This window comes from Podarcis bocagei (genome assembly GCF_964188305.1).
Source record: "Podarcis bocagei genome assembly, chromosome: 17".
NCBI lineage: Eukaryota > Metazoa > Chordata > Lepidosauria > Squamata > Lacertidae > Podarcis > Podarcis bocagei.
In genome coordinates this window covers 6,320,213-6,377,663 of record NC_138143.1, presented here as the reverse complement: position 1 = coordinate 6,377,663, position 57,451 = coordinate 6,320,213, and the positions used below count along the sequence as shown (strand labels likewise).

The 57,451-nt window shown below is 48.3% G+C and overlaps 2 protein-coding genes across 9 annotated transcripts; one reads left to right on the top strand and one right to left on the bottom strand.

Annotated features, from left to right (window-relative positions):
- Nucleotides 1–212: 212 nt before the first annotated feature.
- PRAF2 (PRA1 domain family member 2) lies at nucleotides 213–8,399 on the top strand. The gene is made up of 3 exons (XM_081175827.1): nucleotides 213–426; nucleotides 4,938–5,155; nucleotides 6,834–8,399. The coding sequence occupies exons 1-3, from the start codon at nucleotides 248–250 to the stop codon at nucleotides 6,971–6,973; spliced, it is 537 nt and encodes a 178-aa protein (XP_081031953.1). The 5' UTR covers nucleotides 213–247; the 3' UTR covers nucleotides 6,974–8,399.
- An 8,626-nt stretch (nucleotides 8,400–17,025) lies between these two features.
- On the bottom strand, nucleotides 17,026–56,848 carry CCDC120 (coiled-coil domain containing 120). 8 transcript variants are annotated; one of them, XM_081175734.1, is made up of 10 exons: nucleotides 56,685–56,848; nucleotides 28,831–28,976; nucleotides 26,878–27,011; nucleotides 25,498–25,611; nucleotides 25,188–25,410; nucleotides 24,489–24,545; nucleotides 21,892–22,135; nucleotides 20,821–20,925; nucleotides 19,228–19,923; nucleotides 17,026–18,780 (listed from the first exon to the last, which is right to left on the bottom strand). In XM_081175734.1, the coding sequence occupies exons 2-10, from the start codon at nucleotides 28,877–28,879 to the stop codon at nucleotides 18,690–18,692; spliced, it is 1,713 nt and encodes a 570-aa protein (XP_081031860.1). In that variant the 5' UTR covers nucleotides 28,880–28,976; nucleotides 56,685–56,848; the 3' UTR covers nucleotides 17,026–18,689. The 8 variants fall into 8 exon arrangements, with proteins under 8 accessions (XP_081031860.1, XP_081031859.1, XP_081031858.1 ...); XM_081175733.1 differs by lacking the exon at nucleotides 56,685–56,848 and adding an exon at nucleotides 56,378–56,581; XM_081175732.1 differs by lacking the exon at nucleotides 56,685–56,848 and adding an exon at nucleotides 35,690–35,817.
- Between the last annotated feature and the right edge of the window lie 603 nt (nucleotides 56,849–57,451).

Here is a 57,451-nt window from a genome sequence, read left to right as displayed (position 1 = left end):
CTTTTACTTTATTTGTTTTTTATCTTATATTTTGGAAATGTACATCCAGGTGTGTTTTTCCCCCTTTATTTTTTTGAGTGGGTCCCTCAGCTATAGCTTGTTCACCTTATACGTAAACGCGTCACTGGATGCGAGCCCCGTTCCCACCGCCGGGACTACAATTCCCATCTCTCCCCGCGGCGAGGCCCGTGCTCGCCGCGGTGCATCCTGGGGCTGGTAGTCCCGTCCCCGCCGCCCGCCAGCGAAGATGTCCGAGGTGCGGCTGCCGCCGGTGCGGGCGCTGGAGGATTTCTTGCTGGGCTCCAGCCGGCTGTCTCCGCCGGACGTGCGAGACCTGCAGCGCTGGCACAACCGCGTCGTCAACAACCTGCTGTACTACCAGAGCAACTACCTGCTGGTGCTGGGCGCGGGGCTGCTGCTCGGAGGGTCAGTCCGGCGCCGGGGCCGCGCAAGCTGCGCTCGCTCCTGCGCTCTCAGGGGCGCGAGCCCGAAAGACGCGCGCAGCATCCTCGGGGGCCAGACGGGTGGGGGGGGGTGGTCAAAGGAGGAGCGGGGTGGAAGCGGGCTAAATCCGGGGTGAAGCCCCAAATGCCTTGAGTTGGGGGCCGGATTGAGGTTGGATGAGGCCCCAAGCTGCTGAAGGCAGTGGGGCCCTTGATATGTTCGGCTGTCCTTTGTCAACAGCAAATTGTGCCTTTTTTGTGTTGATTTATATGGTAATTTTAAAGCGAGATGAGTGCCAAAACCCCAGAGTCGGTCATGACTGGACCTAATGGTCAGGGGTCCCCTTTACCCTTTATATGGTAATTTATGGACCTAATAGGTATCTAAAGCCATTTGCACATAACAAAATATGTATTTTATGAGGGCCGGATTTCGGTTTGATGAGGCCCTCAGCTACTGAAGGTAATGGGGCCCTTGATATGTCCAGCTGTTCTTTGTTAAAAACAAATTGTCGCTGTTTTTTGTGTTGAATATGTACGCTATATGGTAATTTATGGACCTAAAGCCATTTGCACATAACAAAATATGTATTTGTTGAGCTGAAATACAATTAAGAAGAACTATATTAATAGTAAAATACAATTAAGAAGAAGTATATTTTTTGGGGGGTGGCCAAGAGAGTGGGGCCCTAAACTATAGTTTTAACTTATACGTAAATCCTGGCACTGGATTTAATGCATGTTCTGGCTTTGTCCATGGGCGTAGCTGGGATTTTTGTTGTGGGGGGAGCAGTCCTTTTGTTGAACCTCAGTTTGCTATGCATTTTTATTGATTGGGGGGATAGCTGCCACTCCCTGCCCCCCCTACTCCCATGGGTTTGGCTCTCCTTTGTGTACCCACGCCCAGTGACTTACACGGGTTGCAGATGCTGTAAATTGGTGATGGAGGAGTCCCCGCGGCTGGATGCTGTTGGACTGCAACTCCCATCAGGAACAGCCAGCGTGGCCGGAGATGAAGGGAACTGTATTCTAGCGTGACAGGGCAGGGCTGCAGGCTGCTTCTCTATTAAAGAAATCCCTATGGGTAGGAGGGGGAAAGAGATGTGCAAGGTGGAATCGCCTCTTTCCTAACCTCCCCTCCTCACTTCCTTTCATTTTATTGCTATTGCGGTGCCTGTAGCACTAAGATGACAGATTGCAAGCTGAAGCTTTTGGCCACGACTCCTCTCCAACCTGGGAAAAGGGTTGCGTGTATAGGGGACTCTGGTTAAACGCATAGGGCTGGCCAAGCAGGCCCAGTAGTACAGGCAGTAGGACTTCTCTTAAACTGAGCCCAGAGCTCGATCATAGAATTGTAGAATTGGGAGGGTCACATTTAGTCCAACCCCAGGAAGCTGTTGTCAGTGCAAGAGCCTAAGATCCTGTGTTTCTTAGCAGTCAGATTGTTGGGGGGGGGAGGGCTGTTCAGGATTCCAAACATGCTCCCCCACCCCCAATCCTTTATTCCCTCTCCTATACACAGTTGCATGAGAGTAGGTCTCATGGAATTTATTGGAACTTACTTCCCACTAGGGATGCGGGTGGCGCTGTGGGTTAAACCACTGAGCCTAGGACTTGCCGATCAGAAGGTCAGTGGTTTGAATCCCCGCAACGGGATGAGCTCCCGTTGCTCGGTCCCTGTTCCTGCCAACCTAGCAGTTCTAAAGCATGTCAAAGTGCAAGTAGATAAATAGGTACCGCTCCGGTGGGAAGGTGCATTTCCGTGCGCTGCTCTGGTTTGCCAGAAGCGGCTTAGGCAAGATGGCCACATGACCCGGAAGCTGTACGCTGGCTCCCTCGGCCAATAAAGCGAGATGAGCGCCGCAACCCCAGAGTCGTCCTTGACTGGACCTAATGGTCAGGGGTACCTTTACCTTTACCTTTTTACTTCCCAGTAGACATACATAGTGTTTTACGAAAAACTGCTCCCTTTCCCTTATGGGGTACTCCGGAGCCCATATAGAGTCCTTAAGTGGGTTCCCTATCGGTAGGAGAAAACAATAGAGGCCATCCCAGAGTATTTTGAGAGGCTAAGCGGCCTGATCTTTATTCAAGGAACTGTTTCAACAGGGTCCCCACTCACCGCACGCAGGAGGGAGGGGTACCAGGAACAATGGTGCGCAAGCCCTTATACAGTGGTACCTCAGGTTACATATGCTTCAGGTTACAGACTCCGCTTACCCAGAAATATTACCTCAGGTTAAGAACTTTGCTTCTGGATGAGAACAGAAATCGTGCAGCGGCAGCAGGAGGCCCCATTAACTAAAGTGGTGCTTCAGGTTAAGAACAGTTTCAGGTTAAGTACGGAGCTCCGGAACAAATTAAGTACTTAACCTGTGGTACCACTGTATAGACTTTTGAAATTGCCCACACTGTAGCCCAAGACCTGCCTCCCCCCCCCCAAAAAAAAAACCCTCCACCATAGATGCAACACAGAAGGAGGCGGTCTCCAGCAGAAATTCTGTTTGCCAGGATACCTGATGATGGTCACTGATTGCATTACCTGGGCAGTCTGGCCATTTTTTTCCTGATGGTTAAGACTTTAGTTCCTGGATCCAGGTCACAGGCTCACCCTATTCACAAACAAATACGCCCTTAAGACAGGATTTGTAAGCAAGGCTTTCTCCATTTGCCTCCCTTACTGCAGAGGAATATCTGAGGTCATTGGGAGAGTCAAAATGGCTTCAGGATTGCTCTCCCATACTTTTTCAGACACATGGTTCATATATTTAGATATGTGCGCATTTATGATTATTTATTCTATATTTGAGACCTTAAAATTCTTATAACAATGGTATTGGCCTGGAAACATGGCTTTTGAGAAGAAGAATTTTCTTCCAGGATTGAGGTTCATCTAGGTCATCCCTTCCAAGTGAACGGTGAGGTTGTGGGTGATACCAAATGGTTCAGGATGGTGAAATGCAGAATGGATTATTACAAGGACCGAAAGGATGTCCTTGCAGGATAGGTGAATGGCAGGCACTCCGACAGAACAGAGATTAGATTAGGGTTGCCATATTTCAAAAAGTGAAAATCTGGACACAGAAGTTGTTGAGCTTTCCTCCCCCTTTTTTTATTTTTGCCCAAAGTTGTTGAACTTGTTTTGGAACTATTTTTTAATGAAATTTGCTAAAATCTACACCACCGACATTGACTGCCATACAGTCAATTTTCCCAGACATTGCAGCAATTTCCACCCGGAAATCTGTTTACAAGAACTGAACACCGGCTATGTCCAGCAAATTCTGGACGTATGGCAACCCTAGATTAGATGCGACTGTAAAGCTACATATACCAGCAATGAAACTGCAATGTTCCATTTAGCCCTGAGAGGAGCGAGAAATAGCAGAATCAGTGTTGCAAAATCATTTCTGCCAAGGTTCTCTGATATCTGCATTATTTTTAGCAGGACTCATGGTGATCTATTGTAAACAAAGCTTATTGATCTGTCTTCTATGCATTTGTTCATCATCCTGTGCAAAAAGGGTTTTAAGGCAAATTACGGCAAAAAATATAGTGCACATAACAAAATACAAAATCCCATAAAAATAAGCAGCAATAAACAACCATTATAAGTGATCAAACACTAAATCCCAGCAATTAAAACTCTCTAACCACCCAGTAATATCAGCACAATCATCGGAAAATGACAAACCAACAGTCAGTGATCAGGAAAGAGTCTGGGAGAAAAGAAAAATATTGAAGTGGTGCCGGAAATATGTTAAAGTCAGTGGCAGACAAGCTTCTTTAGGGGGAATATTCCACAGGGTGATAGGGGGTGGGGATGAGAGCAAGAAAAGCCCTTGCTCATTTTACCACCATTCAGAGTCCCGCCCCATGACAAGTTCTCTGGCCAAATAATAAAGGCCGCTACTTAAAATGGGTGTTAAAAGTAAGACCAGCCCACAAGACCACCTCATGCTAACAGGATATACAGTCATACCTCAGGTTACAGACACTTCAGGTTGCGTTTTTTTGGGTTACGGACCGCCGAAACCCGGAAGTACCGGAACAGGTTACTTCCGGGTTTCGGCGGTCGCGCATGCACAGAAGTGCTAAATAACGTTTTGAGCATGCGCAGAAGTGCCAAATTGCAACCTGTGCGTGCACAGAAGCACCGCTGCGGGTTGCGGACGCTACAGGTTGCGAACTTGCATCCTGCACGGATCACGTTCACAACCTGAGCGTCCACTGTATGGTCTTTAAATGGAATCATAGGAGCCAACTCCTAGAGGCCTGTGGCGGCTTCGGCCCCCACAATAAAATATTTGAGGAGGCTGCCCCGCCCCCAAGTTGATGGGCATTGCCATTCAAATGGAGTTTGTGCACTGTATCATGTGATCGGTGGTGCGAGGTGGGGCTGACCTGGGCCCCTATAATATTTTATTCAAGTGGGCACCCCTGAATGGAACTGACATTGCATTCCTAGTTCCCAGCCTGCCCATTTCCTTGCAGGTACTTTCGCCCCTTGTTGACTCTGCTGAGCGCTGCTCTGGTGACGCTGATCTTTGTGGGCTTCATCTGGGCAGCTGAAAACAAGGCTCCCGTGCGACGCTTCCGGCGGAATTACCCCGGCACCTGCCTCCTTACCATCCTCGGCTCGGCGTACTTTCTGGTGTCTCTTCTCGATGGCTCTGCCACCTTCTTGTTTTTCATCGCTCTGCCCATAACGTGTAAGTCCCCAAAGGGAAATGGGGTAGACATGGCAGGGGCGCATCCAGGTTAATGTGATTGTTGTGTCTCGTTGCTGAGATCTTGCAAATCTAGTGCGCTGTTAATGTTTGCATGGAACTTTAGCTTCAATATAGAATAATTCAGTCGTGCAATAAGCAGAACAGTTTGCATTCTCCGACCGTTCCTGAGTAGAATCTATTCTGGCATGGAAACCACAGTATTTATTTATTTTTTGAATATTTTTTATTATTAAAACAATTCAACATTAATGCATACATGTTACAAATATACAAACATACATTTCATACAATCCTTAAAAGTATCCATACATACACACACATACCTCAATCTGTGGGATTGAATGTGGGTATGTAGGAAACCACAATATCTTAGCTTTCTCTTAAAATAAAAAAACCTCTAGTACTCATAGAGGTTCAGATGAATCTGAAAACACACAGCCTCTGCAAAAAAGCCCCGGTGCTCAGGGGTCTACCTCCCAAATGTGCTGGACCCCACATTCTGCACAAACCTCCACATAGGTAGATTGAAGACAAACCTTCCTACATGCAACTGGGTAAGTTGCCTGAACATCAAAACAAGTTGCATCACTGCATGGCTATTAAATTTGTTCATTGAACAGCTGTCATGGTTGATTGAAGGCTGGGGTTCCAGTCTGACTTTTGTTAGTTCTACAAAGACCAAGTCTAGGTTGATGCTCAGACGCTTCCTTCTGTAATGTGTGTGTAAGACAAAATGTCCTATATTTACACACCGATCAGTTCTCCCCTGCGGTGTTTCCATGATCCAGTTAGGGCTCAGTGCATGCTGCAATGCTGCTGGAGCCCAGAAAACCTACATCGTATTAAGTCCAGAGTCTCTCAACTTTCACTTTTTTTAAAAAGTAAGGTTCTAGTGCTGGTGGTTGAGAAGTTAAGCTCAGAAGTGTTTGGCGCAACAGCTGAAATCTTTTGATGAGTAGGAGCCAGTCGTGGGGCTTCTGTGATCCGCATGGCTCCTTCCTTTATCCAGAATAAAGTATGCACAATAATTAAAAATGCAGAAAGAGCCATCCAGTTTAAGAGAAATCATGCAAATTTGCTCTTTTCACCTAGTTTATTTTGGTTTCAGCATTTTATTTTACAGTATTTTTTATTAGGCAAGGGTACCGACAGCCCAGGGATGCGGGTGGCGCTGTGGGTTACCTCGGCCAATAAAGCGAGATGAGCGCTGCAACCCCAGAGTTGGTCACGACTGGACCTAATGGTCAGGGGTACCTTTACCTTTACCGACAGCCCAGGCTGTGTTTGCCTGTCTTTCTCCTTCTCACGCTCATTGAGTTGAATGATGGAAAATCTCCCCTACAGCTCCTAGGAAAGCTTGTGGTAGAGAGGAAAGGGCTACTCCAGCCTTGCCCTTTTTGCCCTGGATGAATGAACTTACTTTCTTCTTTGGCGATCCCTCGTAGCCGAGTAAGATTGTCTTCCATAAACACGGTTTTAACAATGAGTCCGTAAGTGACTGTGGAGGCCAATTCTGGACCCACACGTCCTTCAGACATGTGGCCTATATATCTATGTACGTGTTTGCCTGGTACATTTATGAACCTTTATTATATACGTAAGACCTTAATTTATTTATTTCACCTTTCTGCCTCCCCCAACCCTTTCTCCACTGCAGTGACCCTCATCCATGCCTCCCTGCGTCTTCGAAACCTCAAAAACAAGATTGAGAACAAGATAGAGAGCATCGGACTCAAGCGCACTCCCATGGGTCTGCTCCTGGAAGCCCTAGGACAGGAACAGGAAGCCGGATCCTAGACGATTCCCTTTTAATTCTCCCTTTTCCCTTTGGAAATATGCTACCTTCCTTCCATTGACTGTTCACTTTCCCCCTCTCTGATCCCTAGCCTGTGTGCTATCTGTTCACTTAAGCCAACCTAGCAGCCCAGCTATGAGCTCATGCAAAAGGCGGCCTGTGTCCTGTGGAGCAGAGCAGTTGGCCATTGGGACTCCCTGTCCCCAGTGAATGAGGCTTGCTAGCAGAGTAGAAGGGGAACAGCAAATAGAGTGGAAATCAAGGTAGTATTTCTTACTGGCCGTTCAGTATTAAGTACTGGGACTCTTTACCTGTTTAAGTTTAAAAGGGTTCCAGTGCATGAGAAAGGGAGAAGAAGCTGAAAATAAGATGTATGGAAGGCAAGGCTGTATTATCTTTTTTATAAAAAAAACAACAACTGGTGTAAAATGTTAGACTGTAGTATGCCTAGACACATTTAAAAAAACAAACGACCCAAGGATCAGGACTTGATCCTAGAGCAAAAAACAGTAGCCAGCCAACCAATTAAAAGGGAGCTTCGTTCTAATTATTCCAAGCACGGGCAAACTTTAGTATTTACTAGTATAGCATTACTTAGCATTTATATAGCAGCTCCAAACACTCCCAAGTGCTCCACCTACAGCATGTAATCCTTTCAACAGCCATGTTGTGCACCTCAGTATTTGATCCCCACATTGCAGCTAGAGGGAGGTGGGGCCAGCAGAAAGCTGCTTGCCTTAGCCTATAATGGCGGAGGTGGTCTTCTGTAGAACACCTGGCCTCTTGTTTTCAGAAAAGGGAGATTAGGCAAGAGTTCGGATTGGATGGAGGAAAGGGGAAAAGTAATTTTGAAGAAGCTCTAGCTAAGTCAGAAATGGGGAGCCTTTTCTGGAACTACAGCTCACATGTCTCTGGCCATTGGGCTAGTAATTCATTAACCCTGTGGGCTTCCCTTATCATATGCATTGTGTGGAAGGGACACTCCGAAGTTCAGAAGCTGTGTAGCAACCTATACATTCCGCTCTGCAGAGGGAACCCCCAGCCCAGGCAAAGGGCGAGAGGTTCTTAAGAGGAGCAGAAGAGGCTTGTCTAGCCATTTCCAGAGACCAGTCAGGCAGAGTTTGACTCCTTGTCTTTTGCGGAGTCCTTACAGTATTCAAAACTTCAGAGAATGGACCAAACCCTGGTATAGTGTGTCTTTAAGAGATGTAGCTGAAGGGTAGGATGTTTTAATAAAATGAAGGAGCTTGGAGATTCTACAAGCATTGCCAAAAATAACAACTGTCCAAGGGGTTCAGATATTGTACCTCTCCAGTTCTTCTGTATGCAGTTTGCATTTATTGGGTAATGGGAGGAAATCAGTTTCAAAACCCTCTGTATGGCACTTTTTTTTGCAAAAAAAAATATGTTATTGACAAAATGACTTAACCACTAAGTCTGTGTGTGTGTGTGTGTGTGTGTGTGTGTGTGTGTGTGTGTGAAGGGGAGGTGGCCGCCTCTGTACCCCTCAATTTTCTGTGTATGAGGAAGGAAAAAGCGAGCACAACCATTGCAACCTCCATGAATTGCGCCTCCTTTTACTCTTGCTTGCCTTTCAGAAGCCCTACGCCCAGCAGTGGATTCCTTCAATCTCTCTCGCCCGATTCATGACCCTTCTGCCAATGTGCCCCTCGATTAAACTGTGTGCTAATTTGATCGTTCTGTGACAGCAAACATTTCTGCTTGCTGGACGGGACAATCTTCCCTCTCCTCCCCCTGCCCGTTCTTCTAGGGGTTCTCTAACCGTCCCCTGAACCAATTTGGGAGGACAAGGCCTGTTATGCTAGCAGAACTCTTTGTTCTGGTTCCTGACAGTGTATCTGTTTCGCTGAATCCAGCCCTGTATGTATAAGACCAGGAATCCATAGCTGAAGGAGTCCTTTCTTGGCTCTCTCCATAGGTTGTGCTTTGGTTTCAGCCATCTGTGTGCTCGGCAGCAGTGCCAACTAAGTATTTCTACAACACTTGCCAGTGCTCAAAGGCCTTCTCTTACGTCACAGCTGGGGAACCTGTAGGATTCCAGAAGTTGGCCACTCTGAGGTCAGGATCAGCTCTTGGCCTGATCCCTCAGGGTTCTTCTTGTGTTCACAACTGGTCCAAGATGTTTTGCTGCCCATGGCAGATTAGCAAATGCCCCCCCCCCCCTGAGTCCAGCCACATAGCTCCCAGGGCCAGCCAAGTTATTTTGGCACCCAGAGTCAGAAAATCCCACAAAGTAATTCCATAACAAGTTGCTTTCATGACACCCAAAACCTGCTCACCTCACCCTGCCTAATGGTGAAGTCAGTCTTGTACCCTCCTTCCTGGGAGTGTGGTTGGGTACCCATTATTCCTATTTCTTGGGCCAGCTTGCCAAAGGTGAGGTCAGTTGGACTGAGTAGAATAATAATAATAATATTTATATGCTTCCCCAGCCACTTTGGGCAGCTTCCCACAAAATACTAAAAACCTCAGACATTAAAAACTTCTCTATACGGGGCTGACTTCATTTTTTTTAATTTTATATAAATATTTATTGAAATTTTCATATTATTACAAAATGAAAAAGGAAAAGGAAAAATACAAAAATGAAAAACAGTTAAAAACAATTCCAACTTTTTGTCACTTGTCTTTCATTAACTTATTTCCCGAACCTCCTCATACCTCCCTTTTTTGTATTCCAATTCAAATTTATTCAGTTCAGCAATTTCTTTCCCTCCTTCTTACACCCTAGTCATTAATCTGAGTATATATTTATAATAACCTTAAATTTTGATCTATTTAGAAAAATCCAAATTTTTTTTCATATTCTTTTAACCTTTACAGCTAGAAACCACAACCTCAATCCAACATCATTCTAACATTCATTAATTTTACAATATTTCTGTAGATAGTCTTTAAATTTCTTCCAATCTTCTTTCACCGTCTCTTCCCCCTGGTCTCGAATTCTGCCAGTCATTTCTGCCAGTTCCATGTAGTCAATCACCTTCATCTGCCATTCTTCCAAGGTGGGCAATTCTTGTGTTTTCCAATACTTTGCGATAAGTATTCTTGCTGCTGTTGTAGCATACATAAAAAAAGTTCTATCCTTCTTTTGCACCAATTGGCCAACGATGCCCAAGAGAAAGGCCTCTGGTTTCTTCAGGAAAGTGTATCTAAATACCTTTTTAAGTTCATTATATATCATTTCCCAGAAAGCCTTAATCTTTGGGCACGTCCACCATTGGTGAAAGAATGTACCTTCAACTTCTTTACATTTCCAACATTTATTATTGGGCAAATGATAAATTTTTGCAAGCTTGACTGGGGTCATGTACCACCTATATATCATTTTCATAATATTCTCTCTTAAGGCATTACATGCCGTAAATTTTATACCTGTGGTCCATAACTGTTCCCAGTCAGCAAACATGATATTATGTCCAACATCCTGTGCCCATTTAATCATAACAGATTTCACCGTTTCATCCTGAGTGTTCCATTTCAACAGCAGATTATACATTCTTGACAAATTCTTAGTTTTAGGTTCTAATAACTCTGTTTCTAATTTTGACTTTTCCACCTGGAAGCCAATTTTCTTGTCCAAATTATGTCTCCATTATCTGATAATAATGGAGCCAATCTCTCACCTTGTTTTTAAATTTTTCAAAACTTTGCAATTTCAGTTTATCTCCTTCTTGTTCCAAGATTTCAGAATATGTCGGCCATTTAGTCTCCATATTGAGCTTTTTCAAGGCTTTTGCTTCCATTGGTGACAGCCACCTTGGTGTTTTATTTTCCAATATATGGGGCTGACTTCAGATGTCTCAGGAAAGTCAGATAGTTGTTTATTTCCTTGACATCTGATGGAAGGGTATTCCATAGGGTGGGTGCCACTACCAAGAAGGCCCTGTGCCTGGTTCCCTGTACCTTCACTTCTCACAGTGAGGGAACCGCCAGAAGGCCCTTGGTGCTGAATCTCCCTGTCTGGGCTGAATGATGGGGGTGTATACAAGGTATACAGGGCCAAAGCTGTTTAGAGCTTTAAAAGTCATTTTGAACTTAACAGCAGAGGCTTTCTTCATTAACCCTTTTATCCCCCAGGCAGCGCACAGTATTTTCAGGACCTGCTTTCCAACACTAAACCCCACCCCACTCCTCAAATTTGTTTTACAGAGGATCAAGAAAACACATGGCACTAACCAACAAGTTGTCACAGGTTGACTATGACAATGTGGGCTTAAAAACAAAAGTAGACAAATCTGAAACTGCGTCCCATCTGATGAAATTCAGTCAGCAGCTCTCCCAGGTCTGCAGGGAGTTTGTGTCAACCCTGCAGTTTCTGCGGGTCCTGCCAATTATTTCATTAGGGGCCTCCTGTCCAAAGCATGCAGTCTCTCATTTGTGGCCCTGCATCCTTGAGTTAATGGGATACAGCATTTGATAACCACAACTAAGAGCTATTTTCCTATATTATAATTACAAACTTCCCTGCAGTATTTTCTGAGGAACTGCAGTTTGTGAAAAGGTTAATTTTCTCCCAATTGGAGCACACTCTAGGAACACTGCAGTAGAAGTTGGGTCAGGATGCATCTCTCAGTTCTCTCAGCCTTGATGGCTAAATGCCTGTATGAGTGGGAACCCAATTTAACATCACAGTGCTTGAGAAGATATGAAAGGTCTGTCGCAGATGCCGTTAATGCAGCCCAGCCATCAACTGAGGAAGCAAAGCGAACTGTTCTAAAGCTTAAGGTGGTTACCGCCTTAAACATACTTATCAACATCTCTAGGACTTCCAACAAAATACAGTGGTACCTCGAGTTACAAACGCTTTGCATTACAAACTCCACTAACCTGGAAGTAGTTGCTCCAGTTTGCGAACTTTGCCCCAGGTTGAGAATGGAAATTGTGCGGCGGCAGCGGGAGGCCCCATTAGCAAAAGCGTGCCTCAGGTTAAAAATGGACCTCCGGAACGAATTAAGTTCGTAACCTGAGGTACCACTGTAGGGCTAGTTGTGGGCATTGTGAAGTGCTCATAACTGCTGCTTTTTAATAATAATAATAATAACAACAAAACAACAACAACAACAATAATAATAATATTTTTTTATTTATACCCCGCCCTCCCCAGCCAAGACTGGGCTCAGGGCGGCTAACAACCAATAATAAAAACAAGTTGATTAAAATACAATTTAAAAGAATTATTATTATTATTATTATTCTCTTTTTAACATCTACATGAAGCCGCTGGGAGAAATCATCAGGGGATTTGGTCCGGGTGTCCATCAATATGCAGATGATACCCAGCTCTACCTCTCTTTCAAATCAGAACCAGTGAAGGTCCTGTGTGAGTGCCTGGAGGCGGTTGGAGGATGGATGGCAGCTAATGGATTGAGGTTGAATCCTGATAAAACAGAAGTACAGTGGTACCTCAGGTTACATACGCTTCAGGTTACAGACTCCGCTAACCCAGAAATAGTACCTTGGGTTAAGAACTTTGCTTCAGGATGAGAACAGAAATCGTGCTCTGGTGGTGCGGCGGCAGCAGGAGGCCCCATTAGCTAAAGTGGTGCTTCAGGTTAAGAATGGACCTCCGGAACGAATTAAGTACTTAACCCGAGGTACCACTGTACTGTTCTTGGGGGGACGGGGCGGGCTGGTGTGGAGGACTCTCTGGTCTTGAATGGGGTAACTGTGTCCCTGCAGGACCAGGTATGTAGCCTGGGAGTCATTTTGGACTCACAGCTGTCCATAGAGGTGCCGGTTAATTCTGTATCCAGGGCAGCTGTTTATCAGCTCCATCTGGTACACAGGCTGAGACCCTACCAGCCCATGGACTGTCTCGCCAGAGTGGTGCGTGCTCTAGTTCTCTCTTGCTTGGACTAGTGCAATGTGCTCTAAGTGGGGCCACCTTTGAAGGTGACCTGGAAACTACAACTAATCCAGAATGTGGCAGCTAGACTGGTGACTGGGAGCAGCCGCTGAAACCGCATAACACTGGTCCTGAAAGTCCTACACTGGCTCCCAGTATGTTTCCGAGCACAATTCAAAGTGTTGGTGCTGACCTTGAAAGCCCTAAATGGCCTCGGTCCAGTATACCTGAAGGAGCGTCTCCACCCCCATCGTTCTGCCCGGACACTGAGGTCCAGCACTGAGGGCCTTCTGGCGGTTCCCTCACTGCGAGAAGCGAGGTTACAGGGAACTAGGCAGAGGGCCTTCTTGGTAGTGGCACCTGCCCTGTGGAATGCCCTCCCATCAGACGTCAAAGAGATAAACAACTACCTCACATTCAGAAGACATCTGAAAGCAGCCCTGTTTAGGGAAGTTTTTAATGTGTGCCATTTTAATGTATTTTTAATCTTTGTTGGAAGCCACCCAGAGTGGCTGGGAAAACCCAGTCAGATGGCTAGGGTACAAATAATAAATTAATATTATTATTATTAAACTAATTGAGTCAAGTTTAAATTGTTATTACCTGTACTCTGGCTCTTCCTAGAATTCGATATGGTATTTAAATGCAGAATTTGCTATTGCAAATTGACGGCTTTGGAAACTGGTCCACACATGGAACTTGATGCACAAAACAAGAAGAAAGAGAAAGGAATTGGTTTGTGTGCAGTGGCGTTTTGCTTCTACTGGAGGGAGTGGCAATTCCTCCTAATCATTGCAGCCGCCTAAAAAGTTGCTTCAGAATGCTTGTGAGAAACAGCATGGGAGGCAGTCCTGGTGGGGAGGAATCGGCTGAAATTCTGTCCTGATCCCTTTCTCAAGCAAGGCGGCTCCATGGACCCCAGCCCCCTCCACAAACAAGGGAGTCCTTCTGTTGGCAGAGGAGAAACTCTAGATCCAGCCCATTCACTCAATTTCACCCAGCGCTTGGGTTTGCTAGAGTTCATCCAGTGCACATGTTCAGACAGGATGCAGCCATGAAAAAAGAAGTGTGAGTTATATTTGCATTTTTTTAAACAAGCAGCTATATAGAGCAACCTATTCTGTCTAGTTTTTTTTTACATTTCTGCATACTCTTGAAAATAGAGGGACGGTGCTTACCACGACACTATTTTGGATATACACTTGAATTAGTGAGTTGCTTTACTTAAAACAGTTGTTTTCGCATCTCAATCAACAGCAGTTTGCTCCAATAGTGATCTTGGATGGAGAGTGCTGCCAAAGATCGGACACAAAATGTGGGCCCAGGAGGGAGGAATCGGCAAACTCTGAGGTTTGCTGAAACGCAGAAAAAGAGAGGAAAACCTTGAGGAGGTAATCCCACCAAAAAAAAGTGCAACGAGCATGCTGAATGTTTAATCAGCTGAAAAATTAATACAGAAAAGCTTGCCAGGTGGATGAGAAAGCCCTAAGGAACATTGGGACCAGCCTTGTACAAGAGCGAGTCTTGGCTCATGTAGTCTCCCATTGTCTACACTGCCTGGTCACAACTCTCTAAGATTTGAGACCAGGAGTGATTTGCAGCCCTACCTGGAGGTGCAGGGGATCAAAATCAGCAGCCTTCTGCATGCAAAACAGTTGTACCACCACTGAGCTATGGTCAGGACTGTATCTTGGTGGCCCCCCGCCAAGGGTGCAGGTGAGGAGGGGGAGCAAAATCGGCTTTAAAATATGTCCATAAATATGTCTACAAACAAAAATATCAATTATTGCCTCTTAAGAAAAGGTTTTGAATAAAGGGTGAATTGAATGGGTGGAGGGGGTGGGGTTTGGAGGAGAGGCGGTAAAAAGACCTAATTTGTCCATGGCTAGGAGTTGCGATCTGGATGGTTCTGCCAGGGGCGCAAGATCACCTAGCTATCGTTCTGGCTATGGTCATTCCACTAGTAGAATGGCCCATTGTCGAAATGGGAGCGCTCTTGCCAAGAAGTGAGAGCACACTACAACATTTTGTTGCAGGGCCCCCTTGCAATGTGTTGAGGAAGGGCTGGAAGTGTGTGCGGCAATTTTGGTGCAGGTGGAGTTTTTCCTCTGCCCACTGAGTAATTATGGCGTTTTCACCACGCGTAGCAATTACAAGCGAAGGATTTACAGACTAGAGAATACTTTTGGTGTTGGTGCCGCAACCAACCTACTTTTGAGGACATCAAGAACAAGATAAGTGTGTGTGGCAGGGAGGGTAAACTAATCACACAGCCCACTGTGTGTGTGTGTGGATACATCTTATACCCCACAACATGTCCCAGAGGAAACCACAATCTCACACGAGAGCATGGCTCAAAGAAAATGGGATATTGGCTCGCTCGCTCGCCGCCATGGGCGCCATCACCGATGAAGTTATTCGCAAACGACTATTGATTGACGGAGATGGTGCTGGCAACGACAGACAAATTTGTTGGTGAAGAGTTTCATCAAGTGCAACTCCGGATCCCATGAAGGCGGCTACACCCAGTACCAATGCATGCTGAGCACTCTGTCACAGTGTGAATTTTCAATGGGGAAAACCTTGCTTGTATATGACATGAACCTCAGAGAAATGGAGAACTACGAAAAAATCTACAATGATACAGAAATAGCTGCAGCCCATGAGAAAATTGCAGAGTGCAAAAAGCAGATTCTTCAGGCAAAAAGATTACGAAAAAATTGCCAAGAATACAGTGGTGCCTCGCAAGACGAAATTAATTCGTTCCGCAAGTCTCTTCGTCTTGCGAGTTTTTCGTCTTGCGATGCACGGTTTCCCATAGGAATGCATTGAAAATCAATTAATGCGTTCCTAGGGAAACCGCCTTCAGACCAGGTCCGGGGACAGTCTGTCCCTGGACCTCTTCTGAAGGCTGGGGGGGGGGAGAAGGGCTTTTCTTCCCACCCCCAGCATTTTAAAAAACCCCGGGACAGCGGACTTCTCCGCTGTCCGGGCGATCTTAAAATGCTGGCGGGCGGCATTTTAAAATCGCCCCGGGACAGCGGAGGACTTCTCCGCTGTCCGGGGCGATTTAAAAGCCCCTGGGAAGGCAGGCAGGGGGGAGCAAAGACTTTCGCCCCCCGCCCGCCTTCAGAAGGTGTTCCCTCCCCGCCGCCTGGCTTCGGAACGATGCTCCGAAGCCGGGCGGCGGGGGCAGGTGTTCCCGCCCCGCCGCCCGGCTTCGGAGGAGGTCCGAGGACAGTGGGGAAGACGCGCTGCGCTTCCCCGCTGTCCCGGATATTTCCCTATGGGCTGTCGTCTTGCGAAGCAAGCCCATAGGGAAATTCGTCTTGCGAAGTGCCTCCAAAATGGAAAACCCTTTCGTCTAGCGGGTTTTCCGTCTTGCGAGGCATTCGTCTTGCGAGGTACCACTGTATGATGCTTTGGCTTAAGTAATACAGCATCATCTGGATAGGCATGAAACACTCAAGCAGTTAGAAGCTCTGGGAAAAGAACTTCAGCGTCTCTCCCATATCAAAGAAAATGTAGAAGACAAACTGGAGTTGAGACGAAAGCAGTTCCATCTACTTCTGAGCACCATCCATGAACTTCAGCAAACACTGGAAAATGATGAGAAGCTTTCAGAAGCAGAAGATGCCTCAGATACACCGATGGTATCTGCAGATAAACAATAGACAGACCCTGGATATAGCTCCATAGCCTGGCAGCCAGTGGGTACTTTTTTCTTTTCTTTTGGTCTCCTGAGAAACTAGATTGTATTTCCATTGGAATGCATTTGACTTAATGTTTGAAACGTCTTTTTAATACAATAAATAGTTGGTATTACATTAAAAAAAAATATGGGATATTGAGGGGTATGATACCTACAAACTAAAAACTTTCCAAATTTTTACATTGGTCAAGTCACTGGGGGCTAGTTGCTCCTCTTAAGCCTGTTCCCAGTCAAGGTGGATGCCTCCCTTTGCCTCTCGGCGCACAGGGGGGAAATTCGGATTGCTCTCTTAGTGACTTCATGTATAGAACCAGGAAAGAGTAGCCAATCCCGATTAATGCAGAGCAAAAGAGAATCCAGAGGGCCAGGACTGGATTCCCATCTCTGCTCTTGGCTCCCGGGGCATGCTGTTGCACCAAGAACACAAGACACTTCGACTCGGTACCTGAAGCCACCACACAACACAGCCTCGCTCGCCTTTACAATCTTTATTATAGAAACCCTTTCTCATTTCATATGCACAGTGCTCAGTTTTACATTCAGGCCCCCAATATACAATCTGTACAGCAGTGAATATTAAAAAGACACGCAAGACAGTGACTCTGCTGCTGTGAACCTTGGTCCGTCACAGAGGGAAGTGGCGAGAGGGGTGGGGGTGGGGAGCCCTCCTTTCTCCCTCCTTCACCCCACCCCCTCCCTTACACCGCCCCTGTCCCCAAATATCATCTGGATTCAATGGGCAAAAACAGAGATTATTAAACAACGTGACCACTTGTGCAGCTGTGAAGAGGAAAAACCATCACATTTTTAAAAAAGCTTTTAAATGAAAGCAAGGTTTTTTTTCCCCTTCGTAACATTGCGCGGGGGGGGGGCGGTGGCATGGTTGAATGGGGTTCGCGAAGGGGTCTCTCTGCCTGTGCTTTTTAGACATGGGACAGGCAGCGCTGCACATTGGGGCTGCTGTGTGGCAAACGCCCATGTTTACAGAGATCTTCCCACATGTGAAAAGTCTGCCTGCCTGTTTTCCCGTGGGAGCCACACTCGCCCGCGGACCGAGTCAAATTTCGCACTTGCAGCTGTAACAGAAACCCCCGCGGTTCCCACAGCCACCATAACGGGCAGCCGTTTCAGCCGGTAGCTTCTGACACCACCCCACTTTCTACATAATTTTTTTAATTATTATGTGGCACTAAGCCTGTGGCCCTCAAAGGTCTTGTTGGGTTCCCTACTCCCTTAAGTCCCAGGCAGCAAAGCCATGGGTGATGGGCACTGTTATGCAACAACCTCTGGGCAATGACGGGGGGTGCGGGGTGGAGAGAGACATGTTCCTCACCTTCGATTTGAGATGAACTGAAAGCAAGAACTCTCATTCTATAGCACCCATCCCAGTTTCACCTGCCAGGAAGCAGCTGGAGTTTTGTGTTTTTTTTTAAAAAAAGGAGCTTGCATTTCCCTTACCTGAAGTCCCTTTTCTGCAGAAGTCTCCCCCAAAACACCCCTTGTCAGAAGTGGGCAGGGGGATGAACAGAAATTGCTCATGTGGTGTGGGGGGTGGGGGTGGGTGTAGATTATTTCCCCCTTTTCCGGACATTTTTAAAGAGAACTGAAATTCCACAGTCTGCGCTATGCAGCCTTTTGCCCACAAGAAACATCTGCACACCCCTCCACGATACATTCCAGGGTCTCGGGCTGGAAACGCCACACCCTGACCCACAGCACCAGGGCGGAAATGTTGCACCACTCCCGAGGGAATGCAAGAGGGTGCAACCTGCAGCAGTTAAACCCTTGGGGAGGGGAGTGAGTGGCAGTGGGGTACAGTAAATACATATCCCCCCTAAAAAAAAAAAAATCTCAAATCAGAAAAGTTTAATAATGTGTAGGAAGAACTGGAGAGACATCCCTGGTCTCCCCCCAGTTGTGTGTCCAGTGTGACATGCAACAACCCCCCTTCACACTCTCAATTTCTCTCTCTCACACACATACACACACACACAGATATATAGATATAGTATATAAACCCTGCCAGCAGGGAATCCCCCCAACATGGTGTAACACACGCACACACGAGGCACCAGCGAAGAAAAGAAAGAGAGACCAAGCTCCATTTCCCCTTGGGGGAAAAAAGCAGGGGGGGGGGTCAGACCAATGTCCCCGGGGGTGGCTGCTCTGTGGAGTCCAAGCTGTAGAGGCCAGCAGAGTCATCCATGTAAAGCAGTTCCCCAAAGGGTCTTGAGAGGGCATCAAAAGGCGGAAGGGAGGGAGAGAGAGAAAAAGAAGAAGAAAAGAATTAGGCAAGGAGGAACACAGCAAGAAGTATAGATACCTTCCTTTCATCCCATGACAGTCCACCCCAAACTCCAGCCCCCTGGCAGCTCAAAATCCTCCAGAAATGGACCAAGAGGCAGCAACAAAAGGGTGCTCCTCCACCCCCCAAAACCCCCCCAGTAATGCACTTTTAGTGGGTGGGGAGAAACAACAACAGAAAACAAAGCACAAGAATTCCCAAGCAGCTGGGGAAAAGTGCAGCATGGTGGAAGTGCCCAAAAAAAGAGAGAGAGCAGAAAGAATGACAGACAGACTCTGCGGAATTGGTGTTAGGGGGTGTGGCGTAAGGCAAGCAGGATGAACGGGGCGGATGCAGTTACCGGGGCAAATAGTGCAGTCGTGCCCCATACCTGCCATATAGCGGCTGCCCGGCATAGCTCACTGAGTGGGGCAGCCCCCCTGGCGCCCCATAGTAGCCCGTCTCGGGGTTGGCGGCAGCTGGCTCGTAGTAGCCGCGGAGCGGCTGATGGCTGGGGTGCGAGGGTCCCCGTCTCTCCAGCGCCCCCCGCTGGCTGACTCCGGCGTTGCGCAGGTACCAGTCCCGGAGTCCCTCCAGGGCCAGGGCTTTGTGGAAGTTGCGCTGAGGGGGCAGCGGGGGCCCGTAACTGACCTCCCGGGACTGGGGGGGCAACAGCGGGCCACAGGATTTGGTGCGGGCAGCCGGGCGGGCTCGGCGCTGCAGCGGGCTCTCGGGAAAGGCCCCCCACTCCAGCTGGGGGGGCCCATCCCGGCGTGAAAGGTGGTCGCCGCCGCCCCAGCACCTGCGTTCCAGGTAGTAGTCCAGAAGGAGGTCGTTGTAAGGGGGCCGAGGGTTGCGGCCAGAGATGGAAGGGGTCAGGGCCTCTGCACTTTTAAAAGGGGGCGCAGCGGGGAACAGGGGGTCATCCGAAGGGGCCCGCTCAATCAGGGCTTCTGAGCTGTTGCTGCGACGGGTCCGAGCGGCGAAGAGTGAGGCCCGGTCAGCGCTGGTGTCGCGGCTCGGGGGTCCGAGCTGGGAGTCGTGGCTGCCTGACCATTGCCGGGGGTGTAGAGCTGGGGCCTCGGACCTGAGACAGAGAAAGAGAGAGAGGTGTCAAGAGAAGCCATTCCAGATATTTGTGGAACCTGTTGCAGAAGTGAGGAGAAAGTCACGGGTTTGGCAGTTGGCAGTCATGCAATAATTATTTGGGGGGAAACAGGTGTATCGCATACTCTCTGATAATTCTTCTAGGGTATCTTAAAGGAAGATGTGAGATCAGAACATTCTAATTTAGATGGGGCTTTGTTAACAGCTGCCAAAATATTGAAATGGCATACTCCAATAGTTCCAACACAACAAGAATGGCTTGATAAAATTTGTTGCCACTATGACTAAATTAACAGAAACGGTCTGTTTAAGGCAAACATAAAGGTAGAGAAAGATCCCCCTTTATTAAATATATGAAACGAGAACATCAACTAGAATTATTTAAAGCCTTTTCAGTGCTGCAGTTATAATAATTTACAATAGAGAAACTTAAAACAATATTTAATATAACATTTTAGAATGTATTTATAGCTGTATCACATGAGGTTAAAGTTTATTTTAATGTAGAATGATTTAGATGTCAATTTGGTGACTGTTAGAATGTAGTAGGTCTATAATTATAAAAACATCTATAAACATGTGACTTTCTTATCTTATAATAATAATAATTATAATCAGTGCTTTTTTTTCTTTCTAAAAAATGTTTAGGGGTACTCTCATTTTCCTACTCATGTTGAAATACTGCCCCCTCAGTGAGACCAAACAAATTCACAAAATGTTTAGGGGTATGCGTATCCTTGCGCCCCCCCCCCAGAAAAAAGCACTGATTATGATCAGCTACACTTCTCACAAATTCCACATACACCCCCACCCCACTCTGCCTCCAGCCCAACCTCACATCCAGCCCCTGGGGATGGAAATCCAACATTTTGCCTACCTGAACTGGTGGCCGCCTGTGCAAGCGCTTCTTGCCAGCACTGGGGTTGCAGGCACACTCCGGCCCTCAAAGCTGGAAGCACTCCTGGGGAGCGTGCGGCTTGGGCTGAAAACAAGCGAAGACAAAATCATTCCTAAAAGAGCCAGTCCCATTCAGCCCCTACGTACACCACTCTGTACAGTGGTGCCTCGCAAGACGAAAAGAATCCGTTCTGTGATTCTCTTCGTCTAGCGGCTTTTTCCTCTTGCGAAGCAAGCCCATTGAAGGATTAGCGCTATTAGCGCTATTAGAGGCTTTTAGAGGCTTATCTGCTGATCGGATCAGCTGACAAGCGGCTTAGAAAAAGGTGGGGGGGAGGGGAAAAAACCAGAGGAACTCGCAAGACACTGTCGTCTTGCGAAGCAAGCCCATAGGAAATTCGTTTTGAGAAGCACCTCCAAAACGGAAAACTCTTTCGTCTAGCGAGTTTTCCGTCTTGCGGGGCACCACTGTACATGTTCATGTACAATTAGCTACAATTAGCCTCTCGCCCTGCAGTGTTATTTGAGCTTTTCTGTGCATTTTGTTATTCTTGAGAAACGTAGAAAATAACAAGATATATTTATCCAAAAGTCTTCAAACTTACACGACCCTTTAAAAATTAGCTGATGAAGGTGAATACATCGAAACAGGGCCCTGTCCTGGTTTCTAATCCATAATTTAAGATTGCTAGGCAGGCATCATTTTCCCCCCCTCTCTGTTGAAGAAACAAACCCAAACACCCTGCCATAGAAGGCCAGCACTTGAGTTACAGTCTAGCTCACTCCCTTTCTCCGTCATAGGCCAGCTTTCCATTGGCGGGGAGCTCTGTGTTTTGCATTTTTATGCGGGGGCAGCATTCAAAAATGGCACCCTGCCTCTTCAGCCTGACGTTCTACAGTCCCACCTCCTTTTGCTGCTTGTGTCCTTGCAATGGGCCCTTAAGGGGGGTCCCTGGGCATCAATCAGTTCATCAGCAAACTCCCTCCTCCCTCTGGTTCACTTTGTTACTGGAGAGACACATGCAAAAGGCCCAAGGCATCTGCTAGTCACCTGGCAGGGCTGGCAACAGAGTTCCTGCGGTCCTTGCCCTCGTTGTACAGGTCCGGCTGCAAAAGCCGCCATCCTGGTCGGCGGTCGGGGCTACTGGAGATGGCACGCAGGTGATCTCGGGCCTTAGGTGGCGAAGGACGGTCAAAAAAAGTCCCCTGGTGGTTGGAGACTTTGGAGGGGTGGAAGCTGTGGGGGTCGTCTGAGGACAGAGCACAGGGCACAGAGTAGAAGCATCCACACACTCCTACCTCGGCAAAAAACAACAACAATAAAAAATATGGTAGTCCAACAGTTTATGCTTTCTGAACATAAATGTGATCATCCTCAGCCTGGATATTTCAGATGCTGATGACGCCACGGTTGCAGGTTTGATCCCCATAAGGGACAGCTGCATATCCCTGCATTGCAGGCGGCTGGACACAATGCAAGGGAGAAAGTTAGAAGTCCTAGCAGAAAGGGGCAGAAAGCATGCCGTTATGCAGCTGCTGCCTGCAGTCTGGAATGACACAGCCCAGGAGCAGTTTTACCATAGGATGAGGGTCCTTCAGAGGAGGATCAGGGAGTTCCTAGAGGAGGTACCAGCTCATCCGACTCAGTTCCCCCCTATGCTGCATCAACTGGGTTCTGTGCTCTCACCCAGCTGGGCGAATCGACAGCACTGCTCAATGCTGGGGCCACACCTGCTCCTCTGTTCTCCTGGTGCCCCAACACTGTGGGGACAGTAAACAATGCTACAGGCCAATGAGTCACCCTCCTTAGATGTGCCCATTTTCAGGGCAGAAAATAAGTAACACCAACAAAGCTGTTTTGGCCACGTTACATTTGAGGGTTTCTTCGCCACCTTTGATTTGGTCTGGCAAATGTGCTATGAGAAGGGTTCTCTTCCCCCACCCTGACCCCTTCCACATTAGAACATGCTTCTTCCAAGAAGCTGACTCCAAAGTAGGGTTTATTTTCAATTCATTCATTCATTAAGACGCCACCCACAAACACACCCCTTTATACCAGCAGACGGGCAGGTAAGACTTTGAGCACACTTATGAAGAGTCTCTTTGCTTCATCATCTCCGGGGCAAAAGATGAGGGACCAAGTGAGCCTGAGCCTTCAGCATCTCTCATTTACGGTAATAATAATAATAATAATAATAATAATAATAATAATAATAATAATAATAATTGTCAGGGCTGCCTCAGGTCTCAGCTCACAAAAGACCAACGCCAAGCTCTTCTTATATACAAGGATGTTTATTGCAGTTCATTATTGGTTCCACAATAGAGGCGTGCAGCCCCACGTCCGTTGTAGTCCCCTCTGAGTCGGTCCCTCCCCTGCACCAGTTTAAGAAGCTTGCGCTGCTCCACCTCTTCCTTTCTCTCCTTTTCTGCAGGGTCTTCCTGCCCGCCGGGGTTTCGCCCCTCCTGGATTCCCCTGACGCTGAATCCCCAGACTGCTCTCCCTCCCTCCTGCGGGCTTTGGGACCTGGCTCCTCCTCCGGGCTCCCTGTTCTTCCGCGCGCCTCCACATTTGAACTTGGCGCACGCGCCCAACTTCTAACCTTTCTTTTGACAGTTACACTACTCCCTTCACTGCTCCCCTCCCCTTCCGGGAGGACGGCTTGCTCTGACCCCTCCTCCTTCTCTGCTGCCGAAGCTGCTTCCCCCGTCACACTGGAACCTCCTCCCCCTTCGCTGCGCTCTGGTGGGGAAGCTGGTCCTGACTCCCAGCTGCCACTTTGGGATTCCCTGCTGGCCCCTTGCCCTCGCTGCGTCCCCCCTGGGACTCCCCTTGCTCTGACCACAGGCGCCCCCTCCTGGGAATCCTCAGATTCGCTGGAGAGGCTCATGGAACCCTCCGACCCACTGCCATCCTCTTCCTCGCTGTCCTGGGATTCCTCCCCATCGCTCTCCATCTCCTGCCTCCCCTGTGCCTCTGTCCCTGAACCCCTGACAATAATAATAATAATAATAATAATAATAATAATAATAATAATAATAATAATAATAATAATAATAATAATTTATTTATATCCCGCCCTCCCCAGGCAAAGCCGGGCTCAGAGCGGCTAACAACAGTAAAATAGCACAATTTACATAAAATCAGTCAATTAACTGAAATACATTCTAAAATCAGTTCAGAATCAAATTAATGGCAACCATTGGGCTAGAGTTCTGTGAGGATTACCAAAGGAGGGGGTCAGACTGTGCCCTGGCCAAAGGCCTGGTGGAACAGCTCTGTCTTGCAGGCCCTGTGGAAAGATGTCAAGTCCTGCAGGGCCCTAGTCCCTTGTGAAAGAGCGTTCCACCAGATCAGGGCCACAGCCGAAAAAGACCTGCCTCTGGCTGAGGCCAGCCTAACTTCTCTGTGGCCTGGGACCTCCAAGATGTTTTTATTTGAAGACCGTAAGGTGCTCTGTGGGACATACCAGGAGAGGCGGTCCCATAGGTACAAGGGTCCTAGGCCGTATAGGGCTTTAAAGGTTAAAACCAGCACCTTAAGCCTGACAAAGGCACCCCTTTAACCTCTTGTCATTTACCCAGAACCACCAACCGCTCCCTCCTTAATCTAGGAAAGAAACGCAGGGGCCCGCAGACCACACTTACCATTTTCATGGCTGGCCGATTCGGAGAGGGAGCTGCTCTCTGAATGGAAAGCCTCTTCTTTTTCGTTTTGTTTTGATGAAAGAGAGATAAATCAGGGATCAATCAGAAAACAGGGTGTGATGACTAAGATACCAGAAGGATAGGGTGGGCACCGAGCAGCTTGGGTAGGAGAACGGCTACCTTCACACAAGTTCACTTCCAACACAAGAGGAGGAATCATGGTAGGAAACCCTCACATTGCCAGGAAGTGCACTCAGTCTATTGGGCTACCGGGGGAAGGGACGCCTTTTGGACCAAGAGTCCTTATCCCAGTGGAAAGCTGTCAAAGGGCTGCATTCCAGTAATGGTTAAGGCCACCCACAAAATATGCCCTGGAAGGTCTCCCTGCTCCCGTGAAGCAGATTTTGAAGGCGTGCTTCAGATTCTGAAGGTGGAATGGAGAGGAAGGGGAAGAAGTTCCATGGCACAAACCATAGGTGGGGAACATGTGGCCCTCCCAGCGTTGCTGGACTCCCACTCCCTTCGGCTCCAGGCTGCACGGTCAATGTTGGGAGCTGGAGTCTGGCAACACGTGAAGGACCTCTCTGGCTCCCCCACCCTGGGCACAAGCAGAAATCTTCTGCACAAGCGGTACAGCAGGGTGGAATGCACCCACAGATGGCAGGGGGACAGGGTTTAAAGGGTGGGCGAGCAACGCACCATGGCTGCCCCTCTGGGAGGGCCCTTTGCCTAGTCGCACCCGGAACTCTGCCACCTGAGCCTCCAGCTCCCGGAGGCGCTGGGCGGCGTCTGCCTGGACCTGCCTCCGGCGGCGGCGCTGCTCAGCCGTCAGATCTGGAGCCACGGTGAGGCGCCGGGCGGCCTCCGCCACTTGCTGTTGCAAAGCCAGCTCCTGAGTCAGCTCCTCCAGGGAAGGCGCTTCCTGCAAGGCAACGGGAGGATTGTCAGAGCCGCCCCTGAAACCCCCCTCTCTCCCCACCACCCGCTCTCCCCCGCCCCCTCCGCTCACCTCATTCTTGAGGGCAGTGGGAATTCGGTAGGCAACTGCCGTCCTCCGGCGCACAGGCTGGGGTCTTTCCCCTGGCTCCAGGGGGTATTCGGGAGGCAACTGTCCTGTCAGTTCCTGGCAATGGGAAGGGAGGCAAGCGGCATTGTCAATACTGCCCAGGTGAGGCATCCTGGGCCAGGCTGAGACACCTGTTCATCTTCTGTGCTCAAGATTAAAATTCTGCACCAGGACCAGCTGGATTTTGGTAGCTCACACAAAACCAGCCAGATCTGCATGCATTTATTTGTTCTGCAGCGCACTTCCAAAATCGATCTGTCGCGGTTCGCAACCTCTAAAAGCTTTACTTCAATAATTTCTATTTGATTTCACAAGTGTAAAGTTATAACAATACCAAATACATTTTCATATTTTAGAGATTTCCCCGAAACTCCAGACTTCCCGCCATCCCCTCCCTGGGCCCTATATTGTCAACGTTTTCAACTGCGTAATATTTCACCGTCCGTATTTTGCATTTCTCCGTATCACCCATGGTATTTGCTACATTTCGAGTGTTATTAGGATCCTGCTAGCATTTTCATTCACTTACGGTGGTTCTCCTAAATAAACCTTCCCCGTTCTTTCTTGAAAATAAAAATAAAATAAAAGCTTTACTTCAGGGATGATGAATCTATGCCCCCCCCCCCTCCAACTCCTATTGCCCTTGAACACTGGACATGCTGATGAGAGTGGCTGAAGGGAGCTGGACTCCCAACAGCAACTGGAGGGCCACAGGCTCCCCATCACCACCCTAGATTATCTGAACCCAACTTATCTAGAATAACAAAAGGTTGGATGGAATCTTGATGGTCAACTAGCCTTCTCACCCTTGCTCAACGCAGGACCTGCTTCAGAGGTCCAGACTATAGGGAGCCCGGAAAAATTAATAATTACAATTTGGATTACAATTTGGTCTTTCATTAATTTTAGTTTCTTGTTTTTAATTGGATTATGATGTGGATATGTTGATTGGCTGTTTTTATTGGAAAATCAATAAAAATGTTTTTAAAAAAGAAAAGACACCACTGGAACGCTGTTCATCTCCTGGGTTCCTCTGCCCCAATTTCTCTACCCACAAATAGGGAGGAAAATTTCAAGAGGTCTCTACTTTTTACTTCTCCTCGGATTTCACCCTCTGCTCCCCAGCAAACACAGACCAGGAATTTGCCCTCTTGAAATGGAGATTCTCGAGAATTTACCGTCTTGACGGGACACAGGCTGCTTTCTACACCCAGGGATGATTTCAACTTTCCACGCTGCCGGAACTGTCTTGGCTAGTCCTAGAGGCAGCGCCAGCCCCTCGCCCACCCACATCAAGCCGTGCTCCGGCCAACGGGTACTCACAGCCTCCTGAAGGCAAATGCGGCGCAGCTCCTTAAGGCGCAGGCTGAGAACTTGCTGGAGCGACCGCTGCTTCTCCAGCAGCTCTTGCACCCGCTCCAGCCGGATCCGCGGACAGAGGTCCCGCTGCAAAGCCTCTGCGGAGGAAAGAGAGGAGCAGATGATTAAAGCAGGGGGGGGGACCTTTTCCAGCCTGAGGGCCACAGTCCTTTGTGGGCAATGTTCTGAGGGCCACATTTCAGGGGTGGGTGGGGCCAGAGGCAAAAGCTAGCTCAAATTTCATCTTCTCCTTTTTTTTTTTTTTGAAAATGATCTTTATTGATTTTATAACTACATACTATGCATATAAAGGGTAAAGGGACCCCTGACCATTAGGTCCAGTCATGGCCGACTCTGGGGTTGCGGTGCTCATCTCGCTTTATTGGCTGAGGGAGCCTGCATACAGCTTCTGGGTCATGTGGCCAGCATTACTAAGCCGCTTCTGGCGAACCAGAGCAGTGCACGGAAACGCCGTTTACCTTCCCGCTGGAGCGGTACCTATTTATCTACTTGCACTTGGGCGTGCTTTTGAACTGCTAGGTTGGCAGGAGCTGGGACCGAGCAACGGGAGCTCACCCCGTTGCGGGGATTCGAACCGCCGACCTTCTGATTGGCAAGTCCTAGGCTCTGTGGTTTAACCCACAGCGCCACCCGCGTCCCAACTATGCATATACACGTTACTTTACATTTACATTTACTCCCATTTACTCCCTCCTTCTTTACTCCCTCCTTCCTTCTTCTGGCTTTTTACTGTCGTCTCTAAGTTTTTCACATTGTCTTTATCGATTTTATATATTGTTGTTCTTCTTTCAAATTTATCTGTACAGTGTCTATATACAAATAAATATTTCTGTATGTACACGTCTTGTTGTTTGTCTATATTCATTTACAGATAAAATTTTATGTGAAAATAGTTTTGGAAAACTGCTACAATGGACTTTATGGAAACTCAGCTAGGGGGATTCGAGGAAGTCATTTAACAATGTTAGCAAAAATGGAATTATTATAGCTAGGATAAATATTTGTTTGTTTATGTTTTCTGTTTGATATAAAACTGCAAAATCAATAAAAAATTTGGAAAAAAATATTAATTTACAGATACAATTAGTTACCTTGATTGTATTTTACATTTTAATTCATATTGTCATTAACGTCCAATAAAGTTTCTTTTAATTTCCCATTATGAGGTTTATTTCCATTCTACTGATTTCACTATTTCACCTTATCCTATATATAACATAATTTCCCCCCATTCTTTTTGAAATGTTTCATCACCCTGTTGTCGAATCTCCCCCGTTAATTTGGCTATTTCCGCATATTCCATGACCTTGTACTGCCACTCTTCTGGAATATGCAGAAATAGCCAAATTAATGGGGGACAGGGCGATGGAACATTTCAAATTTCATCTTTGTATGGTAGGCGAGTTTCTACACCCACACACGTACACAAAACACACCCTCCCTGTTTGTCAAGAGGCAGGGTCAGAGTTCAAGGGACACACTTGGGGTGCAAAGCAGCGTGAGGGGTGAGGCCTGGGGAGAGGGGATTTGGCTGAGAGTGAGTTTCAAGGGCCCCATAAAGGGGTCTGCAGGGCAACATTGAGCCCCCAGGTTCGTGTTTCCCCACACCTGAATAAAAGGGTCAGTGAAAGTTTGAAATCCATGGCAAGTCCCAGATTTAACTCTCACAGAAACATGCATTTCATACAATGTTTGTATATTCGTAATACGTATGTATTAATGTTGAATTATTTTAATAATAAAATACTTAAATAAAAAATATTTTTTAAAAAAAGATTTAACTCTCACAGGGTGCAGAAATGGGAGGACAAGGTGATCAGCCAGGCAGGAAGGAGAAAAATTGTGGGGTGTTTTTTTTTGGGGGGGGTGTCATCAGATGTATCAATAGGAAGGTACCTGAAGAGCTGTAGCTGGATGAGTTGATGAGTTGCCCCTTTACTTCCATGTCTGGAAGATTGGTTTGTCTCCTGCTTCCGAGGGACGGGAATCACTTTGATCCAAGACCCATCTGGAACTCCCGGATGGGGGGCCTCAGCTGGTTACTGCCATAGGGAAAGAAGAAAAGAGTAAGAAGCGGGTGTGACTCTGCAGATGCAAGCAGCTGAGTCATCTGTGGAGGGCATGATGCTACAGGAGAGGGATGAAAAAAAAGAGAGATAGGATCTGCCTGAAGTCGGTGGAGGGCAGGCAATATCACAAGGAGAAGGTAAGATGGTAGAGAAGCATCTCAGACTACGGAGAGCTGAGGAGCATAGGCAGGTGCACATCTATTCAGGGTTAGGAAAGCTGGGCACAGAGGAGGTTCCGGAAAGCCACTCTCCTTCCCTCAGCTGCCACTCCACAGGTAGCCCTTGAATGAGGCTGGCATTTCCAGGTTCTTCCATGGCACACAGCCAATGGTCAGAGCAGGGCTGGGTAAGTTCTTTACCCCCCATCTCCGCCATGGGGCACAGCGGGGCTTATATGGTATTGGAAAGGGAGGCAGAGCAATGTGGGCTGAAGTGTCCCAAGAATGGCATTTTTCCCAAGCATTGCTAGCCCCACAAGTGTGCTGGAATCAAGGCTGCACTAAAGAAGGAAAGAGGAAATGTTTCCTTATTATCTGAAGGAGTGTCTCCACCCCCCATCGTTCCGCCCGGAAGCTGGCCAGAGTTGGAAGCTGGCCAGAGTGGCTGGGGAAGCCCAGCCAGATGGGCAGGGTTATAAATAGATTATTATTATTATTATTAATCTCCCCAGGTCTTTCTTCAGGAACTCTTCCATGTACGTGAAGTGCAAGCCATGACAGCCGTCGCAGATCCACCCGATGGGCAGGTCCCAGAAGGAGACTACAATTGGCTGTGGGATCCCAGCCTTTCTCTTACATCAGGGCTGTGTTTACCTGTGGTGCTCCAGATGTTTTTGGACTACAACTCCCATCACCCCTGACTACTGGTCATGCTGGCATTCTCGCCATGAGGAGTGGGAGGGCTTCTTGCAGAAGAGACTCCTGTCTCAGAGGATGCTCAGCTTCAACAGGTCACTCAACCTACTTCATGGTGACTAGGGGCTCCAGCGAGTACAGACAGAACCACCTCAACCTGGCCGTTCCTGGACCACATTCTGGGGCTTGTTGGAACCATAACCCAGCAGCCAGGGATGATGGGAGTTGTAGTACAACAGCATTTGGATGACCAAAGGCTCCCCTCCCAACCCTGTTCAGGGGCAGTATTTTGGCCAGTTTTGAGTTGCTGAGGTTAAGTCAGTAATTGTGGGGGTATCATGGATTAGGAACAAACATTAGGCTCTGCCAGGGTCAGACCACCTAGTCCAGCAGTCTGCGGCAAGATAAATAGTCCAGGAAACCATGTGAAGATAAACACTACCACCGCCATCTTGCTTGCCCCTCGGCATCTAATAATCACAGGCATATTGCCTCTTGAATATGGACACTGCATTTAGCAATTACATTTCCCTGCTGTAGCTTCATTCTAATTGGCTAGACAAGCTTTTAAAAGCTATGGTTTGCCTGTCTCATGCCCCCGCAATAGTGCTCTCCACTGAAAGAAGCGTTTTACGTGTATTACGTTGATTGGTATAATTCAGGGTTTCCTTGACAGAGAACGAGACCCAGTTATTAGAGAGGGAGAGAAACCCGAACCTCTCCCTCGTACCTGAGGCTGGCTCAAAGCCAGCGCTCCGGATGGGAGTAGAAGCTGAAGTGCCCCCACCCCCACCCCCCCTCCCCTCTGCCCTGCTCGCCACTCAACTCATAAGTCCACAGACATCCACGGTGGGAAGTCTGGGGGCAGCGAGACAGCTGGCCAGCTCTCCACATTTCTGGGCCCGGGCCAAAGCCCACAGCTGCTTCCCTGCGAGACCAGATCAAGGCCGAGCCCAGCTGAGTGTCCAGAGAACAGCCAGGAAGCCTCCCCGAGTTACGTAACTAATCCCAGTCGCAGCAGAGACCAGAACTGCTCTCGGCATGAATCACACCGAGAACGACATTCGCATCAGGTACAAGGGCCGCAGAAAGCGTTCTCCGCATGCCCTGTGGAGCGTAGACGCACCTTGCACCAAAGATTCTTCTTCCTTGTGCCACAACACTTAATGCATTCATCACTCCCCCCCCACCCCCAATTCTCTTTCTCGTACACACACAGCATTGCCAAATGTGAATCCACAGAGCCGAAATTCACACGCACGTCTATGCCTCAATGAGAAGATGGGTCGCGTTGCACGCCAGCGTGACGAACGTGGGAAAGGGAAGGGTATGGGGTGGCACAGAGCAGAGGCTCTGCCAGTCTCTCCTCTCCCCCTTCCCTGCCCCAGGCTCTACCGCAGTCAATTCCTTTGCTATGACTGTTTAGTGTCAACACCTTTCTCCCTACCCCTCCCAGCCACTGCTGGCGGCTCCCTGTTCCCAGGGAGTGGATGAGGGAGGGATCTGCTATGAGACAGGGCGGAAGAAGCCAGAGCTGTGGTAAAAACAACAGCAACAAGCAAAGCTGAGCCAAGGAAACCCAAATTGAGTGCTGACAGCACATCAGCTCCCCGCATACTCTATTGCTTTGAAGAACTTTTTCTCCTGAAATAAAATGTCCAGGGGGAGGGGTGTTGCTGAGGGTTCAAGGTGACAGCCTGGTGTAGATCCAGAGCAGGGGTCAGCAACCTTTTTCAGCCATGGGCCTGTCCACTCGCCCTCAGACCATGTGGTGGGCCGAACTATATATATATTTTTTGGGGGGGACGGACGAATTCCTATGCCCCACAAATAACCCAGAGATGCATTCTAAATAAAAGCACACATTCTAGTCATGTAAAAACACACTGATTCCCGGACCATCCACGGGCCGGATTTAGAAGGCGGTTGGGCTGGATCCGGCCCCCCGGGTCTTAGTTTGCCTACCCATGGACTAGATCAGGGGTCAGCAAGCTTTTTCAGCGGGGGCAGGGGGGGGCGGTCCACTGTCCCTCAGACCTTGTGGAGGGCCAGACTTTTTTGGGGGGGGAATGAACAAATTCCTATGCCCCACAAATAACGCTGATGCATTTTAGATAAAAGAACACATTCTACTCATGTAAAAACAGGCTGATTCCCGGACCATCCGCGGCCTGGATTGAGAAGGCGATTGGGCCACATCCGGCCCATGGGCCTTAGGTTGCCTACCCCTGATCCAGAGCTTTGTGGTGCTTTGAGAAAGAGCACATTAGTGGACCCCTCCCCTTACCTTACCTGAGATTCCGTCCAGCTGCAAAGTCCTCTATCCTGCAGCAGAGGGCACATTAGCTCAGGGGCAGAGCAGGCACACTTGGCGTGCAAATGATCCCGGTTCAAACCCTGGCATCTCTGGGTAGGGCTGAGAAAGATTCAAATTGCTAGAGAGTCGCTACCCATCAGTATCAAGAATACTGAGTCACATGGACCGATCAATGTGACTCAGATATGAGGCAGCTTCCAATGACCCTATGAAAACACGCTTTTTCGCTCTGCTCAAGACTCTGACTTTCTCATGTGCAGCTGGAATGGGGGCATTTGGGGCTTGCTGATCAGAAGGTCGGCGGTTCAAATCCCCGCGGCGGGGTGAGCTCCCGTTGCTCAGTTTCTGCTCCTGCCAACCTAGCAGTTCAAAAGCATGCCAAAAAGTGCAAGTAGATAAATAGGTACCACTCCAGTGGGAACGTAAACAGCGTTTCCATGCGCTGCTCTGGTTCGCCAGAAGCGGCTTAGGCATGCTGGCCGGCTCCCTCGGCCAATAAAGCGAGATGAGCGCCGCAACCTCAGAGTCGGTCAGGACTGGACCTAATGGTCAGGGCTCCCTTTACCTTTACCAGTCTGTGGTTGAAGCACCAGGCCCTCTGCTCACACGATGCAGGGGCATAGAATATAATCAGCCTTGAACTATGCTGTGCTAAAGGGGGCACAGTAACAATAATAATAATAATTTATACCCCACCCATCTGGCTGGGTTTCCCCAGCCACTCTGGGTGGCTTCCAACAAAATATTAAAACATTAAACATTGTCTATTTCATGTCTATTAAAGATTAGAAGCTTCCCTAAATAGGGCTTCCTTCAGATGTCTTCTAAAAGTCTGGTAGCTGTTTTTCTCTTTGACATCTGGTGGGAGGGCGTTCCACAGGGCGGGTGCCACTACCAAGAAGGCCCTCTGCCTGGTTCCCTGTAACCTCACTTCTCAAAGCAAGGGAAGCGCCAGAAGGCCCTCAGCCTGGACCTCAGTGTTAGGGCAGAACGATGGGGGTGGAGATGCTTCCACAGGGTTGCAATTTACCGGTATGTATTTTCTCACTTGGGTGACTGTATGGCTTTCCCCCATCCAATTCATCCTTGTTTACAGTCCTGTAAAAGCTGTTATCATTCCTGTTTTACATAAGGCAGAAACGGAGAAAGCCAAAGGGAGGGGGCTGAGCCCAGGCCTGCAGGGTTCTGAAACTCTTACCACTGCCTTATTCTCAAAACAAAAGAGCAAATCAAGGTTGAGACCAGGAGAACAGTAGCTGGAGGGTAAATTCAGGTAGGTTTGAGGAGGAGGACAGGAAAAATAAAGAGAAAGAGGGGGGAAGGGAGAGAACCAGCATTTTATGAGCTGGGATTGTGATGCAGGGGCCGAGTTCAGCAGGTGGAGCCCTTCCCCGGAAATCCTTGCAACACCTGGTCACGTCATCTTGGCTGGCTGCCTGAGGCAAAGGTTCACCTAATCCCCAGACAAGAGTCAAAATGGGCAGGCCAAAACCTATCTTCCAGAGTCAGCAAGGTAGCAATTTCCTGCAATCCCTCCCCCCTAGATCTTGCCTTGAAAAGCATTAATTTCCACCATGGAATCATCTCCGAGAGCAAAATATACCATCCAGGAATCCTGGCTTCCAGTCACAGCTGTTTTTGAGCCAGGACTCAGCCCCAGGACTCTTTTTCAATACCTGGGCTCACCCCTGAACACACAAAGCCTCTGAGCATGGGTGCCACAATCGGAGCCACAATCAGGCTCCACCACACATTACAAAGAAAGAGGATTTCAAGATAAAGAAGGAGATTTCTACGCAGTCTTAGGTCCCAGTAATGCCAGAAATGAAGAACTATTTCACATTTTCCCTCTATATTCCACAGCCCTCCTTACTTTAGCCAGCTCAATTGTTCGCTCAAGGCTTCATGGCTGAGGGAGAACTTGAACCTGGGTCTTCCCAATCTTAGCCTGACACTCTAACCACCTACACCACAGTGTTTCTCATGTGGCAAGAAGACCAAATCATGCAAGACATCATGTACAGTCCTTTGTCTCTCTTCACTGGGTCACATTGGGTTGGCAATGAACCTGGGGTTCAAATCCCTGTTTAAGCCAATAACTCATTCAGTGGGTCTGGAACAAACTGGGATCTCTCTTACCCTCAGTTTACCTCACCTGTGAAATGGGATGGCTGTACAGAATTGTACAGAAGCACAGTAGTTATCCCAGGCATTTATGTGGTGTTTTTGCATGCTCAAAATATTTACAGCAACTTTGTAAAGCAGGTGAGCGTCATTATTACTCACAGGTAGCTCAGTTGGTAGAGCATGAGACTTAATCTCAGGGTCGTTTTGCGTTAGGCGAAAGATTCCGGCATTGCAGGGGGTTGGACTAAATGATCTTCGTGGTCCCTTCCAACTTTACAATTCTATGATTCTCTCTCTATACTGCAGAAGACGAGTGGGGGCTGAATCTGGGAGAGAGCTGCTTGCCACCTGGTGAGTTGATGGCAAAGACATGCATGATTCAAACCCAGGGCTTTTGATTCATAGTTAGTCTCTTACAGCCACAAAGCTGTGCCAAGTCTATACATAAAATTAATGTACAACAAAGTAATTAGTGTTTGGAAGAGAAGCAGTGCCATCGTTACATTTCAAATGCCTCGGTGATCAGGCATCGGGGATATTTCCAGCCTTGTTTTAAATAATAATCCCATCTGCCTGGGTTTCTCTCCCACACCCATTCTGAGAAACCCTGCTGAAAAGACACGCGTCTACTCGGAACTCTGATCCACTGCTGCAAAAGACACGCGTCTACTCGGAACTCTGATCCACTGCTGTAAAAGACACGCGTCTACTTGGAACTCTGATCCACTGAGTTCAGTGGGACTTCACTGGGGGGAATAATGTACACAGGACTGAAGCATCCCCTTCCCCCAAGTCTTCCTACTGTGTTTTCTAAGGACAGAAAGGTGCGGCCAATTCCTTCCAAAGCCAAATACTCTTAAGGTTCAAGGCAGGACCCTCGTCCCGTGCTCAGCTCGGAGCAAATCCGAGCGCGCGCTTTCTCCTCCGGCGCCGACCCCTCTCTCCGCTCTCCCACCTGGAAGCAGCACCTTCGTGGGAAAAACCCGCAACTTCTCCAAAGTTTCCAAGGCGCGCCCCCCACCTCGTGCCCCTTCGCCTGGGCGGGGGGTCAGCTTAAATCAGGCTCCCGGGTCCAGCCTAGTGAGAGACCCCCCCCCCCAACTCAGGCTCCCCCTGCGCCGCCACCCCCGCCCGGCGGCTTGCAGATCAGGAAACAAAGCAGAAAAAGGAAACGTGGGGCTTTAACCAGGAGCTTCCATCCCGAGAGATGTCTTGGGGGGGGGTTAGGATCCCTGCCCCCCCGGAAGCGGCTGGGATCGCCCTCCTGCCCCGTCGCTTCCCACCCCACCCCCCAAAAAACTTTTGCAAACTTGCCCGAACTTTGGGCGACTCTAAGTGGCCGCCTCCCCCGCGACGCGCGCCCCCGCCTTGCCGAAGCGCGCCCTCACCTCGCTCCTTCCTTGGCTGGTCGGGGGCGAGCTGGGGAGGAGACCCAGGACGGGCCAACGGCGGCAGCGCTGGCCGAACCCGAACTGCCTGCGGAGAAGAAGGCGCCGCCAAAGGCAGCCGGGGAGGGGGAGGGGCCACACCTGTTAACCCTCGCCTGGCCGCGGGCTGGCCAAGCGCAGAGGCTGGCAGGCGAGTGGGGGAGGGGATAGGGGGAAAGGTGGGCGTGGGTAGGCAGATCCTTAGGGAGGGGGAGCCCTTCTTCTTTCACCCCAGATGGGCATGGGTGTGCGGGTGGCCGGCAATCACCTAGTGGGCAAAAAGGACGCTCTTCACGTGCTCAGAAGCACCCTTGAAGGACAACTGTTGTTGTTGTTTAGTCGTGTCCAACTCTTCGTGACCCCATGGACCAGAGGACGCCAGGCACTCCTGTCTTCTGATGACTATGAGGGCCACTCCATTTCTTTTACGGGATTCTTGCCCACAGTAGTAGATACAGTGGTGCCTCGCAAGACGAAAAGAATCCGTTCTGTGATTCTCTTCGTCTAGCGGTTTTTTCGTCTTGCGAAGCAAGCCCATTGACGGATTAGCGGATTAGTGCTATTAACAGCTTATCTGCTGATCAGATCAGCTGATAAGCGGCTTAGCGGCTTAGAAAAAGGGGGGGAAAGGGAAAAAAACAGGAACTCGCAAGACATTGTCGTCTTGCGAAGCAAGCCCATAGGAAATTCATTTTGCGAAGCACCTCCAAAACGGAAAACTCTTTCGTCTAGCGAGTTTTCCGTCTTGCGAGGCATTCGTCTTGCGGGGCACCACTGTATGATGGTCATCCGAACTGAATTCGCCCATTCCCGTCCATTTTAGTTCACTGATGCCCAGGATGTCAATATTTATTCTTGCCATCTCATTTTTGACCACATCCAACTTACCAAGGTTCATGGTTCTTACATTCCAGGTTCCTATGCAATATTTTTCTTCACAGCACTGGACTTTCCTTTCGCTTCCAGGCATATCCGCAACTGAGCGACCTTTCGGCTTTGGCCCAGCCGCTTCATCAGCTCTGAATCTACTTGTACTTGTCCTCTGCTCTTCCTCAATAGCATGTTGGACGCCTTCTGACCTGAGGGGCTCATCTTCCAGCGTCATAACCTTTATATGCCTGTTTTCTTTGTCCATGGAGTTTTCTTGGCAGGGATACTGGAGTGGCTTGCGGGTTCCTGCTCCAGGTGGATCACGTTTGGTCAAAACTCTCCACTATGACCTGTCCATCTTGGGTGGCCCTGCACCGCATAGCTCATAGCTTCTCTGAGGTATTCAAGCCCCTTCGCCACAGCAAGGCAGTGATCCATGAAGGGGTGAAGGACAACTAGCCAACCGCAACTAAGGCGCCTCTCCCCCGCCAGGAGGGGGCAGCAGAGGGGCCATCACCTCCACAGGGAATGGGGAAGGGAACGGGACACACATTCCATGCTCAATAATCTGGTTGGGGGGGGTAATGGACATGGTGTCCGCCAGATGTTGATGGACTACAATTCCCATCATCCCTGACCACTGTCCGTACTGGCAGCAGTTGAGAGTTGTAGTCCAACAGCTGAAAGGAACTAGTTGCCACCTCTGCATAGTAAACACAACCCAAGGCAGTTCATCCTTTCCAACAGGACGGAGACACAAAACACATATGGGCAAACAGGCTGCGGATATACAGTGGTACCTCGGGTTACATACACTTCAGGTTACAGACGCTTCAGGTTACAGACTCCGCTAACCCAGAAATAGTACCTCAGGTTAAGAACTTTGCTTCAGGATGAGAACAGAAATTGCGCAACGGCGGTGAGAGGCCCCATTAACTAAAGTGGTGCTTCAGGTTAAGAACAGTTTCAGGTTAAGAACGGATCTCTGGAATGAATTAAGTACGTAACCAGAGGTACCACTGAAGTAACACACAGTGTTATAACACACACATTTGCCTTTCTCTTTACTGCCCCGTGGGGCAGATTTATTTAAGCCTGGTGTAGAGGATGGTGGAAATAGGTTGTAAAGTTTCTGCCATTGTTTTTTGTGGGCTTGATGGGTTATCTTCAATTTCCTTGATATTTTTGCTTTTCTTTTTCTTTGCTTCTGGTTTAGTAATGAATGTAAAAGCCAAGTAAAAACACTCTTCCCAAAACCCTTAAACACACACACACACACACAGCACCCCCACTGCCCAACCCTTGCCATTGTGTAAAGTCCGAGTTCACAGATCAATTCTGAGGACTGATTTAATGCTGCTCCTGAAACAATTGCACTGAGGAATAATTCCGGGAGGGGAAAAAGTTCCTGATTTCATCAGCTTAAACCTCCAAATGAGGTTGTTGTAGCTTTGCCTGGTTTCTAGCTTCCTGCATGCTGTTGTGCTAACCATTTGGATTCGAGGAGGAAACTTGGGGAGGTGAGAGCCCTCTAACATATTTTGCAGGATGAACCAACAGGTAGAATTCTGGACTGGACCATTTTAGACCAGAGGTGGGGGGGATGCATTGTTCACTGTTCTCCCAGATGAACAAGAAGCTTTAAAGCTGCCAACAAAACAAGGAAATACTGAGGTTTGCTGTATGTTTGGAGTTGTGCCTTGCTGTTTTTAAGTTGTGCGCTGAAAAACAGGGGGGCACACCCACACCCCACACTGCAGTCTGAAGAGCTCCAGTCCAGAATTCTACCACTTGGTTCTGGACATTGCGGGCCTGGTCTACTCGTGGGCAAGGACAGAGGTGGCAATGGAACAGGCTGCACCACTCCTGGAGGCCAGAAGGTTGTTTGACTGCTGCCCTTGCATTTCTTTAAAATCCTGCAGAAATAATGGCATCAAATAAGGGTAGAGGTTGCAACCTAGTTTTTTCCCTGTTGTGGTACTTGCTTGCAGGGTAGATTCATTTGTATACCCAGATAATTATGCTTAAAATGCCGCCCTCACAGTGATGCAATCCTCACAACACCCCTGTAAGGTAGGTTCGCCTGCTTGGGACTCTACCACTTCTTTCTGTTGCATGTAGGGACCTGGCCATGTACACAGACTTTAAAATGATACCATAAACATGGCATCAGCGTATAGCAAAGGAATGTGGGAATCTAAAAGGTAAAGATTAGGTCCAGTCGTGGCCGACTCTGGGGTTGCAGCGCTCATCTCGCTTTATTGGCTGAGGGAGCCGGCGTACAGCTTCCGGGTCATGTGGCCAACATAACTAAGTCGCTTCTGGCGAACCAGAGCAGCGCACGGAAACGCCGTTTACCTTCCCGCTGGAGCGGTACCTATTTATCTACTTGCACTTGACGTGCTTTTGAACTGCTAGGTTGGCAGGAGCAGGGACCGAGCAACGGGAGCTCACCCCATTGCAGGGATTTGAACCGACGACCTTCTGATCGGCAAGTCCTAGGCTCTGTGGTTTAACCCACAGCGCCACCTGCGTCAGACCATTGGCAACAGCGCCCCCCCCCTGTGATTTCTGATACAGGGGTCTTTCCCAGCCCTTTATGGCAATGGTGGGATTTGAACTCGGTGCCTTGAGATAAAAGCCCCCCCTTCACCTTAGGCCATGCACCAATGGACCATAAATCAGCGGGTAACGTAAAAATAATTAATAATAATTTTATTATTTATACCCCACCCATCTGGCTGGGTTTCCCCAGCTACTCTGGGCGGCTTCCAGCACCTGTAAAAACATAATAAAACGTCAAGCGTGTGAACAGGCTTGTGAGATATGCACATAATCTGCACCACCTGGAACATTCTCCTGTGAATCCAGACACCTTTTCATTCCTCAAACTCCTGAGCACCCCCTCTTCTAGCTCAGTCCCGGCTCCCTGCCCCCTCCCACCCCTCTGTCCCAGGGGGTGGTACAGCCCAGCTCTCTACTGCTGCCCTGTGTTTGTCTTAGCCTGGGATGAGATCAGATTCCGCACATTCCTGGCTCCCTGCCCTGCAGGTAGAAGCAGAGAGCGTGAGCCAAAGGGCCCCACAGCATCCTCAGAGTGACCGCCCTGAGCCTCTCGCTCCATCTAGTGGTTGTCTGACCCCTTTCACAAAGACCTGCCTTCTATTTCAAAAGAACTGGTATAACAAGGGCCATATGGTTGCTGTTCCTATCACATTCTTACAACAGCAGATTGTTGCACAGTAAAGTGTGTTGCCGAGAGAGGGAGGGAGGGTGAGAGTTTCGGCTATCACTACATCTCGGTCTAACCAAAACCACAGAGCTGCCGAGAAGAAAGAACCATCTCTCTGCCCATTTCCATCTTGCCACCTTCCTAGGGAAAAAGCAAGCTTTCAAGCTGACTCGAATTAACAACACCATGGGCATACAGTTATTTTTTTAATTAAAAAAATATTATCGCTAACCATTCATACAACGCAGCTCAAGGATTCAAAGAACTTTTTGTGCCTGGTAATTCTTACTAGGGCTGCGATGCAATTTTAAGAAGACGTATTGATCAGTTAATCAGATAAATTCCAGGGCAAGCCTATCCTTTGGCTCAGCTACCAGATATGGCTGTGAATGCATTAAAGCATGTTATGAATGGTGCTGTTTTTAGCTCGGAAGCAACAGCTTGGGGAAAAACTGCATCTCCAAGGCAGAACATCTGCCTTGCATGCAGAAATTCCCAAGCTCAGGTGCCAGGTAGGGCTGCATACACTACGTACACCTGTAAGACAGAAAACACGCCACACTTTTTTAAGGCAGTTACCCTGCAGGAGGGAGTTCAATCTATCATTTAATTTCAATTCAGCATCATGATCCCTTTCTCAGTTTTGATCCATTAGAAGCCTGCCCCCCCCCAAATGGCCCACAGGATGCCCTGCCAAACTCGCTGCAATATTTTGCAACTCGCTGCTGCTAATGAGCTATCCTACGTTGCAATGTCCACTGAAACGTAGTCTGCAGACTCTTAATTACCTGCCAGCTTCAGTCTGTTGCTCATGGTACAAAAAATGCATCGTCTCCAGTAACTACCTTGATCTCTCCAGGACCTGCAACAAAACCCCTACTCTCCATGGCTGAAGCTCCTGGGATGAGGAGGGGAGAAGAACTGGGAAATGAAAACCTTTGTGTGTGGCTGGGTAACATGCTCAGAGGAAAAAAAGGGGCTGGCTGGTCTCTGAAAAGCTAACAGAATTGAGCAGAAAGTAAGTCGGGAAATTATTTGGGGGTTTTATGAAATCCATTTCTTGAAACGTGCATGGATATATAGCTTTTAAGATAAAGGGACCCCTGACCATTAGGTCCAGTCGTGGCCGACTTCGGGGTTGTGGCGCTCATCTGGCTTTATTGGCCAAGGGAGCCGGCGTACAGCTTCCGGGTCATGTGGCCAGCATGACTAAGCCACTTCTGGCGAACCAGAAAACCTGTTTACCTTCCCGCCAGAGTGGTACCTATTTATCTACTTGCACTTTGACGTGCTTTGGAACTGCTAGGTTGGCAGGAGCAGGGGCCGAGCAACGGGAGCTCACCCCGTCGCGGGGATTCGAACCACTGACCTTCTGCTCAGCAAGTCCTAGGCTCTGTGGTTTAACCCACGGTGCCACCCGTGTCCTTATATAGCTTTTATTTCCTTTCAAAATAATGAATCTTTTGGAGTTGTAAAAATCTAAGACTTTTCTGAAGTATTGAATATTATACAAACAAATACAGGCTAGGATCTTAAGCAACTTCAACTTGACAAGCAAGCTTGTATAATGATTTTGGCTTCTAAAAAGTGTAATAATAGAATATTAATTATTTTTTTAAAAAAGCATCCTTAGGTTCTTCTGGATATGGAACACCAGGGAGAAGTTAGATAGAAAACCTCTGTGGTTCCTGCTGCACTGCACATTTCACATGCCGGCACATTGCTATTGTGAAAGAATGCAGGAGAACAGAGAATCAGAAACCATGTACTCCCACAGGTCACTCCCCAATCCCAAAGAGCAGAACATTGCTTCCAGTCTGATGCCAATATTTTTTACAGCCAAGAACAGCACAGGACAGGCAGGTCTGCTAATGTCTGATTCTGGAACTCAGATCTTTGATATCTTCTTCTTTAGCGCGGGCTGCAAATAATGCCTTTCTTAAGTACAACCAAAGTTTTTGACAGAGCAAGCAAGCTTTTGACTTACACTGAACACTTCTTCAGGCTGGATGCTAAACAGAACATTTGTGCCAGGGGTGAGAGAGAGATATGCCACTGCTTCATTCTGAAGACATGTGCTCTGGAGGGGAGAGGAAAGTGCACGAAACACGGGAAATCCCAAGACAGAGTAAAGATCGCGGTGTCTCCAGAATCACCGCTGTACCACACTACAGTGGTACCTTGGTTCTCAAACTTAATCCATTCCGGAAGTCCGTTCCAAAACCAAAGCATTCCAAAACCAAGGCGCGCTTTCCCATAGAAAGCAACGCAAAATGGATTAATCTGTTCCAGACTTTCAGAAACAACCCTAAAGCAGGCATTTAACATGAATTTTACTATCTAATGAGACCATTGGTCCATAAAATGAAAGCAGTAAACAATGTACAGTGGAACCTCAGGTTACGGCAGGGATCTGCCGCAACCAGAAAACGATGCACCCCAAAGTCTGTGCATGTGCACGGTATGATTTAGTGCTTCTGCGCGTGCGCGAATGGTGCGAAGCCAGAAGTAAAACCCGTTCCAGTACTTCTGGGTTTCCGATGGTCGCAAGCCGAGGGTGATATAAACCGGAGGCAATGTGACCCGATGCTCCACTGTACTGCAGTCACACAATCAATCAATCAATCAATCAATCAATCAGTAGCTGAACTGGGTTACACACAGTCACAAAAAGAAGAAAAATGAGCCTCAAAAACAAAAACGCAAAATAAATAGCAAAAACAGACAGACCTCAGCATAACACTCAAAACAGAAACATGGCACTCAAAACGGAAGGGTGGCACTCAAAATAGAGCATGTTCAGCTTCCAAAAATGGTTCGCAAACTGGAACACTTACTTCCTGGTTTGTGGTGTTTGGGTTCCAAGTTGTTTGAGTACCAAGGCGTTTGAGAACCAAGGCACCACTGTAGTCAGGGGTGGTGCTGAAGCTCATATGCCACTTGCACGTGGAAAGACAGAGCAACTGAATTCACAAAGGGGACATGGCCTTTACACACACACTGTTCCCAAAACATCACCCGCAGCCTGCAATGAACCCATTACTCAAAGTTCTGCAGGCAAGGATTCAAATCCTGCTCTGCTCCTGACAGTCACTGCTCTGGAGCACAGCACACGTATGGGAAAGAAGGAGGAGTCCACGCAACACCCTGCCCACATAGCCCCCTGGGCAGGAGGTCTGCAGAGAGCCCTCCTGGCAGAAGGGTGCAAGACCACCAAGGAAGAAAAAGATTCTACTGACAAGCAGCCAGGACATAAAACAAGGACAGACACACCCCAACAGCGGCCTCCTACTGTGCCTTGTTACATAGAGCACAGGGTTGAAGAACAGGAGATAAATAAATAAATATATTTTTATTTATACCCCACCCTCCCCGGCCAAGACCAGAATATAAATACAGTAAAAACATTAAAAACCAAACAAAAAACCAAACAAACAATTGGTTAAAATATAAGTTTGAATACAGTTTAAAATGCAGCCTCATTTTAGTGGTAGCCCATAGATCAAAGCCATAAGGGGAGAAAACGTAAAATATTCACCAGGACCAACTATCCATGCTGGTCCTACATGAGCCAGCAAGAGCCGAGGGAAAATTTATATACAAAATCCCATATAAGGGGTTCCATTAAAAAAATAAAAAATGAGAGCGGGGGTTAGACTGCGTCCAGCCCAAAGGCCAGGCGGAACAGCTCCGTCTTGCAGGCCCTGCAGAAAGAGGTCAAATCCCACAGGGCCCTGATCTCTTGTGACAGAGCTTTCCACCAGGCCGGGGCCAGAGCTGAAAAGGCCCTGGCCCTGGCTGAGGCCAATCTAACCTCCTGGGAGTCTGATGGGAGTCTGAGCCCCATAGAGGAAAGGGAGGAAGCAGACCCACTCGCCGTGGGGGGTCAATTGTTATAGGGACATAGGAAATGGGTTTCTACTGAGGCTATGTGCACATTCGTGGCAGAAGGGGCATTTTCCTCCTCCCTCCCACATTTAAAGTAGATTTTTTACGCTGCTGTTCACATCAAAGAGGCGGTGGAGAGGCCTTCGCCCAATGCCCATTACCCGATGCGTTTCCCTGCGCCAAACTCAGTGAAGCTGTCCTCTGCGCATGGGCAGTGGCTGCTTGAAATGTACACTCTCACGGCTAACACCATGTGCACTTGGCTTCAAGCACCAGCAGCGAGAGCGCATGCTGGAGCCAGAGGAAGCGGTAATGTGTGTGCCCAGCAGCCTGAGTCAGGCTGTTGGTCCATCTAGCTCAGAACTGTCCACTCTGACTGGAAGCTCTCCAAGATTTCAGGCCAGAGTTTGGATTTAAGAAGTTCTTGTTGATCACTTGCATTGGTGCTAACCCAGATCTAAACAGTGGTACCTCGGGTTAAGTACTTAATTCGTTCCGGAGGTCTGTACTTAACCTGAAACTGTTCTTAACCTGAAGCACCACTTTAGCTAATGGGGCCTCCTGCTTCCGCCGTGCCGCCGGAGCACGATTTCTGTTCTCATCCTGAAGCAAAGTTCTTAACCTGAAGCACTATTTCTGGGTTAGCGGAGTCTGTAACCTGAAGTGTATGTAACCTGAACTGTATGTAACCCAAGGTACCATTGTAACTGGGTGAAGCAGAGGTATTTTGAGGCAGAGAACCAAGCGAAGAATCTTGTTTGGAAATACAAAACCATCAATTATTCCCCGGAAGCCTGGGCTGTTTTCTTCCGTACCTGCAGTGCTTTCTTTCACCACCAAAAACAGACCCTCTGCAAGTGAGTGGTGTTGTTTTGGGGGGGGGGGAATGTTGAAAGAGGAACCGGTCCTTATGACACAGCAATGCCCCCTAGTGATTGTCTTATTTCTTGCAGCAGAAAAGTGCCTATTGATCAGGTCTTTTGGGCCTTGATCTATAACGTGGCCCGCCCTGCTAAACTCTTCCTTGTGCTCATCTCCAGCCTATCAGAAATATTCCCAGCAGAAGACAGAACAGCAAGTCCAGAACCTATTTAGCTTTCCCACACAGACAAGTCTCTACTGATAACAGAAATAGCCAAGCCTCAATATGCCGGATATAATGGTCATTTTGTCGTATTTGTGGCTTGTTATTGTTGACTCTCCTCCCTCCCACTTTCTGCCCGTTCCCTCCCTCCCTCCCTCCCTCCCTCCTTTCTTTCTTTCTTTCTTTCTTTCTTTCTTTCTTTCTTTCTTTCTTTCTTTCTTTCTTTCCCTTATGTCCTGGTTTTCAGGTGTAAAAATGGCTACAAAAGCTCAAAATCATGATTTTTGGGGGTGGTCTCACCCAAAAAGCTCAAAAATTTTGGTGGTTTCCTAAAAAAAATGAATTTTACTTTTTGAAATATGGCAACCCTACCCTGATCGCCTCTTCCGCCGTCAAACTGTTAGGTTTCTGGAATCAGACTTTTTTCGTGTGTATGGAAACTCCATGAATCACTATGTACATTGATGGGACTATATTAAAAGGAGAGTCTTAATATTTATAATATACAGCTGCCCACCCTCCCTGCTTTCGACATAACGCTGATTCCTTTATCCAGAGATAAATAATTAAAAAAGGCCACCTTGCCTGTTTTGTATTTTCCTTTTAACATGGAATCACAATGGCATGGGTCACTCCCACCCTTCTCTTTCTTACTTTGCATGACGGGCGGAAAAGAAACAAATGAAATCAGTTCAGCTCTGGGGTTATTTAGGTTCTTTTCTTTCTTTCTTTCCCCAAGCCGGAAAAGGAATCATGTGAAATAAACCTTTCCTGGCTAATTCTCTTCCCAGTGCACTTGCAGAGATTGGGGTTTCCTGCCACAGGAAACTTGCTTTGCTGGCTGCAGGCAAGTGAACAAAGCTCTCCCGCATCCTCCCACGCCAGCCCCCCCTCCTTTGGTCAATAACGGGAACCAACAGCATCTTGCAACCCTTCCCTAACTCTCCAACTGGAGAGGCGCCACGGCAGGCGGTGAGGGATCGCCGTCATAAATCGCCAGCTCCTACCCTCAGAGCAGGCTGCATCAAAGATAAGCAGTTTCCAGAACCTGCCTTCTCTCTCCACCTTCTCTGGAAAACGCAGTCTTCTATGTCTGCCGGTGCCATCGTGAATGCAGCCCCCCCCAGCTGTAGCTGACCCCCAACCCCCACCAGCCCGATCAGGGATGATGACAGCCGGAGTCCAGCAGCAAGGGGAGGGCCTTCTGGCGGTTCCCTCACTGCGAGAAGCGAAGTTACAGGGAACCAGGCAGAGGGCCTTCTCGGTAGTGGCACCCTCCCTGTGGAACACCCTCCCACCAGATGTCAAAAAGATAAACCTGACGTTTAGAAGACATCTGAAGGCAGCCCTGCTTAGGGAAGTTTTTAATGATTGGTATTTTAATGTACAGTCATACCTCGAGTTACAGATGCTTCAGGTTGCGTTTTTTCGGGTTGCGGACCACCGAAACCCAGAAGTACCAGAACGGGTTACTTCTGGGTTTTGGTGGTCGCGCATGCACAGAAGCGCTAAATCATGCATGCGCAGACGCACCGAATCGCAACCTGAGTGTCTACTGTATTTTTAATCTTTTGTTGGAAGCCGCCCAGAGTGGCTGGGGAAACCCAGCCAGATGGGCCGGGTATAAATATATTATTATTATTATTATTATTATTATTATTATTATTATTATTATTATTATTATTTTCGATCACTGCTGGGCTACAGTGTTGGGGCTCCTGAGAAGGCCCAGGTTAAAGATTCAAATCAGTTCTTGATCTGGGAATCCTTCCAGGCTGGTGCTGATTCCATTCCATATTGTTTGTGCTGTGTTTGCAGCACCCAAGCGACCTCTCTGGGGCGCAAGCCTGGGCAGTGTGTATGGAGGTCCTGGGATGCCCAGACAAGACCCTCCTCTTGGCCTCTCTGATGCGGTCCAAAGGAAAGCAGAGCAAGACGTTTGGCGCCAGCTTGATTGCCGGAATGAGGGGCACAAGGCACCATCCAACCGCCTTAGGGACTCCACTCCAGATTTGTGTAGACTTTACTCCTTAGACCTTTTTTTGCCCGAAGATGTCACACAAAGCAGTGGGTACTGACTGTCCCTCGGAGTTTACTCCCAAAGTGTGCTGAGCCCAGGGGTAACTCATGAAAACACGGTCCAGGTCCAGTCCAGAGTCTGAAGGTTCTGCTAGGAATCAGTCTGACAGGACACAAGGCAGGAAACCAGGCAAGGACAGGTGCAGGATCTAGCAATTAGCAATGTTGCTCCTGCAACTTGGGACGGGGTCTGACAGCCTTTTATCTTTGTCAGGGTAGCGGTCGGTCCTGATCCCCGGTGACTCACCTCCCTGTTTCACCTGAAGGCGAGCACTCCTCCTGCGAGTACTCAGGTCTCTCCTTCTCTCAGACCTCAGTCTCTGCAGCTTGAGAGACGTCAGTGAGTTACTAGACCCAGGGGCCGCCCCAGCCTCTCTTGACCCAGCCAGTAGTGGAGCAGCTGTAAGTGATGGCCCAGCTGAAGGCAACGAGGTAATCCCCACATCTGGAGCCAGGGCAGGCTCAGGCCCCTGACTTGGCCCAGCTGGTGCTTGTTGCAGGGGAACCTGTGCAGACTGGGGCTCTTCAGGATCAGGCCCCAGACTTGGTTCAGATGATGCGTGAGGCAACGGATCTGGTGCAGACTGAGACTCCTCTGGTTCCGAGTCCGAGCCCGAGTCCCGTCAGGCCATCACACAAAGCTTTTCTCACGAATGAGAACAGCTACAAGGCAGTGAAGGCTTTCCTTCTCCTAGACGGGCTATCTTCCCAGGTTGACGAGCCCCATTTGCCCCTCATTTCCATACAGCACATTCAGTAACTGCCTTCTTGACTGTTGGACCCGCTATCGGTCTCGTCCACTCAATCTGCCACAGCCTGCCCTCCATCACATGCCAGCAAATTCAGGCTCGGCAATTCTCTCCGACTGGAAAGTCTTTCACAATGAACCATCCCCCAAAGATCCGGCTTTTCGCAATAAGGAAAGTAACTGGGGAAAGGCACCGAAAAGTGTGCGACAATACATGTTTTGATGCAGCAGCGTCTAACCTCCCTGCAAATGAATCAGGATGAACGCTCAATAAACAGGCCGCCCAGAAGCGGGCCAGGTAACATCAGAATAGTTACCGTCTCTCAGCCCGAGTCGCCTAACAAGGATGTTGTGAAAATAAAATGGAGAGGTGGGTAGTGAGTTCATTTGGGGGGGGATACAAATCAATATATTTCATCTGTAAGCAGCTGCCTCATTAGGCAAGGAATTACTGTATAAACAACGGCCTCCATCCCCAAAGCAGCTGCCACACACACTCGCTAAATGCATTTTAAAGGCAGGCTTCAACGCTGCCCATCCACAAACATATTCACTGTAATATTGGGGTAGAGGAAGAAGCAGCAGCTGCCTGCTGGCAGCCATGAGACTTGGGTACCACCAATGCTCAGCAAAAGGTCCTGATTTAGCAACTACACTTAACAACTGTTATTCAAAATACTGCCACAAAAAGGTTAACGGAATTTGCCACCTGGTTTGACTCTGAGTGCAAACAGGCAAAGGGACACCTGCGGAGAGCTTACCATAAATATAGGACCTCCTGGTCGCCTCTCTTATTTACTGCATACATTTCTCTTAGACGGAAGTGCAAACAACTAATTAAATGGAAAAGACAGAGAGCTGCAAGAAATGCCTGGTACAGCCTAAGAAAGGCCTGGCACAACTGTAATGGTTTACGGTTGCTCTGGCCATTGGCTAATGCGAATAAAGTTTTATCTATCTATCCTGATTCAGCAGCTGTGGTAACACAAAGGGCCACAGTGATTTTAAAGACACAGGGACGCAGGTGGTGCTGTGGGTTAAACCACAGAGCTTAGGACTTGCCGATCAGAAGGTTGGCAGTTCGAATCCCCGCGACGGGGTGAGCTCCCGTTTTTCAGTCCCTGCTCCTGCCAACCTAGCAGTTCGAAAGCACAAAGTGCAAGTAGATAAATAGGTACCGCTCCGGCGGGAAGGTAAACGGCGTTTCTGTGCGCTGCTCTGGTTCTCCAGAAGCGGCTTAGTCATGCTGGCCACATGACCCGGAAGCTGGAGGCCAGCTCCCTCGGCCAATAAAGCAAGATGAGTGCCGCAACCTCAGAGTCAGCCACGACTGGACCTAATGGTCAGTGGTCCCTTTACCTTTTAAGGGTGGGATGGCTAACCTGTGGTTAACATCTGCAGGTCCACAGTTAACCACACCTTGTTCCTCAGTGTGGAAAATCTGAGGAAACATGAAACTGCAATTGCGTAGCTTGCAACCTGCTCTCCGGTCTGCCTTGGCCTCAGACAGTGACAACCAGATTGCTACCTGCCTGACTCAAATGTGGTTGTGCCTCTGGACTGCCAGGAATCACATCCATCTCTACACATGGTACCACTCAGAGGATTTTTCTCCTGGGAGAAATTCTTCCCAATGGCTGATGGCAAGGATGAAATCTGCTCCCCATTCTGAGCTAATCCCAGTAGCAACCGACCATTGGAAGCTGGGATCCCTCATGCCTCCCTTTTGCTATTCTAGCCCATGTCAACAAATGTAATCAGGAGGTCTAAATGCAAATGGACTCTGGGAAAGTGTGTGGATAATTAATTAGAAGGTCTGCAAGGTTATACCTCCTTGTAGCTCCACCAACTATGTGCTATGGATGTAGTTAACCCCTCTGAACCAATTGTTGTGTCATTATACTTCATTATACGCTTTAAATAAAGTGCTCCGGCCATCAGACATTCTGGTCTGCCACTAGTAACAGTTACAATCTACGCACCCACTTATCATTGTTAGTATTGCTGTTATTATTAATCACCATGATAAGCTTATTTAATATGCATACACATTATAATTAAGGTGACTTTTCCACGCACACAAAATGCCCAGTGTGGTGTAGACACATCACTAAATGTATCGTCATCTCCCAGTTAACAATGTTCATTATCTGGCCTTGTATTTATGGGCCAAAGAGAAGAAAACTGTTCTCTTGCAATATTTTTAAACAACTAGCTGTTCGAAAGGTATTGCTGTTCTGAGAGAAAAGTAAAAACTGACTTGCCGCTTTCCCCAGTATTCTGATCCCAGCAACAACCAGCCCAACACAACTGGATGCTTCTTGCAAGAATATCATCGTTCTTTGGCTCCAGAATCTGGTACTTTCAACATGAAGACATGTTCTGCTGAAACAAACATTATATTTTGCTGCCTATGTTTATGCCTGTTTGTTAATGCCTGTTTGATTATGCCTGTTTGTTAATAAGAGAATCCTGATCTGAGCAACTGTATTTGTAGTGGAATGCAACAGCCATTAGTGCAGGCTCTCCTTTAGGTGCCCCCAGTGCTTTTTTAAAAAAATGTTTAGGGGTACTGTCATTTTGAGGGACGCGGGTGACGCTGTGGGTTAAACCACAGAGCCTAGGACATGCCGATCAGAAGGTTGGCGGTTCGAATCCCCGCAACAGGGTGAGCGCCCCTGCTCCTGCCAACGTAGCAGTTCGAAAGCACGTCAAAGTGCAAGTAGATAAATAGGTACCACTCCAGTGGGAAGGTAAACGGCGTTTCCGTGCACTGCTGTGGTTCGCCAGAAGCGGCTTAGTCATGCTGGCCACATGACCCGGAAACTGTACGCTGGCTCCCTCGGCCAATAAAGCGAGATGAGCGCCGCAACCCCAGAGTCGGTCACGACTGGACCTGATGGTCAGCAGTCCCTTTACCTTTACATTTACTCTCATTTTGACTCAAGAAAATCACCATTTTATATTTCAAGTAGGGAAAAAATAAATACTGTAAATGGACAAAACTAAAAAGATTTACAAAATGTTTAGGGTTATGCGTACCCCTGCATCCCCCTAGAAAAAATAATAATACTGGGTGCCTGAGCTAAGCTGAGCTGGGTGATGCCAGGGCAGAGGGCCTTCTCAGAAATGACGCCCCATTTCTATAATTCCCTGCCCAACCAGGATATATTTTCAGTGCCAAGCAAATATATTTTTGTTCTCCGAGGCCTTTAAGGTGTGTGTTTTAAACTGTTTTGATCAGCTGCTTTTAATTTCTGGGTCTTGGTGGTGATTATTTGTGTTCAACTTGGTATCGATTTTATTGCTATTTTGTTTTGCTAGAAACCACCCTGGGAACACTTTGCTGAAGGGCAATAAACGTACAAAACAAAGAAACCATAAAGAAAATAACGTCATGGTTATTGGATCCAACCTCCGTCCCACAGAGGGCATATCAGGGAACACTGAAAAATAATACTTGCAGTTCAGTTTTACTAAAATAAAACATACCTGCACATGGATATTGATCCAATAATTGCACTTTAATTGATGACGAAGCGTTTTTGGGTGCCAGCACAAGGTTCACTGGCTCTCACATTCAGCCAGGAGCAGGCGAAATAACTTCCAAAAGCGTCTAGAGGTCAAGGCTTCATGACAAGAAATGTGTTTTGGGGGCAGGAGGTTGGGGGGAGGACTGTGGAAATGAAACGAGGGTTGCCTAGGGTTGCCAGCAGATCTCCCGAGGCTTAGATCGGCTGCATACGCACCATATACTTCTCCCCTCGAATAATTCTGAGAACTGTAGTTTATGCCTTGCAGTGCTGCAATGCTCAGCACCCATAACAAACTACAGTTCCCGGTATTCTTTGGCGGAGAAAAATGTGTTTTAAATGCATGGTGTGTACACAGCCCCTGAGACTCAGTTGTGGCGGCTCATGAGGGTAGGTTCATTTTTATTTTTTGAAAAATACCACCAGCCACTCCTTTCTAACTGATCTCTCCTTCGAGAATACATTTTATTATGCCTGTATTGGTATTTGCCTGTTAGTAAAGCCCTCCCACGGAAAGAGAATTGCTGAGCCAGAATGAAGGTGGGAGAGAGAGGGTTTCGCTCTAACTTCAGACTTGACGGAAAAGGCTGGCTATGTGGGCCTGGTGGAAAATTAAGCCCCCATCACACCAGACCCTCTGAGTGTCCCTATTTCCCAGGGACAGTCCCTGATTTACAGAAGCCATCCCGGTTTCTGATTTGATTCTGGATGGTCCCACTTTTCCTTAGGACATCCCTATTTGCATAGGAGAAATGTTGGAGGGTATGGAGTTATGCAACCCCCGAGCCAAGGAGCTAAGTAACTATACAACCTTTAGAAGACATCTGAAGGAAGTTTTTTAATGTTTAATGTTTTGTCATGTTTTTATATATGACGGAAGCTGCTCAGAGTGGCTGGGAAAACCCAGGGGTATAATTAATAATAATAATAATAATAATAATAATAATAATAATAATAATAATAATAATAATAATTTATTTATGCCCCGCCCTCCCCGCCAGGGCCAGGCTCAGGGCGGCTAACACCAAATATGAATTGCAATAAAATGTAATAGAACAACAACAACAAACAGTTAATTAAAATACAGCTTAAAATACAGCCTCATTTTAGTAGTAGCCCATAAATCAAGACCATATAGGGCGGAAACATCAGGTATTCACCTGAGCCAGCTATCCGTGCTGGTCCTACATGGGCCAGCAAAAAAGGCAACGGGAAATTTATATACCAAATCCCATATAAGGGGACAGAGTGAGTCTAAGTGATAAAATTATTATCAGTGGGGTTTTTTTCTGGGATTTCGCATGGGTATACAGCGCTGGCACCTTTTTTTCTAGAAGCAAAGCACTGGTGATAGACGTCCCTATTTTCATCGGAGAAATGTTAGAGGCCACCCTCCTGTCATAAAGATGAGGCCCCATGGAGCTACCTTCCTACCCCGTGAACTGATTTCATCATTTTCCCATCAAGCACTTCTAAGAGGAGAGGGAGGAGACCCAGGAGAAGAAAGAATCTGGGACTCTATAAAGACCTAAGCTGAGAACATCTGGTCCCACATTCTGCTCTCAAAAGTGCCCAGCAAGATGTCCACAGGCTTTGTCCCTCCTTTAGTGAGTCTAGGTGATTTTGGCCAAGAGAGTGGAAGCCAGGATTTGGGGTCTGTTGGGGTGGGGGGGGCGTGAGGATTAGACCACTAAGTACTTTCTCTGGTTCCCACTTATCCGTCTGCCTCCCACTCCTTCCTCTTCCATTGAAGTTGGGATTAGAAAGTTTGCAGGGCAAGAAGCTGTCACCTGACTTTAAATCGGCTTAGAAAGGGGGGAAAAGGGGGAGACCAGGGAGGGATGCCGGATGAATAATTCTCCCTGCTCCTTCCCACTAATGCCCCTTCCCATCAGGAGACAAGGGGCCCCCTCAAAGCTCCCTGCCATTGCATTTGGAGGGCTTAACTCTCTAAATCCTTTCACCCACCGTCCGCACACAACACAGCAGAAGTCTAGGGCGCTCTCTTCTTCCTGTTCTAATCCTCTACAACAGGTCTCCTTTCCCTTCCCAGAGCCCAGATTCCTTTCTCCTGGACCCGCCCTGAGGAGGGGAATGAAGGAATGTGGATCGTGAACATAAAAAGTCCAGCTTAAAAGGAAAGCACTCAGGGCGTGGAATGCACCACACACAGCGGAGACCTGGACTGCACCTTGCACCAGGACTTGTGAAAACTATTAGCATCTGAGCTTCAAAGACACACAAACACACGGTTTTTACCCCACATTCCAGCCAAAAAGGCTCCCACGGGTGCGTGCGTACAGTCAACTAAAACAAAACCATTGTTTCCTTCTCAGTCTTGGCTGCATACACACCACACATTAAAGACACATAACTTCAGCCCAAAAATACTGTGAACTGTAATTTGGAAATTGTAGCGGGGGGGGGGGGGATAAACTCCTCTGAAATATGTTCTCCTCTCTCCTCTCATTACCCCCGCCAAAGCTTTCTTCACTGTATAATCAGTTTTTCCTGTTCCTGCACTTCCTGTTCCAGTAGGTTTTAGATGCTTCAGGCCAGTCTCTCTACAGCTTCCACCAAGTGGACCCAGCTCACAAACTTGCAATCCTTCCCTCCCAATGGTAACAACATCAGATAAAGATAAAGGTACCCCTGACCGTTAGGTCCCAGCTCATCTCGCTCTATAGGCCGAGGGAGCCAGCGTTTGTCCATAGACAGCTTCTGGGTCTTGTGGCCAGCATGACTAAGCCGCTTCTGGCGAAATCAGAGCAGCGCATGGAAACGCCGTTTACCTTCCCACTGGAGCAGTACCTATTTATCTACTTGCACTGGTGTGCTTTCGAACTGCTAGGTTGGCAGGAGCTGGGACCGAGCAACAGGAGCTCAACCCCGTTGCAGAGAATCGAACCACCGACCTTCTGATCAGCAAGCCCTAGGTTCAGCGGTTTAGACCACAGCGCCACCCACATCCCTGCAACCCTTCCCTCCCAATGGTAACAACATTAGATAGTTGCTAGGCAATTCACCAAGTGCTTCCTTCCTCCCTGGCTTCCCTGGAGGAATGGAACAGTCCAGGAAGCAACACAGAAGCAGCTGATCTGCCTTGGACCAAATCTGTGTTCTCCACACCCCACCCTGGCACATGCTGAAGTCCTTACTAATAACCTTTGGAGGTGGAAATCCTGGACTGGCTTGTGGGTCCTGATCCAAATTTGATCCAGGGTGCACACCTGGCGCACACATTCAAATCCAGGAGTTCTAGCTTGTTTCTCCTTTGATCCAGCCCTCTCTCAGTTCCCAGGCCTGGCCCCCAGCCGCTGGTTAAGTTATTAGATGATGTCTGCACCTGACAAAAGTGGGATCAAGTGATGCCACAATACATCTGTACCACTTTGAGCTTCATGCGTCCTTGTTATCTTTGATGGAGTAGATTAGCACGTCTACCCCTCTGGTGTCTGCTTTCTAGTTACAGAAAAATCCCATTGATTCTTCCACCGGTTTTAGTGGGGGTGGGGGAGAGGAGTGGATGGGATTCACCACCAGCCCGGTAAATTAAACTAGGTCAGCCTGCCGCAGAGCTGCTCCCAGTCTCCCTGCACTAGGCCAGCAATTGCTTTGCAGTTGGGAACAGGACCCAGAAGTTCGTACAGCCTTGGTCTTCCTAGACTTCATTTACTCCTGCTGTTTGGGTCGCTTCCAAACACAGGGGTCCCAATTCTCAGGCACCCCTCCACACACTGCTGAGCTGTTGACCCGCTGTCTCCTGCAGGCTTTGCCCCTGATCAGGCTGGGTCTCCTTTCATTCCGCTTTCTGCCCTGTTTTCGCAGTGTGATATGAGATGGGTGGGTGTGTTCCTGCCGCGATCGGTGTCAGCCCTGGTTACTACAGAGGGTGGTTTTGGTCTCGGCGTCAGGTTAATTCACAAGGGGATTGTATCTTCCCAAACAGCACCAAAGACCCAAACAAATGGGAAGTGCAAGTTTGTCTTGCCAGAGCGATGCAGCCGCCACTCTGGCTAAGGCTGAGCAACTGTGTATTCAAGAGGTTTATTTCTCCAAGGCATAAAGGCTTCTATTTCTGGGGTGGCTGCGGAGAGGAGCTGTTTATGCAGCGATCCTTCACCCAAACACTCAAGGTTCAGACACTTCTCCTGTACAGGGAGGGGTTATTATGCCAGGAATGCACTAACCCACACCAAATCACAGCCAGTTTCCTGACTAGAGTAGGGGAAAAGGTCACAGTGTCCACATCCAGGTATCACTCAAATGTCATTTGTCCATCTCATGAGGTTTCTGCCCTCTGTTGACTCTCCAGAGGTGGGGAGAAAGGCTCCCTTCCGCTGCATGCCCCCTACCAACATTACCATATATAGCAGCTGATACATAATCATGCCCACTAACTCACACAGATTCTCCTGCAGAGGAGTGGGAAGTGGTCTAGACAGGCCTGCCAGGGTGTCCTATAATGAGAGATTGGGGGTTTTGCTCTGCCACAACTCTGGGGGACTTGCTTAAAGGCAAAGCGATGTGCTCTGCCAGACCTTCTGTCCTTACCCATCCCCACAGTTCCTACACCCGGGGCTGCACTACAGCCATTGAACAGAGCCGTGGCCACGGATCCCAGCCCTGCCTCAGATCTTGGTACTGGTGCTGGGCAAGCCCCTGTCTCTCCTTGCTAATTTACGATCTGTAAAATGGGAGCAATGCTAGCAATTACGCCGCCTTGCAGGATAGCCGAGAGAAACATGCATGCGTTTATCTGCCTTGAAACATAGGAAAGGGGCGGACTTTAAATCTAAATAAAGATGTGGTTTCCGATCCCTTGTCCCCCGACGCCCCTACAGAACATGCACAACACACAAAACCCTTGGATCAGAGCTAAGGAATTCCTATGGAGCACAAAGTCTTCCCGTCCCAATTCTGCCCCTTTGTGTTGTTTTCATCTCTTCCTCCTCCTCTTCCCAGCCCCAGCACACTGTTGGAGGGTTGGCCCACCGCCAAGGCTGTTTCCCCCTCCCCACAATATTCCACCTCGTACCCTGAAATAGATGGGTGAGCGGTTTTGCCCCCCACCCCCTGGAAACTTTTAAGGTGGGTGGATAGGGAACTACAATAGAGACTCCAGAGATATATATAAATATATTTTCACATATACACACACACATATATAAATGAGAGGCCCCCTCCTCAATTGCCCATCTCCCTGAATGCTTACCATTTCCTACCCGACAATGTGGATTCCCTCTTGATCCGGGTTGGGCTGTTCCTTTTAGCCGTGTAAACAAGCCAGGTGTGTGTATGTGTGGCCGGGGTCTTCACTCCCGGCGCCGACCCCATCTCCAGCCGGCCGAGCCAGCTTTCTTCCGCCCCATCGACAAGGGGGTCTCGGGTAATCTCCGTCCAGGGGGGGATTCACCCTTTCCGGGGTTCCGAGCAGGAGGGCGAGATGGGGCGGGGGAGGCGGAGACACGGCGGGCGGGAATGCGGGGGGGGGGGGGAAGGTGGTCTTATTGTTTGTTTACCTCCTCGCGTCCGGCCCCTGGCGGGTCATCCTTCTTTCCCGGTGGCGCGTGCGCGCGTCTCCCACTTTCACACAAACACAGACACGCAGAGGCCGGCTGTCGTGCAGGATGGCTGTCGGCTGCACACCCCGACGGACGGGGTGTGTGTGTGTGTGTGTGTGTGTGTGTGTGTGTGTCGGGGTGTGTGTGTGTATGTGCATGTGCGCGCGTGTGCGCGCCTTATTCTCCTGCTCTCTGCTTTAACCCTTCGGGCGCTGGAGACACAGATCTGAACATCCCTGCTGCGTGTATATGTATGTGTGAGGGGGCGGGGGTCCTCCTCGGAAGCCCCTCCACGCCCTTTTAATCCTGGAAGACCCTGCCGTTTATAATCTCAGGTGTGTGTTTGGGGGGCTGAGAGAAGACGTAAGTTGCGATTACCAGGTGAGGAGGGGAAAGAACATATGCATATGTTTTGACTTCGCTGGCCACTGGCATTTAAAACAAAGGGCAAGATCCAGCCGATATCAAGCACTCCTTCATCCCGATCCTACACAATTTTTTTAGCTGCAAGTAAATCATTGATTTACTGATTGTTCCGTAGATCTGGGAGACCACCCGCTTTCCAAACCTCTCTCAGTGGATTGATGTCACTCAATCCCGCCTTTCTCCATCCGAAAAATGGGAATGGAATAAGAAGCTATGCTAAACAGTGTAGTTCAACTTGAACCCCAGAAGCTGCTTTGAATACTGGACGGGGGAGAGAAGAGGTTAAAATGACAATCGTG

What these genes read in the sequence shown, in the direction of transcription:
- CCDC120 (XM_081175734.1), bottom strand. Translation starts at nt 28,879, where the DNA reads ATGGAAGTAAAGGGGCAACTCATCAACTCATCCAGCTACAGCTCTTCA. An exon ending in CCACTGCCCTCAAGAATGAG is followed by an intron (nt 25,411 to 25,497) that starts GTGAGCGGAGGG and finishes GTTGCCTTGCAG; the next exon opens with GAAGCGCCTTCCCTGGAGGA. An exon ending in CTCCCAGAGGGGCAGCCATG is followed by an intron (nt 24,546 to 25,187) that starts GTGCGTTGCTCG and finishes AAAACGAAAAAG; the next exon opens with AAGAGGCTTTCCATTCAGAG.
- PRAF2 (XM_081175827.1), top strand. Translation starts at nt 248, where the DNA reads ATGTCCGAGGTGCGGCTGCCGCCGGTGCGGGCGCTGGAGGATTTCTTG. An exon ending in GCGGGGCTGCTGCTCGGAGG is followed by an intron (nt 427 to 4,937) that starts GTCAGTCCGGCG and finishes ATTTCCTTGCAG; the next exon opens with GTACTTTCGCCCCTTGTTGA. An exon ending in CATCGCTCTGCCCATAACGT is followed by an intron (nt 5,156 to 6,833) that starts GTAAGTCCCCAA and finishes TCTCCACTGCAG; the next exon opens with TGACCCTCATCCATGCCTCC.